The 54,203-nt window shown below is 40.0% G+C and overlaps 2 protein-coding genes across 2 annotated transcripts; one reads left to right on the forward strand and one right to left on the reverse strand.

Annotated features, from left to right (window-relative positions):
• The first annotated feature begins 10,025 nt into the window (after window positions 1-10,025).
• Window positions 10,026-16,257, forward strand: LOC100377732 (monocarboxylate transporter 12-like). The gene is made up of 6 exons (XM_085508218.1): window positions 10,026-10,188; window positions 10,764-10,949; window positions 13,322-13,881; window positions 14,601-14,805; window positions 15,054-15,218; window positions 16,043-16,257. Exons 1-6 carry the CDS (start codon window positions 10,026-10,028, stop codon window positions 16,255-16,257), a joined length of 1,494 nt encoding a protein of 497 aa, XP_085364344.1.
• Window positions 16,258-17,911: 1,654 nt separating this feature from the next.
• LOC100377577 (uncharacterized) lies at window positions 17,912-48,375 on the reverse strand. Its single transcript, XM_085508219.1, has 9 exons — window positions 48,370-48,375; window positions 21,531-21,659; window positions 21,238-21,370; window positions 20,252-20,358; window positions 19,764-19,911; window positions 19,458-19,651; window positions 18,897-19,068; window positions 18,365-18,512; window positions 17,912-18,064 (listed from the first exon to the last, which is right to left on the reverse strand). The coding sequence occupies exons 1-9, from the start codon at window positions 48,373-48,375 to the stop codon at window positions 18,049-18,051; spliced, it is 1,053 nt and encodes a 350-aa protein (XP_085364345.1). The 3' UTR covers window positions 17,912-18,048.
• Window positions 48,376-54,203: the final 5,828 nt, after the last annotated feature.

The raw sequence follows: 54,203 nt of genomic DNA on the forward strand, positions 1-54,203 counted from the left end.
ATACTGACGTGTTGAATCGTCTGCAGTCACCTTAATAGATGGCATACTGACGTGTTGAATCGTCTGCAGACACCTTAATAGATGGCATACTGACGTGTTGAATCGTCTGCAGTCACCTTAATAGATGGCATACTGACGTGTTGAATCGTCTGCTGTCACCTTAATAGATGGCATACTGACGTGTTGAATTGTCTGCAGTGACCTTAATAGCTGGCATACTGACGTGTTGAATTATCTGCTCTCACCTTAATCGATGGCATACTGACGTGTTGAATCGTCTGCTGTCACCTTAATAGATGGCATACTGACGTGTTGAATCGTCTGTTGCCACCTTAATAGATGGCATACTGACGTGTTGAATTGTCTGCTGCCACCTTAATAGATGGCATGCTGACGTGTTGAATTGTCTGCAGCCACCTTAATAGATGGCATAGTGACGTGTTGAATCGTCTGCAATCCCCTTAATAGATGACATACTGACGTGTTAAATCGTCTGCAGTCACCTTAATGGATGGCATACTGACGTGTTGAATCGTCTGCTGTCACCTTAATAGCTTGCTTACTGACGTGTTGAATCGTCTGCAGTCACCTTAATAGATGGCATACTGACGTGTTGAATCGTCTGCAATCCCCTTAATAGATGGCATACTGACGTGTTGAATCGTCTGCAGTCACCTTAATAGCTGGCATACTGACGTGTTGAATCGTCTGCAGTCACCTTAATAGATGGCATACTGACGTGTTGAATTGTCTGCTGTCACCTTAATAGCTGGCATACTGACCTGTTGAATTGTCTGCAGTCACCTTAATAGCTGGCATACTGACGTGTTGAATCGTCTGCAGTCACCTTAATAGCTGGCATACTGACGTGTTGAATTGTCTGCAGTCACCTTAATAGATAACATACTGACGTGTTGAATCGTCTGCAGTCACCTTAATAGATGGCATACTGACGTGTTGAATTGTCTGCAGTCACCTTAATAGATGGCATAGTGACGTGTTGAATTGTCTGCAGTCACCTTAATAGATGGCATATTGACGTGTTGAATCATCTGCAGTCACCTTAATAGATAACATACTGACGTGTTGAATCGTCTGCAGTCATCTTATAACTGGCATACTGACGTGTTGAATCGTCTGCAGTCACCTTAATAGATAACGTACTGACGTGTTGAATTGTCTGCAGTCACCTTAATATATGGCATACTGACGTGTTGAATCGTCTGCAGTCACCTAAATAGATGGCATACTGACGTGTTGAATTGTCTGCAGTCACCTTAATAGATGGCATACTGACGTGTTGAATTGTCTGCTGTCACCATAATAGATGGCATACTGACGTGTTGAATTGTCTGCAGCCACCTTAATAGATGGCATAGTGACGTGTTGAATCGTCTGCAATCCCCTTAATAGATGACATACTGACGTGTTAAATCGTCTGCAGTCACCTTAATAGATGGCATACTGACGTGTTGAATCGTCTGCTGTCACCTTAATAGCTTGCATACTGACCTGTTGAATCGTCTGCAGCCACCTTAATAGCTGGCATACTGACGTGTTGAATCGTTTGCAGTCACCTGAATAGCTGACATACTGACGTGTTGAATCGTCTGCTGTCACCTTAATAGATGACATACTGACGTGTTGAATCGTCTGCAGTCACCTTAATAGCTGACATACTGACGTGTTGAATCGTCTGTAGTCACCTTAATAGATGGCATACTGACGTGTTGAATTGTCTGTAGTCACCTTAATAAATGGCATACTGACGTTTTGAATTGTCTGCAGTCACCTTAATTGATGGCATACTGACGTGTTGAATCGTCTGCAGTCACCTTAATAGATGGCATACTGACGTGTTGAATCGTCTGCAGACACCTTAATAGATGGCATACTGACGTGTTGAATCGTCTGCAGTCACCTTAATAGATGGCATACTGACGTGTTGAATCGTCTGCTGTCACTAATAGATGGCATACTGACGTGTTGAATTGTCTGCAGTGACCTTAATAGCTGGCATACTGACGTGTTGAATTATCTGCTCTCACCTTAATCGATGGCATACTGACGTGTTGAATCGTCTGCAGTCACCTTAATAGATGGCATACTGACGTGTTGAATCGTCTGTTGCCACCTTAATAGATGGCATACTGACGTGTTGAGTTGTCTGCTGCCACCTTAATAGATGGCATGCTGACGTGTTGAATTGTCTGCAGCCACCTTAATAGATGGCATAGTGACGTGTTGAATCGTCTGCAATCCCCTTAATAGATGACATACTGACGTGTTAAATCGTCTGCAGTCACCTTAATGGATGGCATACTGACGTGTTGAATCGTCTGCTGTCATCTTAATAGCTTGCTTACTGACGTGTTGAATCGTCTGCAGTCACCTTAATAGATGGCATACTGACGTGTTGAATCGTCTGCAATCCCCTTAATAGATGGCATACTGACGTGTTGAATCGTCTGCAGTCACCTTAATAGCTGGCATACTGACGTGTTGAATCGTCTGCAGTCACCTTAATAGATGGCATACTGACGTGTTGAATTGTCTGCTGTCACCTTAATAGCTGGCATACTGACCTGTTGAATTGTCTGCAGTCACCTTAATAGCTGGCATACTGACGTGTTGAATCGTCTGCAGTCACCTTAATAGCTGGCATACTGACGTGTTAAATTGTCTGCAGTCACCTTAATAGATAACATACTGACGTGTTGAATCGTCTGCAGTCACCTTAATAGATGGCATACTGACGTGTTGAATTGTCTGCAGTCACCTTAATAGATGGCATAGTGACGTATTGAATTGTCTGCAGTCACCTTAATAGATGGCATATTGACGTGTTGAATCATCTGCAGTCACCTTAATAGATAACATACTGACGTGTTGAATCGTCTGCAGTCATCTTATAACTGGCATACTGACGTGTTGAATCGTCTGCAGTCACCTTAATAGATGGCATACTGACGTGTTGAATTGTCTGCAGCCACCTTAAAAGATGGCATAGTGACGTGTTGAATCGTCTGCAATCCCCTTAATAGATGACATACTGACGTGTTAAATCGTCTGCAGTCACCTTAATAGATGGCATACTGACGGGTTGAATCGTCTGCTGTCACCTTAATAGCTTGCATACTGACCTGTTGAATCGTCTGCAGTCACCTTAATAGATGGCATACTGACGTGTTCAATCGTCTGCTGTCACCTTAATAGCTGGCATACTGACGTGTTGAATCGTCTGCAGTCACCTTAATAGATGGCATACTGACGTGTTGAATGGTCTGCTGTCACCTTAATAGATGGCATACTGACGTGTTGAATTGTCTGCAGTCACCTTAATAGATGGCATACTGACGTGTTGAATTATCTGCTCTCACCTTAATCGATGGCATACTGACGTGTTGAATCGTCTGCAGTCACCTTAATAGATGGCATACTGACGTTTTGAATCGGCTGCAGTCACCTTAATAGATGGCATACTGACGTGTTGAATTGTCTGCTGTCACCTTAATAGATGGCATACTGACGTGTTGAATTGTCTGCAGCCACCTTAATAGATGGCATAGTGACGTGTTGAATCGTCTGCAATCCCCTTAATAGATGACATACTGACGTGTTAAATCGTCTGCAGTCACCTTAATAGATGGCATACTGACGTGTTGAATCGTTTGCTGTCACCTTAATAGCTGGCATACTGACGTGTTGAATCGTCTGCAGTCACCTTAATAGATGGCATACTGACGTGTTGAATCGTCTGCAATCCCCTTAATAGATGGCATAATGACGTGTTGAATCGTCTCCAGTCACCTTAATAGCTGGCATACTGGCGTGTTGAATCGTCTACAGTCACCTTAATAAATGGCATACTGACGTGTTGAATTGTCTGCTGTCACCTTAATAGCTGGCATACTGACCTGTTGAATTGTCTGCAGTCACCTTAATAGATGGCATACTGACGTGTTGAATCGTCTGCTGTCACCTTAATAGCTGGCATACTGACGTGTTGAATCGTCTGCAGTCACCTTAATAGATGGCATACTGACGTGTTGAATCGTCTGCTGTCACCTTAATAGATGGCATACTGACGTGTTGAATTGTCTGCAGTCACCTTAATAGATGGCATACTGACGTGTTGAATTATCTGCTCTCACCTTAATCGATGGCATACTGACGTGTTGAATCGTCAGCAGTCACCTTAATAGATGGCATACTGACGTTTTGAATCGGCTGCTGTCACCTTAATAGATGGCATACTGACGTGTTGAATTGTCTGCTGTCACCTTAATAGATGGCATACTGACGTGTTGAATTGTCTGCAGCCACCTTAATAGATGGCATAGTGACGTGTTGAATCGTCTGCAATCCCCTTAATAGATGACATACTGACGTGTTAAATCGTCTGCAGTCACCTTAATAGATGGCATACTGACGTGTTGAATCGTCTGCTGTCACCTTAATAGCTGGCATACTGACGTGTTGAATCGTCTGCAGTCACCTTAATAGATGGCATACTGACGTGTTGAATCGTCTGCAATCCCCTTAATAGATGGCATAATGACGTGTTGAATCGTCTCCAGTCACCTTAATAGCTGGCATACTGGCGTGTTGAATCGTCTGCAGTCACCTTAATAAATGGCATACTGACGTGTTGAATTGTCTGCTGTCACCTTAATAGCTGGCATACTGACCTGTTGAATTGTCTGCAGTCACCTTAATAGATGGCATACTGACGTGTTGAATCGTCTGCAGTCACCTTAATAGATGGCATACTGACGTGTTGAATCGTCTGCTGTCACCTTAATTGATGGCATACTGACGTGTTGAATCGTCTGCAATCCCCTTAATAGATGGCATACTGACGTGTTGAATCGTCTGCTGTCACCTTAATAGATGGCATACTGACGTGTTGAATCGTCTGCAATCCCCTTAATAGATGGCATACTGACGTGTTGAATCGTTTGCTGTCACCTTAATAGATGGCATACTGACGTGTTGAATCGTCTGAAACCCCCTTAATAGATGGCATACTGACGTGTTGAATCGTCTCCAGTCACCTTAATAGATGGCATACTGACGTGTTGAATTGTCTGTAGTCACCTTAATAGCTGACATACTGACGTGTTGAATCGTCTGCAGTCACCTTAATAGCTGACATACTGACGTGTTGAATCGTCTGCAATCACCTTAATAGAAAGCATACTGACGTGTTGAATCGTCTGCTGTCACCTTAATAGACGGCATACTGACGTTTTGAATCGTCAGCAGCCACCTTAATAGCTGGCATGCTGACGTGTTGAATCGTCTGCAGTCACCTTAATAGCTGGCATACTGACGTGTTGAATTGTCTGCAGTCACCTTAGTAGCTGACATACAGATGTGTTGAATCGTCTGCAGTCACCTTAATAGATGGCATACTGACGTGTTGAATCGTCTGCAGTCACCTTAATAGCTGCCATACTGGCTTGTTGAATCGTCTGCAGCCACCTTAATAGATGACATACTGACGTGTTGAATCGTCTGCAGTCACCTTAATAGATAACATACTGACGTGTTGAATCATCTGCTGTCACCTTAATAGATGGCATACTGACGTGTTGAATCATCTGCTGTCACCTTAATAGATGGCATACTGACGTGTTGAATTGTCTGCAGTCACCTTAATAGATTGCATACTGACGTGTTGAATCGTCTGCAGTCACCTTAATAGATGGCATACTGACGTGTTGAATCGTCTGCAGTCACCTTAATAGATGGCATACTGACGTGTTGAATTGTCTGCAGTCACCTTAATAGATAACATACTGACGTGTTGAATCGTCTGCAGTCACCTTAATAGATGGCATACTGACGTGTTGAATTCTCTGCAGTCACCTTAATAGATGGCATAGTGACGTGTTGAATTGTCTGCAGTCACCTTAATAGATGGCATATTGACGTGTTGAATCATCTGCAGTCACCTTAATAGATAACATACTGACGTGTTGAATCGTCTGCAGTCATCTTATAACTGGCATACTGACGTGTTGAATCGTCTGCAGTCACCTTAATAGATAACGTACTGACGTGTTGAATCGTCTACAGTCATCTTATAACTGGCATACTGTCGTGTTGAATCGTCTGCAGTCACCTTAATAGATAATATACTGACGTGTTGAATCGTCTACATTCATCTTATAACTGGCATACTTACGTGTTGAATTGTCTGTAGTCACCTTAATAGATGGCATACTGACGTGTTGAATCGTCTACAGTCACCTTAATAGATGGCATACTGACGTGTTGAATTGTCTGCAGTCACCTTAATAGATGGCATACTGACGTGTTGAATCGTCTGCAGTCACCTTAATAGATAACATAATGACGTGTTGAATCGTCTGCAGTCACCTTAATAGATGGCATACCGACGTGTTGAATTGTCTGCAGTCACCTTAATAGATGGTATACTGACGTGTTGAATCGTCTGCAATCCCCTTAATAGATGGCATACTGACGTGTTGAATCGTCTGCTGTCACCTTAATAGATGGCATACTGACGTGTTGAATCGTCTGCAATCCCCTTAATAGATGGCATACTGACGTGTTGAATCGTTTGCTGTCACCTTAATAGATGGCATACTGACGTGTTGAATCGTCTGAAACCCCCTTAATAGATGGCATACTGACGTGTTGAATCGTCTCCAGTCACCTTAATAGATGGCATACTGACGTGTTGAATTGTATGTAGTCACCTTAATAGCTGACATACTGACGTGTTGAATCGTCTGCAGTCACCTTAATAGCTGACATACTGACGTGTTGAATCGTCTGCAATCACCTTAATAGAAAGCATACTGACGTGTTGAATCGTCTGCTGTCACCTTAATAGACGGCATACTGACGTTTTGAATCGTCTGCAGCCACCTTAATAGCTGGCATACTGACGTGTTGAATCGTCTGCAGTCACCTTAATAGCTGACATACTGACGTGTTGAATTGTCTGCAGTCACCTTAGTAGCTGACATACAGATGTGTTGAATCGTCTGCAGTCACCTTAATAGATGGCATACTGACGTGTTGAATCGTCTGCAGTCACCTTAATAGCTGCCATACTGGCTTGTTGAATCGTCTGCAGCCACCTTAATAGATGACATACTGACGTGTTGAATCGTCTGCAGTCACCTTAATAGATAACATACTGACGTGTTGAATCATCTGCTGTCACCTTAATAGATGGCATACTGACGTGTTGAATCATCTGCTGTCACCTTAATAGATGGCATACTGACGTGTTGAATTGTCTGCAGTCACCTTAATAGATTGCATACTGACGTGTTGAATCGTCTGCAGTCACCGTAATAGATGGCATACTGACGTGTTGAATCGTCTGCAGTCACCTTAATAGATGGCATACTGACGTGTTGAATTGTCTGCAGTCACCTTAATAGATAACATACTGACGTGTTGAATCGTCTGCAGTCACCTTAATAGATGGCATACTGACGTGTTGAATCGTCTGCAGTCACCTTAATAGATGGCATAGTGACGTGTTGAATTGTCTGCAGTGACCTTAATAGATGGCATACTGACGTGTTGAATTGTCTGCAGTCACCTTAATAGATGGCATACTGACGTGTTGAATTGTCTGCTGTCACCTTAATAGATGGCATATTGACGTGTTGAATCATCTGCAGTCACCTTAATAGATAACATACTGACGTGTTGAATCGTCTGCAGTCATCTTATAACTGGCATACTGACGTGTTGAATCGTCTGCAGTCACCTTAATAGATAACGTACTGACGTGTTGAATCGTCTACAGTCATCTTATAACTGGCATACTGTCGTGTTGAATCGTCTGCAGTCACCTTAATAGATAACATACTGACGTGTTGAATCGTCTACATTCATCTTATAACTGGCATACTGACGTGTTGAATTGTCTGTAGTCACCTTAATAGATGGCATACTGACGTGTTGAATCGTCTACAGTCACCTTAATAGATGGCATACTGACGTGTTGAATTGTCTGCAGTCACCTTAATAGATGGCATACTGACGTGTTGAATCGTCTGCAGTCACCTTAATAGATAACATAATGACGTGTTGAATCGTCTGCAGTCACCTTAATAGATGGCATACTGACGTGTTGAATTGTCTGCAGTCACCTTAATAGATGGCATACTGACGTGTTGAATCGTCTGCAGTCACCTTAATAGATGGCATACTGACGTGTTGAATTGTCTGCAGTCACCTTAATAGATAACATACTGACGTGTTGAATCGTCTGCAGTCATCTTAATAGCTGGCATACTGACGTGTTGAATCGTCTGCAGTCACCTTAATAGCTGGCATACTGACGTGTTGAATTGTCTGCAGTCACCTTAATAGATGGCATACTGACGTGTTGAATCGTCTGCAGTCACCTTAATAGATGGCATCCTGACGTGTTGAATTGTCTGCAGTCACCTTAATAGATAACATACTGACGTGTTGAATCGTCTGCAGTCATCTTAATAGCTGGCATACTGACGTGTTGAATCGTCTGCAGCCACCTTAATAGCTGGCATACTGACGTGTTGAATCGTCTGCAGTCACCTTAATAGCTGACATACTGACGTGTTGAATTGTCTGCAGTCACCTTAATAGCTGACATACAGACGTGTTGAATCGTCTGCAGTCACCTTAATAGATGGCATACTGACGTGTTGAATCGTCTGCAGTCACCTTAATAGCTGCCATACTGGCTTGTTGAATCGTCTGCAGCCACCTTAATAGATGACATACTGACGTGTTGAATCGTCTGCAGTCACCTTAATAGATAACATACTGACGTTTTGAATCATCTGCTGTCACCTTAATAGATGGCATACTGACGTGTTGAATCATCTGCTGTCACCTTAATAGATGGCATACTGACGTGTTGAATCGTCTGCAGTCACCTTAATAGATGGCATACTGACGTGTTGAATCGTCTGCAGTCACCTTAATAGATGGCATACTGACGTGTTGAATTGTCTGCAGTCACCTTAATAGATAACATACTGACGTGTTGAATCGTCTGCAGTCACCTTAATAGATGGCATACTGACGTGTTGAATTGTCTGCAGTCACCTTAATAGATGGCATAGTGACGTGTTGAATTGTCTGCAGTCACCTTAATAGATGGCATATTGACGTGTTGAATCATCTGCAGTCACCTTAATAGATAACATACTGACGTGTTGAATCGTCTGCAGTCATCTTATAACTGGCATACTGACGTGTTGAATCGTCTGCAGTCACCTTAATAGATAACGTACTGACGTGTTGAATTGTCTGCAGTCACCTTAATATATGGCATACTGACGTGTTGAATCGTCTGCAGTCACCTTAATAGCTGACATACTGACGTGTTGAATCGTCTGCAGTCACCTTAATAGATGACATACTGACGTGTTGAATCGTCTGCAGTCACCTTAATAGATGACATACTGACGTGTTGAATTGTCTGCAGTCACCTTAATAGATAACATACTGACGTGTTGAATCGTCTGCAGTCATCTTATAACTGGCATACTGACGCGTATATACTAATATGTAAAGAGGATATCATGATTAATTAGCTGTACTATTATTGTTCTAAATTTTACATAAAATCTGAATACTAATCAAATTAAGGCAAGTTGAGACATAACTTTTCATTCTACGTAGATTTATAATTAGATACATACACAAATAAGGCAGTACATCTTTGCATGTCGCTTGCTATTTTTGTAAATTGTATTTTACCCACGTTAATCCTTATCATAATAACAATCGAATTGTTATGAGGTCATCGGCAATTGTATTCTTACTCTTATTTACTATTTTTTTCTTAAGTTTTGTAAACGTTAGGTTTAACGTATTCTAATTCACCTCGTCTTTTTTTAAATAGTAAAACCGCCAAGAGAGTTATTATAAGTCGAGCACATAGGCTCGTTTTTACGTAAACTATAGAATTACTGTGACTTGAAATATCTACAGTTTGTCTTTGTTTGTAATTAATTTATTGCAGATAACGTGCAATGGTTTCCAAGCCGGACAAAGACCCACCTGATGGTGGATGGGGTTGGCTTGTTGTCGTTGGAGCATTTATTGTTTTTTTCATGTCCAGTGGAAGTTATTTTGCATTCGGAGTGTTGTATGTTGCATTCATCGATGCTTTTGAAGAATCGAAAGCCGCGACCGGTAGGTACATTTATACTAGTTATTTCAATTAATGGGCCACTGCGGGTTTTGGGAAAACAGGTAATAACATATTGTTTTAGCAATGGTCTGTAGGGACCGATCAGAATAATGCTTTCACTCATCGTCTCTCAAAAACAACAACCCAATTTCCGTTATTGTTTACAATATTGTCATAAACTTGTCAAATTGTATGCATGGAAGAAGTAGTTTAATGGACATTTTCGATTATATTGCATAGGTTACTCCCTAATAACTAATAAATTATACGGTTTAATTATTTAAATATGTAATGATCAGTCTATTGGGGATGATTGTACAAGCTCATACTAAATTTGAAGCTGAATTAGCAATTTATGATGATAACATTTGCAAGTTATCAACTCTTGAGAAATTTAAGTGCTTGCTAGGCACTAAAGATAGCTTCATTGTCAATTGCTTTGGAAAATTTATTGATTTTATTTCATCGGCTTTAGTCCATTTTTGTTTGTTTTTCTTGACAATTGATTTATTGTACGTTTTTTTTCATTCATACTAAATTTTGTATCAAATAAAATCTCTATATATTAATTTCATAGCATGGGTTGGCTCCATCTACTACCTGTTCTTAGTAATGGCGGGCCCATTTGGAATATGTCTGTCTTCGCATTTTGGACACAGATTGGTTGTAGTTATAGGTGGTTTGATAGCTACTGCTGGACTAATATTAACATCGCTCGCTACGGATTTATATCAAGTATGTCTTACATACAGTGTCATGGCAGGTATGTGTACGCGTTTGATGATGGTGTTAAATAACTGAAAAGTTACATTGTGAGATGCATTTTTTTATCTAAATTTAGATCTAGTTAGAATTCCAGTATTTCTGGCCATCAATGTGCGACTTCAAAATTATTGTGTCATTTTCTAATTGACAAGTGCATTCAAAATAAATATTTTGAAACATTTACCCCAGAACACTTTCTATTGTCACGGTAACTATCAATAATACTGACGTCACACTATTGTAGTATGCGTCATTATTTTAGCTATAACCGCGAGGCGAGAAATCGTTAGTTATAGTTTGTTCAATGCAGTTTGGGTAGTTCTAAAACCACCCGGAGTTTGTTCAAGTACGTATCTCCCATTATAAATGTTAACATGCAACGTTCATTAACAATACCTGGCATTCGAACAATATTTTCTTTTCATCGGTCAAATAATGGCATGTCCTGTCTATTGACTAAGCTAAGTAGGGGGTGAGTGCGAGGAGTGACGCATGGCAAATACATGCATGTATTAATGGTACCATGCCGTGTATAATATTGTTTGTTTCACTCACCATTCCATTATTCATCATCAACAACAAGCAACCAATGGACATACAATAATATGTAAAAATATCGATTATTAAAACAAAGAGCGAGGGGTTCTAGAACCTATCGGCAACCTGTATTTCATAAATAGAGGTGACTGGGTTATTTGAAATTCTGTTGGTGGATATGAACGTTTCGGGATTAACATATTTGAAAACATATATTTACAAGAAACAAAAGAAATGCGAACAATATGTGTTCTAGAAAATAAAAGTAAATTCACTCTTCCTATAAATAAAGGTATTACTAACACATAATCAGTTACTATGTTCATGCAGCTAGTGGGTATGGTGAAACTAACCGTCACCCTGAGTGTGTGTAATCCCTTGCTTGTAACGCATTAACATTTTCATCGCGAATCTCAAACAGAGGTCTCATAAATATTCTCAATTAATAGGGCTGAATTTTTTAAACTGTTCCACAGACCAGCAACTATTTTGCTAGAATGTATTGTTAAATGACGTATAAAGTGGATTGCGTTGTAATAAAATGTCAAATTTTAACATCTAGAAGGCATGTAATAATCGAATGAATTTATGAGTCGTTGAGGGCGTTAAATTAAAATTAGTCTGATTAAAATCCGATGTAGGTATAAGTTTTGTTTATTTATTTATTTTTTTTGGTATTGCTTGCCATTATTTTTTATTTCGTATCTCGGTCGCCTTAACTACATTTACATCTAATTGCGTGAAGACATAATTTCACAGAAGTTTTTGATACTCCGTGTCATATATCCCTAGAGGAATTTTTCGTGATTTTCAACATTATTCTTTCACAAAATTAAACTGTTAGATAAATATTTTCAGTGTTTTGCTTTCTGAGCTCACTCTTATGAAAAATTCGTCACCAATATGAAGGATAATTAAGTAGTGTTTAAAATTCAAAATATGGATGCATAGTCGTCTCGATTATGTCTCAGATATAACTGAGAAACCATTTTTAGATGCTGAATTCTCTGTCAGTACGTAGCGAGGCCGGTTTTTTTCGTGTTCACCAGTCTTCACTGTTATGTTTCAAGATTAATATTTAAACTAATAGGTGAAAGAATATGTGAATAAATGCTCAAGTTGCAACTAATTTAGCATTAACGATAGTTGTTTTTATACTGCCCTTTATATGTTACAAAATATGCCAAAGAAATGTACCCGCTTAAAATAATTGTACTATATTTTATTTCATGTGACTCGAAACATGCGCACCAGTGTAAGTTGGCAATATATTCTTTATTTACGCTTTACAGTGACACACAAGCCAATGAAAACGACTAGTTAGTACAATTAGTACCACCTTCTTTTGGAAATCGTTTAATAAATAATGAGAGTCGTGAATCAGAAAAACGGTGTGGTGATTGGGGAAAGGTACATTTGGGATTTAAACTCATGACTTTCAAGAAAAGTCTAGTAAACTAAAAATATGGAAGTAAAAGTTGTATAACTTAGCGTTAGTATATCTTTACCAAATGTTAAATTTTCTATAATACAACAGAAACTTTGAAATATAAAAAAAATTGTGTGTGACCATGGAGGTATAAGACTTTTACCTCTATGGTGTTTTGTACATAACTGCTTGTTCAATCCCCAGATTTTCAAATGGTCTACCCCTCAGTGGTGTGGTAAATAAGATGAGTTTTGTGCGTGTGGTTCAAATTAGGGAGCCCTCTTCTCTCGAAGTGTCTGGCTTAGGAATCGTCGAGGAACACGAAGGCCATAAACGCTTGGCTTTCGTCGGTTCTCAATTCCTCAATTGTTATATAACTGACAAATCAGTTTCTTTCTCACCAGATTTTAACATCGTCACGTTTGCATCTGTAGGTTTTGGCTGTGGCTTGTGTTTGATACCTGGAATAGAAATGGTGAGTGTATACTTTAAAAAACGATTGGCACTAGCCCTGGGGTTATGTATGGCTGGTACAGGTGCTGGTCAAATATGTTTCGCTTTTTTAAGCCAGGCATTGCTGGATATATATGGGTGGAGAGGTATGATGCTGATACTGTCTGGAGCGATGTTACATCTATGTGTTGCCGGGGTCTTATTCAAACCATTACACGACATCCGGAAATCTATACCTACAACTAATTATTCTGCTATCAATGATGAAACGGAAGTCATCAACGTAATTTTACAAAATGGGAAAGAAATGACAATATATTCAAACGAGGGACTGAAAAATACAAGTGATGTAGACAACACTTGCTGCGTGAGGAAAATGAGATTCTCTTGTGTTACGTCGGCACTTTCATCTCTGTTTGCCTGTGAGATGTTCAAGGAAACAGTCTTCTATCCAATTTTGGTAGCTGGACTGGGACAAGCTTTTGGACAAGCCATTGTCACAACGCATGTGGTAGGTGTACAATGAGAGTTAACAAACTGTGTGGCGTAGAATGTATAAATTACATGAATAAAATAGAAATAACAATCATACCAATCTAATATCCAAACAAATATAACAATAATAAAATAATACAATTTTTTACCTGGATATTATACTATATCAATGTAAGACACATGTAAGAGGGAAAAAGCACATGCAATAAGGAGACTGAAAATATACCCCTACTGAGTGTACTAGTCGAAACGCATAACCCTGCCATAAAAAGCCAAGCGAAAGTTGAGCCACAATTTACTTCCGATTTAAATAGAACGTTTTTAGACAGTATTTCGTGAGATTCATTTACTATTTATTTAAGATTAAAATAAAGCATGAATGAATTTTAACCAAAATCCTGCCTGATTTAGTAATTAGTTTATCTGTAGAATTCCTTCCGAATTCACTTCTACACAAACAATTCGAGACCATTAACACTCGTATACCTATTATTGTCACATATAATAGAGGCCTTCCAGATATCCATCGAATTCTTCATAAAAACTTGCCTATCCTGCACCGCTGCAAAAAGATGTTCCACTTACATTTTTTTTGTACCTCCAATAATACGTAGAGGGTTTGTATTGTGGATAATATAGAAGGATTCTTATATCACTCCTTACACTACTAATGTATCGTGTCCCAAACAGTAGAATGCAATTCATTTTAAACTTTTTAATTATGGTATAATACAGGTTGGCAGAGCACGTGACTTTGGCATGCCAGATGCAAAAGGTTCCCTGATTCCAACAGTGATGGGATTTGGTCAGCTGATTGGAAGGCCAATATTTGGCGCCGTTTGCAATTTTCCCCGTGTGCGTTCTAATATAGTGTATGGAATTACCATGGCTATGTGCGGGATTATGTCTGTCATTAGCATCTACATAGAAAGTTTAACTGGTACGTTAATTAAAGAAAGTGTCGGAGTTTGTTTCGTTAATGACGTCAGTTACACGTATGCGCAATGAATTAATGGCACATACCCGCAATTCAGAACAAGTTCGTTTGCGTAATCCACTGTTTCATCGTCTGCCTTATCTAAAAACACGTTGAATTATTAACCAAATCTAAGAGATGAAAATGTCTATATGTAATTGGTATTAATTGACATATTCATCTCTATAAAAGTAATCCAAACTATTTTACAGGTCAGCTTATATCTATCTTTGTGATTGGAGTCGGTGTTGGCGGATATGTTGTTCTAATTTCCTTTGTTGTGTGCTGTTTTATGGGGATCGATAAAATTGGTCCTGGTTCATCAATTACCTACCAGGTGCATGGAATATTTGGTTTAATAGCAGCGCCTATATCAGGTGAGAACTATTTCAGTTCTGTGTCATCTATTGTTTTATTCCACTGTGCCGTATATTCTAAAAACGTAACCCAATAACAAACTTTTTTTGAAGCCACGGGGCATCTCACTAGGCATGCGCATGCGTCGCACGGTGCGTTGTCTCACGAACATCTTATTGTTATTATAATGTCTTTTTCATGGTATAAACATGTTCATATCTTAAATAATATGCCCTCCCAATAACTGCGCCCTCTATCGCTTCGGTGACGTAGTATCGTCGAAGAAAGGTTGCAGCAAGGTCGTACACATAGTTATCTGCGCCTGCGCGAAGACAGTAGGGCGTTCATTGTGGTATGTACGTACACATACCACCCACACGACACAGCAAACTTTTAAGGACGAAAAGTCGAAAATCAAAGTCACAGCATGTGTTCATTTTTTTAGCTACATAAGGGCGCATTACCAGACTAAAGATCAAAGGTCGTGGTCACATTAAGCGTTTATATATTTTATATTGGCCACACGGGGTGATAGCTAGAAACTTTAAATTTAGCACACATGTTCCCTATTTAACCCCACATGACGTGGCAATTTTTAGTGACAAAAGGTCAAAAGTCACTCTGGCTCTGGGTATTGTTATGAATATTGAAGAAATCTAGAGCAGCCTGTGCTATCTAGTTGTATTGGTGATGTAGTCGCGCGTGATGTAGGAAATCGCGAGTCTCTAAAAACCAGTATTTTTACTGACAGATGATTACGCCCCAAAACAATAAACGCAGTGATTATATTGGATTGACGCTATGTGTAATATCAATCAAATACTTGTATATTTTATCTATATAGGGTTAATGCGGGATACGTACGGTTCATACGAAGAGGTTTTCTGGTTGGCTGGTGTAGCTTATGCAATAGGTGCAGCCGCGGCATTCCTGCTTCCATTAGCGAAAAGCAGAGACGTTAAAAGAAGGAAAGATGGGAGAGCTTTTGATAACTCGATGCTCATCACTGAAGACTATTTAGACCGGCTACTAGTCACAGAATACCTGACTACATTATAGAGTGTCATCTCTCATATTCTAATGGGAGTAGAGCCAGTCACATAGAATCAATCACAACATACTTCTCAGTTTTTGTAAATCAGGCCGAAATTCCACTCTTATCATGATGACGTCTGCATGTGGGACGAAATACCAAGTACTAGCTGCCGAATTTGGATATCGAGATGCAAAATGTTGAAAATACAAGACAGATACGGCAAACTCGATTACTGTGACAATAACAACTATATTGTCAATAAAGATGCTGAAAACCACAACGATATTCATTTGTGCGGCGCGAGCAGCTGACAAGACTACGCCCTCTTGGTACAACACAAATGAAGCACACAATTTGAGTGTGTAAACAAAAGCGCAAACGGGTCGGCAGTGGAATCGGAAGATGACTATATGACAAGTGGAACATAGACTAAATACCACCACATTGCTGTGGATAAGTTTTAAAATGATGACGATAATGTTACCAATCTAAACTCTTCAATACGTACTATGTCGTTCTTATATCCAAGATACATTCGTGTTCAAATTACACTAACATCGTGGAAAACAAAAATCTCACCTATAAATTGGCATACCATATGCCTGAGAATTCCTGGTGCAATATTGAGATCAATAATCATAGTTGTATATGCTTCAATCAAATCAGGTGTTTTACAATAATAATTACCAGTTATGAACACATCAGAAACGAGGGCGCACTTTATTGATCGACTCACACAAATCAAATTTAGAACACTTGGGCCGAAAAATAAGAAAAAAATGTGCCCGATTGTAATATCAAGAGTGGCAATAAAGTAAGTTACAAACATACTGTTATTTAATTTCATCAAGTTGCTGTGAAATAAATTCGGATGGATCGTGACACCAGCGCAATTTTCTTCATCTGTACAACATACGCATATCACGCAGTTTGTCTCTCATAACAGCGGACGAGGGCGCACGTCTCAAGTAAGTATAAATTGAAATGAAACCTGTTGTAGAATAATCATACACATAACATTTGTGTATACGTTGTTTTACAAACTGGGGCAAATAGTTGGATGTAATTCAGTGTATATACAGATCAGTGCAGTATTGTTCCCCTGATTCGATTGTTCAGGTCTTCCACCTGGAATAATCAACATCCGGTTGCTTATTACCCACCTCAATGAGACCCACAGAGACAGAGACCCCCCCCCCCCAAATATCACAGAGATCTCTTTGAGAGCGAAAGTGCCACATGACCCCGCCCTGAAAATCCACAGAGATCTCGTTGAGAGCGAGAGTGCTACCTACCCCCCCCCCCCCAATACCAAAGAGGTCTCGTTGAGAGCGATGTGACCCCAAAATACTGTAAATACAGTAATTATTCATTAGTTTTTAATTTCGCTATTTTCGCTGCTAAGTAAAATCCGCCAAATTAAAACCATATGAACATATAAAATAACAATCAAAACATCAAAATAATGAAATTAAATGTCAGTGAAAATAAATAGTTTTACAGTACCATAGAGATCTCGTTGGAAGCGAGAGTGTCACATGACCTCTTCATTTTACATCAATTCATTCAGCTTGTCTGTGTGACGCACGTGATGATGTTACGCCATCTTTGATTTTGACTCAACCCGTGAACACCGTACTACTAAAGTTGACGTTGAAATAATGAACGTACAACAAATTTGATCGCAGCTTTATTAGTTCGTATTGATCTATTACAAATAGAAACGAGGTAAAATCTGATACAAGTTGAGTTAATTACACTCAATGTGTTTAATTAATTTGATATGCGTAGAGACGCGTCTTCTGATTGGCTCTTCACTGAGGTGAATAACTGTTAAAACAGAAAATATGCATGACATAAGTAATCAATTGCATTATTCAGTGAGACAATAACTGTTATACACTCATAGTATATTTTAATGAGAGCTTGTGTTCAGGAAAATGGGTGCAGGAATGTTACTGACAGCGTCTATAGGAATTTAATGATCGTAGCACGACTGCCCAAATGGTGTAATTAAGATGGTAGATATAATGACGTACTAGGACATAATAACACGTGACATTGTTACCATGCTGTATTGTAATGTCGCAAAGTCGATCAAATTGAACAAATGTTAGAATTATCACATACTTCAAACTGTTATACACAAGAAGGTTTGGCGTTCCATCCTCTTCTTTGGCGTCTCCAACAATTCCTTGTGTTGCATCTTCTTGGATCTTCTTCCAGACTTCGCTAGGTGTTAATGTGGGATCATTGCCAACAATCACTGCGCACACACCTGGAGACGAAACACGGCTAATATCACATGCGCAGTCAGATTGACAAAATCTCACAAGTCGTCCTACGATTTTAGATTTAACTCCAATATGGAAATCAACATTACAAATCAACATTTTCATTATTAGGGTTCATATCAATAGTATATGACTTTTTCATCCCGTGTGACCCGAGCAAAATGTCTATATAATATCAGGACACCCTATCACCCCTAGAAACTACACAAATGTTGCCCTTTCAATGATATTTCGAACTTTTTTTATGTCCGAGTGGTATTCCCGATAATAATAAAAGCATTAAGAAGATGAACGCGAACCTCCCTATATACTAAAGAATATCCACAGTGCCATGAAACACATAGATGACGGGACATAGTTTATCTTACCAGCCACGTGGGGACATGCCATTGAAGTACCACTCTTGACACCAGTGGATATGGGACTGTCATCGGTACAGCTTGTGATCTGGTCACCAGGAGCAAAGATGTTCATGCATACACCCCAGTTTGAATATTCCGCTCGAACGTCGTTACTGTCAGTGGCACCGCAAGCAATCGCCTGTAAAATTAGTAATTTTCATTGAAATCACATGTGAAGTTAGTAATTTTCATTGAAATCGCCTGTGAAGTTAGTGATTTGAATTGAAATCGATGTGAAGTTAGTGATTTGAATTGAAATCGATGTGAAGTCAGTGATTTGAATTGAAATCGATGTGAAGTTAGTGATTTGAATTGAAATCGATGTGAAGTCAGTGATTTGAATTGAAATCGATTTGAAGTTAGTGATTTGAATTGAAATCAACGTGAAGTTAGTGATCTGAAATGAAAACACGTGAAATGTTTTATTTGAATTGAAATTGCCTGTTATAAAATGCAGATTTGAATTTAAGTCGCACGTGAGGTTAGTGATTTCTTGCATGGTATTCTATTATGAATGTTGTCTCTCACCAGCTCAGCACTTGCAGGGGATTTCAGACAAGCATCGCCATGTTCACGACCATCGTTACCAGCAGACACGGAAACAAAGAAACCAGCCAACACTACGGAATTGACAACGTCGTTGTAAGCCTCTGACGCGGATCCGCCGATTGACATAGAAATACCGCCGGGAAGTGTGCCGTTTTCACGCACGTATTCCAACCCTGTGGATGTCAATAATCATGAATTAACGAAAGTTAGGACATAGTGCGCCCCAATACGTTATCATATATGTGTCCATACCCGGGATAAAAATCTGTATTGTTCAATTCTCACCTTCGATGATAGCGTCCCTTGGACCAGACCCAGTGCATCTCAGAACCCGCACGCTCCAAAGGTTTACCTTCTTTGCGATGCCGTGAGCCTCACCACCAACTGTACCTGCGCAGTGAGTTCCATGTCCATTGCAGTCGCCATCCTCTGGCTAGTAATTACAAATGTTTAAAAGTATTTAAAAATGTTGCCAAGTTAGCCTAATATTCAAATGTTCACTGGTTATCATCAACATCATTTGCTATGAGCAAAATAATGTGTTTTATATGGTTCTTGCTGTTAGGAAAGAATCTGAACAGACACTGTATAGTTCCAATGTATACACAAAATTCTAAGGTGTATTGTATACGGCGACTTTCAAGTTGATGCATTATAATTAGCAAGAATAACAACTTTCCACAACTACTGAATGAATCAGATAGTTAGTGAATATACATGATTGGTGGTTAAAATGTAAATGTTACGATGATGTAAGCGATATGTTTACTTACTGGGTTACCAATGGCATCGTAAAAGGGAGCAGCCCGGCCACCAAAGTCTACGTGGTCGAACCGAATACCAGTATCCAAGACATATACATTGACCCCAGCACCATCGCCTATAATAAATAAACAAGTAATATTATCATGACAAAATATGCCGGGAAAAATAGTCTGTATGAACCAATATCAGAAAACTTATTTGATCGCCTTAGTCTCATGGAAAATCATTTACACGATGAAAATAAATTCATGAAGTGAAGGAAATCAATTCAATTGTTTAGCTCTAATCAAACAAAAATAAAAAAATGAATAGCGCAAACTACCGCATCACATTTGAAACATTTCTTATAATTATATCTTGTTTCAACCAGACATACTATTAATCGCACAATTTATCAAAACCGCACATAATACTAAAAGTTTCCTAAAGCGATAAACTAATAAAGATAAACTGTCTTCTGAAAATGAGTCTAGATAAAAGTGTACGGCCATAAGAGTACAATGTTTCAGTGATATCACAAACGCACGGACTAACTTTATCATAACTGCTTTATCCAAAGTCTGAATTTGACTAATGCGGGATGGCGCGAAAAATCTGATTACCAGTCTGATTGACATGGCGCCTAGATTAGTTTAAACGCGAACTCCAAGAGCTCTTTGTTCTAGAGAACTACAATCAGGGACATTGATGTATGTGTGTTGTTCGTAACGTTCGAGCATGCATCTAGCAAATCTATTACCAAAGGAAGTAATAACATCTGCTGCGAAATCATGTGTATTTGACTCATAGTAAATATAGATAGTAAAGTCATGTATGATATAGAGGTTATTACACGACAATCACGTGATATTATTCTCTATTTTTGTATATTGATATCGTGGATATTGTTGTATAACGAACTCTTATTAGTCCATTGAAAACGTGTAAAGGTGTGCTGATAACTGAAATACACACAAGAACTAAAATCACTGTCTATATGAAATACACCTCTTACCTTCGGGTACGAAGACATCGTCGAGTGGGAGGTACCTCTGGTCAACGCGGTCCAGTCCCCAGCTGGCAATACTCTGATCGGCGAACACCAAACCATTCTGTTCAATATATTTCACTCCATCCATACGTTGAACCTTAAATTGTAAGATAAATATTTACGCAATATCACGTTTGAATCTGGAAAATCCATTATTTTGCGTTATTTTATTTATTATACACGGTACTAACCCCTAATACTCATTCGCCTATTTCGGGGTATTTTTTAGTTTCTTTTAGGTTATTGTCTTGACTTACGAAATGCAATGCTTTCGGCATAAGTTCAGCAGAGAACGCATTAATGATGGTAAATCGTCGAACAATCTCAACACTGAAGGAATGGACTTCGAGCAGCCCATCGATGAAACCATCTCTGTCGACTCCATCCTATAAAATAAAAAAAATAAATAATAAAACGTCATGTATTGCCATTCAGTGTGACGAATATAATTAGACGCCGAACATATGGCCGATCATTACCGACTGGCTTGCAAATGAATGTATAGCGAATGGAATGCCCCAGATTCAAGGCTATACAATGAGATATTACTGGAACTGTATCTAGGCGTTAGTGGAGTGGTTTATAGCGAGTGGAATGTCACATAGATTCTAGGCTATACAATGAGATATTACTAGAACTGTATCTAGGCGTTAGTAGAGTGGTTTATAGCGAGTGGAATGTCACATAGATTCTGGGCTGCACAATGAGATATTACTAGAACTGTATCTAGGCGTTAGTGGAGTGGTGTATAGCGAGTGGAATGTCACATAGATTCAAGGCTATACAATGAGATATTACTAGAACTGTATCTAGGCGTTAGTACAGTGGTGTATAGCGAGTGGAATGTCACATATATTCAAGGCTGCACAATGAGATATTACTAGAACTGTATCTAGGCGTTAGTAGAGTGGTGTATAGCGAGTGGAATGTCACATAGATTCTAGGCTGCACAATGAGATATTACTAGAACTGTATCTAGGCGTTAGTGGAGTGGTGTATAGCGAGTGGAATGTCACATATATTCAAGGCTGCACAATGAGATATTACTAGAACTGTATCTAGGCGTTAGTAGAGTGGTGTATAGCGAGTGGAATGTCACATAGATTCTAGGCTGCACAATGAGATATTACTAGAACTGTATCTAGGCGTTAGTGGAGTGGTGTATAGCGAGTGGAATGTCACATAGATTCTTGGCTGCACAATGAGATATTACTGGAACTGTATCTAGGCGTTAGTGGAGTGGTGTATAGCGAGTGGAATGTCACATAGATTCTAGGCTGCACAATGAGATATTACTAGAACTGTATCTAGGCGTTAGTAGAGTGGTGTATAGCGAGTGGAATGTCACATAGATTCTTGGCTGCACAATGAGATATTACTAGAACTGTATCTAGGCGTTAGTAGAGTGGTGTATAGCGAGTGGAATGTCACATAGATTCTAGGCTGCACAATGAGATATTACTAGAACTGTATCTAGGCGTTAGTGGAGTGGTGTATAGCGAGTGGAATGTCACACAGATTCTAGGCTGCACAATGAGATATTACTAGAACTGTATCTAGGCGTTAGTAGAGTGGTGTATAGCGAGTGGAATGTCACATAGATTCTAGGCTGCACAATGAGATATTACTAGAACTGTATCTAGGCGTTAGTGGAGTGGTGTATAGCGAGTGGAATGTCACATAGATACTAGGCTGCACAATGAGATATTACTAGAACTGTATCTAGGCGTTAGTAGAGTGGTGTATAGCGAGTGGAATGTCACATAGATTCTAGGCTATACAATGAGATATTACTAGAACTGGATCTAGGCGTTAGTAGAGTGGTTTATAGCGAGTGGAATGTCACATAGATTCTAGGCTGCACAATGAGATATTACTAGAACTGTATCTAGGCGTTAGTAGAGTGATGTATAGCGAGTGGAATGTCACATATATTCAAGGCTATACAATGAGATATTACTGGAACTGTATCTAGGCGTTAGTGGAGTGGTTTATAGCGAGTGGAATGTCACATAGATTCTAGGCGGCACAATGAGATATTACTAGAACTGTATCTAGGCGTTAGTGGAGTGGTTTATAGCGAGTGGAATATCACATAGATTCTAGGCTGCACAATGAGATATTACTAGAACTGTATCTAGGCGTTAGTAGAGTGATGTATAGCGAGTGGAATGTCACATATATTCAAGGCTATACAATGAGATATTACTGGAACTGTATCTAGGCGTTAGTGGAGTGGTTTATAGCGAGTGGAATGTCACATAGATTCTAGGCGGCACAATGAGATATTACTAGAACTGTATCTAGGCGTTAGTGGAGTGGTGTATAGCGAGTGGAATGTCACATAGATTCTTGGCTGCACAATGAGATATTACTAGAACTGTATCTAGGCGTTAGTAGAGTGATGTATAGCGAGTGGAATGTCACATATATTCAAGGCTATACAATGAGATATTACTAGAACTGTATCTAGGCGTTAGTAGAGTGGTGTATAGCGAGTGGAATGTCACATAGATTCTTGGCTGCACAATGAGATATTACTAGAACTGTATCTAGGCGTTAGTAGAGTGGTGTATAGCGAGTGGAATGTCACATAGATTCAAGGCTATACAATGAGATATTACTAGAACTGTATCTAGGCGTTAGTGGAGTGGTTTATAGCGAGTGGAATGTCACATAGATTCAAGGCTATACAATGAGATATTACTGGAACTGTATCTAGGCGTTAGTGGAGTGGTTTATAGCGAGTGGAATGTCACATAGATTCTAGGCTGCACAATGAGATATTACTAGAACTGTATCTAGGCGTTAGTAGAGTGGTGTATAGCGAGTGGAATGTCACATAGATTATAGGCTGCACAATGAGATATTACTAGAACTGTATCTAGGCGTTAGTAGAGTGGTGTATAGCGAGTGGAATGTCACATAGATTCTAGGCTATACAATGAGATATTACTGGAACTGTATCTAGGCGTTAGTGGAGTGGTTTATAGCGAGTGGAATGTCACATAGATTCTAGGCTATACAATGAGATATTACTAGAACTGTATCTAGGCGTTAGTGGAGTGGCGTATAGCGAGTGGAATGTCACATAGATTCTAGGCTGCACAATGAGATATTACTAGAACTGTATCTAGGCGTTAGTAGAGTGGTGTATAGCGATTGGAATGTCACATAGATTTTTGGCTGCACAATGAGATATTACTAGAACTGTATCTAGGCGTTAGTAGAGTGGTGTATAGCGAGTGGAATGTCACATAGATTCAAGGCTATACAATGAGATATTACTAGAACTGTATCTAGGCGTTAGTGGAGTGGTTTATAGCGAGTGGAATGTCACATAGATTCAAGGCTATACAATGAGATATTACTGGAACTGTATCTAGGCGTTAGTGGAGTGGTTTATAGCGAGTGGAATGTCACATAGATTCTAGGCTGCACAATGAGATATTACTAGAACTGAATCTAGGCGTTAGTAGAGTGGTGTATAGCGAGTGGAATGTCACATAGATTATAGGCTGCACAATGAGATATTACTAGAACTGTATCTAGGCGTTAGTAGAGTGGTGTATAGCGAGTGGAATGTCACATAGATTCTAGGCTGCACAATGAGATATTACTAGAACTGTATCTAGGCGTTAGTGGAGTGGTGTATAGCGAGTGGAATGTCACATAGATTCTAGGCTGCACAATGAGATATTACTAGAACTGTATCTAGGCGTTAGTAGAGTGATGTATAGCGAGTGGAATGTCACATAGATTCTAGGCTATACAATGAGATATTACTGGAACTGTATCTAGGCGTTAGTGGAGTGGCGTATAGCGAGTGGAATGTCACATAGATTCTAGGCTGCACAATGAGATATTACTAGAACTGTATCTAGGCGTTAGTAGAGTGGTGTATAGCGAGTGGAATGTCACATAGATTCTAGGCTGCACAATGAGATATTACTGGAACTGTATCTAGGCGTTAGTGGAGTGGTTTATAGCGAGTGGAATGTCACATATATTCTAGGCGGCACAATGAGATATTACTAGAACTGTATCTAGGCGTTAGTGGAGTGGTGTATAGCGAGTGGAATGTCACATAGATTTTTGGCTGCACAATGAGATATTACTAGAACTGTATCTAGGCGTTAGTAGAGTGGTGTATAGCGAGTGGAATGTCACATAGATTTTTGGCTGCACAATGAGATATTACTAGAACTGTATCTAGGCGTTAGTAGAGTGGTGTATAGCGAGTGGAATGTCACATAGATTCTAGGCTGCACAATGAGATATTACTAGAACTGTATCTAGGCGTTAGTAGAGTGGTGTATAGCGAGTGGAATGTCACATAGATTCTTGGCTGCACAATGAGATATTACTAGAACTGTATCTAGGCGTTAGTAGAGTGGTGTATAGCGAGTGGAATGTCACATAGATTCTTGGCTGCACAATGAGATATTACTGGAACTGTATCTAGGCGTTAGTGGAGTGGTGTATAGCGAGTGGAATGTCACATAGATTCTAGGCTGCACAATGAGATATTACTAGAACTGTATCTAGGCGTTAGTAGAGTGGTGTATAGCGAGTGGAATGTCACATAGATTCTAGGCTGCACAATGAGATATTACTAGAACTGTATCTAGGCGTTAGTAGAGTGGTGTATAGCGAGTGGAATGTCACATAGATTCTAGGCTGCACAATGAGATATTACTGGAACTGTATCTAGGCGTTAGTAGAGTGGTGTATAGCGAGTGGAATGTCACATAGATTCTAGGCTGCACAATGAGATATTACTAGAACTGTATCTAGGCGTTAGTAGAGTGGTGTATAGCGAGTGGAATGTCACATAGATTCTAGGCTGCACAATGAGATATTACTAGAACTGTATCTAGGCGTTAGTGGAGTGGTTTATAGCAAGTGGAATGTCACATAGATTCTAGGCTGCACAATGAGATATTACTAGAACTGTATCTAGGCGTTAGTAGAATGGTGTATAGCGAGTGGAATGTCACATAGATTCTAGGCTGCACAATGAGATATTACTAGAACTGTATCTAGGCGTTAGTGGAGTGATGTATAGCGAGTGGAATGTCACATATATTCAAGGCTATACAATGAGATATTACTAGAACTGTATCTAGGCGTTAGTAGAGTGGTGTATAGCGAGTGGAATGTCACATAGATTCTACGCTGCACAATGAGATATTACTAGAACTGTATCTAGGCGTTAGTAGAGTGGTGTATAGCGAGTGGAATGTCACATAGATTCTAGGCTATACAATGAGATATTACTAGAACTGGATCTAGGCGTTAGTAGAGTGATGTATAGCGAGTGGAATGTCACATATATTCAAGGCTATACAATGAGATATTACTGGAACTGCATCTAGGCGTTAGTGGAGTGGTTTATAGCGAGTGGAATGTCACATATATTCAAGGCTATACAATGAGATATTACTAGAACTGTATCTAGGCGTTAGTAGAGTGGTGTATAGCGAGTGGAATGTCACATAGATTCTAGGCTATACAATGAGATATAACTGGAACTGTATCTAGGCGTTAGTGGAGTGGTTTATAGCGAGTGGAATGTCACATAGATTCTAGGCGGCACAATGAGATATTACTAGAACTGTATCTAGGCGTTAGTGGAGTGGTTTATAGCGAGTGGAATGTCACATAGATTCTAGGCGGCACAATGAGATATTACTAGAACTGTATCTAGGCGTTAGTGGAGTGATGTATAGCGAGTGGAATGTCACATATATTCAAGGCTATACAATGAGATATTACTGGAACTGTATCTAGGCGTTAGTGGAGTGGTTTATAGCGAGTGGAATGTCACATAGATTCTAGGCGGCACAATGAGATATTACTAGAACTGTATCTAGGCGTTAGTGGATTGGTGTATAGCGAGTGGAATGTCACATAGATTCTTGGCTGCACAATGAGATATTACTAGAACTGTATCTAGGCGTTAGTGGAGTGGTGTATAGCGAGTGGAATGTCACATAGATTCTAGGCTATACAATGAGATATTACTAGAACTGTATCTAGGCGTTAGTGGAGTGGTTTATAGCGAGTGGAATGTCACATAGATTCAAGGCTATACAATGAGATATTACTGGAACTGTATCTAGGCGTTAGTGGAGTGGTTTATAGCGAGTGGAATGTCACATAGATTCTAGGCTGCACAATGAGATATTACTAGAACTGTATCTAGGCGTTAGTAGAGTGGTGTATAGCGAGTGGAATGTCACATAGATTATAGGCTGTACAATGAGATATTACTAGAACTGTATCTAGGCGTTAGTAGAGTGATGTATAGCGATTGGAATGTCACATAGATTCTAGGCTATACAATGAGATATTACTGGAACTGTATCTAGGCGTTAGTGGAGTGTCGTATAGCGAGTGGAATGTCACATAGATTCTAGGCTGCACAATGATATATTACTAGAACTGTATCTAGGCGTTAGTAGAGTGGTGTATAGCGAGTGGAATGTCATATAGATTTTTGGCTGCACAATGAGATATTACTAGAACTGTATCTAGGCGTTAGTAGAGTGGTGTATAGCGAGTGGAATGTCACATAGATTCTTGGCTGCACAATGAGATATTACTAGAACTGTATCTAGGCGTTAGTAGAGTGGTGTATAGCGAGTGGAATGTCACATAGATTCTTGGCTGCACAATGAGATATTACTGGAACTGTATCTAGGCGTTAGTGGAGTGGTGTATAGCGAGTGGAATGTCACATAGATTCTAGGCTGCACAATGAGATATTACTAGAACTGTATCTAGGCGTTAGTAGAGTGGTGTATAGCGAGTGGAATGTCACATAGATTCTTGGCTGCACAATGAGATATTACTAGAACTGTATCTAGGCGTTAGTAGAGTGGTGTATAGCGAGTGGAATGTCACATAGATTCTAGGCTGCACAATGAGATATTACTAGAACTGTATCTAGGCGTTAGTAGAGTGGTGTATAGCGAGTGGAATGTCACATAGATTCTTGGCTGCACAATGAGATATTACTAGAACTGTATCTAGGCGTTAGTAGAGTGGTGTATAGCGAGTGGAATGTCACATAGATTCTTGGCTGCACAATGAGATATTACTGGAACTGTATCTAGGCGTTAGTGGAGTGGTGTATAGCGAGTGGAATGTCACATAGATTCTAGGCTGCACAATGAGATATTACTAGAACTGTATCTAGGCGTTAGTAGAGTGGTGTATAGCGAGTGGAATGTCACATAGATTCTAGGCTGCACAATGAGATATTACTAGAACTGTATCTAGGCGTTAGTAGAGTGGTGTATAGCGAGTGGAATGTCACATAGATTCTAGGCTGCACAATGAGATATTACTGGAACTGTATCTAGGCGTTAGTAGAGTGGTGTATAGCGAGTGGAATGTCACATAGATTCTAGGCTGCACAATGAGATATTACTAGAACTGTATCTAGGCGTTAGTGGAGTGGTTTATAGCAAGTGGAATGTCACATAGATTCTAGGCTGCACAATGAGATATTACTAGAACTGTATCTAGGCGTTAGTAGAGTGGTGTATAGCGAGTGGAATGTCACATAGATTCTAGGCTGCACAATGAGATATTACTAGAACTGTATCTAGGCGTTAGTAGAGTGGTGTATAGCGAGTGGAATGTCACATAGATTCTTGGCTGTACAATGAGATATTACTAGAACTGTATCTAGGCGTTAGTAGAGTGGTGTATAGCGAGTGGAATTTCACATAGATTCTTGGCTGCACAATGAGATATTACTGGAACTGTATCTAGGCGTTAGTGGAGTGGTGTATAGCGAGTGGAATGTCACATAGATTCTAGGCTGCACAATGAGATATTACTAGAACTGTATCTAGGCGTTAGTAGAGTGGTGTATAGCGAGTGGAATGTCACATAGATTCTAGGCTGCACAATGAGATATTACTAGAACTGTATCTAGGCGTTAGTGGAGTGGTTTATAGCGAGTGGAATGTCACATAGATTCAAGGCTATACAATGAGATATTACTGGAACTGTATCTAGGCGTTAGTGGAGTGGTTTATAGCGAGTGGAATGTCACATAGATTCTAGGCTGCACAATGAGATATTACTAGAACTGTATCTAGGCGTTAGTAGAGTGGTGTATAGCGAGTGGAATGTCACATAGATTATAGGCTGTACAATGAGATATTACTAGAACTGTATCTAGGCGTTAGTAGAGTGATGTATAGCGAGTGGAATGTCACATAGATTCTAGGCTATACAATGAGATATTACTGGAACTGTATCTAGGCGTTAGTGGAGTGTCGTATAGCGAGTGGAATGTCACATAGATTCTAGGCTGCACAATGATATATTACTAGAACTGTATCTAGGCGTTAGTAGAGTGGTGTATAGCGAGTGGAATGTCACATAGATTTTTGGCTGCACAATGAGATATTACTAGAACTGTATCTAGGCGTTAGTAGAGTGGTGTATAGCGAGTGGAATGTCACATAGATTCTTGGCTGCACAATGAGATATTACTAGAACTGTATCTAGGCGTTAGTAGAGTGGTGTATAGCGAGTGGAATGTCACATAGATTCTTGGCTGCACAATGAGATATTACTGGAACTGTATCTAGGCGTTAGTGGAGTGGTGTATAGCGAGTGGAATGTCACATAGATTCTAGGCTGCACAATGAGATATTACTCGAACTGTATCTAGGCGTTAGTAGAGTGGTGTATAGCGAGTGGAATGTCACATAGATTCTTGGCTGCACAATGAGATATTACTAGAACTGTATCTAGGCGTTAGTAGAGTGGTGTATAGCGAGTGGAATGTCACATAGATTCTAGGCTGCACAATGAGATATTACTAGAACTGTATCTAGGCGTTAGTAGAGTGGTGTATAGCGAGTGGAATGTCACATAGATTCTTGGCTGCACAATGAGATATTACTAGAACTGTATCTAGGCGTTAGTAGAGTGGTGTATAGCGAGTGGAATGTCACATAGATTCTTGGCTGCACAATGAGATATTACTGGAACTGTATCTAGGCGTTAGTGGAGTGGTGTATAGCGAGTGGAATGTCACATAGATTCTAGGCTGCACAATGAGATATTACTAGAACTGTATCTAGGCGTTAGTAGAGTGGTGTATAGCGAGTGGAATGTCACATAGATTCTAGGCTGCACAATGAGATATTACTAGAACTGTATCTAGGCGTTAGTAGAGTGGTGTATAGCGAGTGGAATGTCACATAGATTCTAGGCTGCACAATGAGATATTACTGGAACTGTATCTAGGCGTTAGTAGAGTGGTGTATAGCGAGTGGAATGTCACATAGATTCTAGGCTGCACAATGAGATATTACTAGAACTGTATCTAGGCGTTAGTGGAGTGGTTTATAGCAAGTGGAATGTCACATAGATTCTAGGCTGCACAATGAGATATTACTAGAACTGTATCTAGGCGTTAGTAGAGTGGTGTATAGCGAGTGGAATGTCACATAGATTCTAGGCTGCACAATGAGATATTACTAGAACTGTATCTAGGCGTTAGTAGAGTGGTGTATAGCGAGTGGAATGTCACATAGATTCTTGGCTGTACAATGAGATATTACTAGAACTGTATCTAGGCGTTAGTAGAGTGGTGTATAGCGAGTGGAATTTCACATAGATTCTTGGCTGCACAATGAGATATTACTGGAACTGTATCTAGGCGTTAGTGGAGTGGTGTATAGCGAGTGGAATGTCACATAGATTCTAGGCTGCACAATGAGATATTACTAGAACTGTATCTAGGCGTTAGTAGAGTGGTGTATAGCGAGTGGAATGTCACATAGATTCTAGGCTGCACAATGAGATATTACTAGAACTGTATCTAGGCGTTAGTAGAGTGGTGTATAGCGAGTGGAATGTCACATAGATTCTAGGCTGCACAATGAGATATTACTGGAACTGTATCTAGGCGTTAGTAGAGTGGTGTATAGCGAGTGGAATGTCACATAGATTCTAGGCTGCACAATGAGATATTACTAGCACTGTATCTAGGCGTTAGTGGAGTGGTTTATAGCAAGTGGAATGTCACATAGATTCTAGGCTGCACAATGAGATATTACTAGAACTGTATCTAGGCGTTAGTGGAGTGGTGTATAGCGAGTGGAATGTCACATAGATTCTAGGCTATACAATGAGATATTACTAGAACTGTATCTAGGCGTTAGTGGAGTGGTGTATAGCGAGTGGAATGTCACATAGATTCTGGGCTGCACAATGAGATATTACTAGAACTGTATCTAGGCGTTAGTGGAGTGGTGTATAGCGAGTGGAATGTCACATAGATTCTTGGCTGCACAATGAGATATTACTAGAACTGTATCTAGGCGTTAGTAGAGTGGTGTATAGCGAGTGGAATGTCACATAGATTCAAGGCTATACAATGAGATATTACTAGAACTGTATCTAGGCGTTAGTGGAGTGGTTTATAGCGAGTGGAATGTCACATAGATTCAAGGCTATACAATGAGATATTACTGGAACTGTATTTAGGCGTTAGTGGAGTGGTTTATAGCGAGTGGAATGTCACATAGATTCTAGGCTGCACAATGAGATATTACTAGAACTGTATCTAGGCGTTAGTAGAGTGGTGTATAGCGAGTGGAATGTCACATAGATTCAAGGCTATACAATGAGATATTACTAGAACTGTATCTAGGCGTTAGTGGAGTGGTTTATAGCGAGTGGAATGTCACATAGATTCAAGGCTATACAATGAGATATTACTGGAACTGTATCTAGGCGTTAGTGGAGTGGTTTATAGCGAGTGGAATGTCACATAGATTCTAGGCTGCACAATGAGATATTACTAGAACTGTATCTAGGCGTTAGTAGAGTGGTGTATAGCGAGTGGAATGTCACATAGATTCTAGGCTGCACAATGAGATATTACTAGAACTGTATCTAGGCGTTAGTAGAGTGGTGTATAGCGAGTGGAATGTCACATAGATTCTTGGCTGCACAATGAGATATTACTAGAACTGTACCTAGGCGTTAGTACAGTGGTGTATAGCGAGTGGAATGTCACATAGATTCTTGGCTGCACAATGAGATATTACTGGAACTGTATCTAGGCGTTAGTGGAGTGGTTTATAGCGAGTGGAATGTCACATAGATTCTGGGCTGCACAATGAGATATTACTAGAACTGTATCTAGGCGTTAGTGGAGTGGTTTATAGCGAGTGGAATGTCACATAGATTCTGGGCTGCACAATGAGATATTACTGGAACTGTATCTAGGCGTTAGTGGAGTGATGTATAGCGAGTGGAATGTCACATAGATTCTAGGCTATACAATGAGATATTACTAGAACTGTACCTAGGCGTTAGTACAGTGGTGTATAGCGAGTGGAATGTCACATAGATTCTAGGCTGCACAATGAGATATTACTGGAACAGTATCTAGGCGTTAGTGAAGTGGTGTATAGCGAGTGGAATGTCACATAGATTCTTGGCTGCACAATGAGATATTACTGGAACTGTATCTAGGCGTTAGTGGAGTGGTGTATAGCGAGTGGAATGTCACATAGATTCTAGGCTGCACAATGAGATATTACTAGAACTGTATCTAGGCGTTAGTAGAGTGGTGTATAGCGAGTGGAATGTCACATAGATTCTAGGCTATACAATGCGCTATTACTAGAACTGTATCTAGGCGTTAGTAGAGTGGTGTATAGCGAGTGGAATGTCACATAGATTCTAGGCTGCACAATGAGATATTACTGGAACTGTATCTAGGCGTTAGTAGAGTGGTGTATAGCGAGTGGAATGTCACATAGATTCTAGGCTGCACAATGAGATATTACAAGAACTGTATCTAGGCGTTAGTGGAGTGGTTTATAGCGAGTGGAATGTCACATAGATTCAAGGCTGCACAATGAGATATTACTAGAACTGTATCTAGGCGTTAGTAGAGTGGTGTATAGCGAGTGGAATGTCACATAGATTCTAGGCTGCACAATGAGATATTACTAGAACTGTATCTAGGCGTTAGTTGAGTGGTGTATAGCGAGTGGAATGTCACATAGATTCTAGGCTGCACAATGAGATATTACTGGAACTGTATCTAGGCGTTAGTAGAGTGGTGTATAGCGAGTGGAATGTCACATAGATTCTAGGCTGCACAATGAGATATTACTAGAACTGTATCTAGGCGTTAGTGGAGTGGTGTATAGCGAGTGGAATGTCACATAGATTCTAGGCTGCACAATGAGATATTACTAGAACTGTATCTAGGCGTTAGTGGAGTGGTTTATAGCGAGTGGAATGTCACATAGATTCTAGGCTATACAATGAGATATTACTAGAACTGTATCTAGGCGTTAGTGGAGTGGTTTATAGCGAGTGGAATGTCACATAGATTCTGGGCTGCACAATGAGATATTACTAGAACTGTATCTAGGCGTTAGTAGAGTGGTGTATAGCGAGTGGAATGTCACATAGATTCTAGGCTATACAATGAGATATTACTAGAACTGTATCTAGGCGTTAGTAGAGTGGTGTATAGCGAGTGGAATGTCACATAGATTCAAGGCTATACAATGAGATATTACTAGAACTGTATCTAGGCGTTAGTGGAGTGGTTTATAGCGAGTGGAATGTCACATAGATTCAAGGCTATACAATGAGATATTACTAGAACTGTATCTAGGCGTTAGTGGAGTGGTTTATAGCGAGTGGAATGTCACATAGATTCAAGGCTATACAATGAGATATTACTAGAACTGTATCTAGGCGTTAGTAGAGTGGTGTATAGCGAGTGGAATGTCACATAGATTCTAGGCTATACAATGAGATATTACTAGAACTGTATCTAGGCGTTAGTGGAGTGGTTTATAGCGAGTGGAATGTCACATAGATTCAAGGCTATACAATGAGATATTACTAGAACTGTATCTAGGCGTTAGTGGAGTGGTTTATAGCGAGTGGAATGTCACATAGATTCAAGGCTATACAATGAGATATTACTGGAACTGTATCTAGGCGTTAGTAGAGTGGTGTATAGCGAGTGGAATGTCACATAGATTCTAGGCTGCACAATGAGATATTACTGGAACTGTATCTAGGCGTTAGTAGAGTGGTGTATATCGAGTGGAATGTCACATAGATTCTAGGCTATACAATGAGATATTACTAGAACTGTATCTAGGCGTTAGTAGAGTGATGTATAGCGAGTGGAATGTCACATAGATTCTAGGCTATACAATGAGATATTACTAGAACTGTATCTAGGCGTTAGTGGAGTGGTTTATAGCGAGTGGAATGTCACATAGATTCAAGGCTATACAATGAGATATTACTGGAACTGTATCTAGGCGTTAGTAGAGTGGTGTATAGCGAGCGGAATGTCACATAGATTCTAGGCTGTACAATGAGATATTACTAGAACTGTATCTAGGCGTTAGTAGAGTGGTGTATAGCGAGTGGAATGTCACATAGATTCAAGGCTATACAATGAGATATTACTAGAACTGTATCTAGGCGTTAGTGGAGTGGTTTATAGCGAGTGGAATGTCACATAGATTCAAGGCTATACAATGAGATATTACTGGAACTGTATCTAGGCGTTAGTAGAGTGGTGTATAGCGAGTGGAATGTCACATAGATTCTAGGCTGCACAATGAGATATTACTGGAACTGTATCTAGGCGTTAGTAGAGTGGTGTATATCGAGTGGAATGTCACATAGATTCTTGGCTATACAATGAGATATTACTAGAACTGTATCTAGGCGTTAGTGGAGTGGTTTATAGCGAGTGGAATGTCACATAGATTCAAGGCTATACAATGAGATATTACTGGAACTGTATCTAGGCGTTAGTAGAGTGGTGTATAGCGAGTGGAATGTCACATATATTCTAGGCTGCACAATGAGATATTACTGGAACTGTATCTAGGCGTTAGTAGAGTGGTGTATATCGAGTGGAATGTCACATAGATTCTAGGCTGCACAATGAGATATTACTGGAACTGTATCTAGGCGTTAGTAGAGTGGTGTATAGCGAGTGGAATGTCACATAGATTCTAGGCTGTACAATGAGATATTACTAGAACTGTATCTAGGCGTTAGTAGAGTGATGTATAGCGAGTGGAATGTCACATAGATTCTAGGCTATACAATGAGATATTACTGGAACTGTATCTAGGCGTTCGTGGAGTGGTGTATAGCGAGTGGAATGTCACATAGATTCAAGGCTATACAATGAGATATTACTAGAACTGTATCTAGGCGTTAGTAGAGTGGTGTATAGCGAGTGGAATGTCACATAGATTCTTGGCTGCACAATGAGATATTACTAGAACTGTATCTAGGCGTTAGTAGAGTGGTGTATAGCGAGTGGAATGTCACATAGATTCTAGGCTATACAATGAGATATTACTAGAACTGTATCTAGGCGTTAGTAGAGTGGTGTATAGCGAGTGGAATGTCACATAGATTCTTGGCTGCACAATGAGATATTACTAGAACTGTATCTAGGCGTTAGTAGAGTGGTGTATAGCGAGTGGAATGTCACATTGATTCTAGGCTGCACAATGAGATATTACTAGAACTGTATCTAGGCGTTAGTGGAGTGGTGTATAGCGAGTGGAATGTCACATAGATTCTAGGCTGCACAATGAGATATTACTAGAACTGTATCTAGGCGTTAGTGGAGTGGTGTATAGCGAGTGGAATGTCACATAGATTCTTGGCTGCACAATGAGATATTACTGGAACTGTATCTAGGCGTTAGTGGAGTGGTGTATAGCGAGTGGAATGTCACATAGATTCTAGGCTGCACAATGAGATATTACTAGAACTGTATCTAGGCGTTAGTAGAGTGGTGTATAGCGAGTGGAATGTCACATAGATTCTAGGCTGCACAATGAGATATTACTAGAACTGTATCTAGGCGTTAGTAGAGTGGTGTATAGCGAGTGGAATGTCACATAGATTCTAGGCTGCACAATGAGATATTACTGGAACTGTATCTAGGCGTTAGTAGAGTGGTGTATAGCGAGTGGAATGTCACATAGATTCTAGGCTGCACAATGAGATATTACTAGAACTGTATCTAGGCGTTAGTGGAGTGGTTTATAGCGAGTGGAATGTCACATAGATTCTAGGCTATACAATGAGATATTACTAGAACTGTATCTAGGCGTTAGTGGAGTGGTGTATAGCGAGTGGAATGTCACATAGATTCTTGGCTGCACAATGAGATATTACTAGAACTGTATCTAGGCGTTAGTAGAGTGGTGTATAGCGAGTGGAATGTCACATAGATTCTTGGCTGCACAATGAGATATTACTGGAACTGTATCTAGGCGTTAGTGGAGTGGTGTATAGCGAGTGGAATGTCACATAGATTCTAGGCTGCACAATGAGATATTACTAGAACTGTATCTAGGCGTTAGTAGAGTGGTGTATAGCGAGTGGAATGTCACATAGATTCTAGGCTGCACAATGAGATATTACTAGAACTGTATCTAGGCATTAGTGGAGTGGTTTATAGCGAGTGGAATGTCACATAGATTCTAGGCTGCACAATGAGATATTACTAGAACTGTATCTAGGCGTTAGTAGAGTGGTGTATAGCGAGTGGAATGTCACATAGATTCTAGGCTGCACAATGCGATATTACTAGAACTGTATCTAGGCGTTAGTAGAGTGGTGTATAGCGAGTGGAATGTCACATAGATTCTAGGCTGCACAATGAGATATTACTGGAACTGTATCTAGGCGTTAGTAGAGTGGTGTATAGCGAGTGGAATGTCACATAGATTCTAGGCTGCACAATGAGATATTACTAGAACTGTATCTAGGCGTTAGTGGAGTGGTTTATAGCAAGTGGAATGTCACATAGATTCTAGGCTGCACAATGAGATATTACTAGAACTGTATCTAGGCGTTAGTGGAGTGGTGTATAGCGAGTGGAATGTCACATAGATTCTAGGCTGCACAATGAGATATTACTAGAACTGTATCTAGGCGTTAGTGGAGTGGTTTATAGCGAGTGGAATGTCACATAGATTCTAGGCTGCACAATGAGATATTACTAGAACTGTATCTAGGCGTTAGTGGAGTGGTTTATAGCGAGTGGAATGTCACATAGATTCTAGGCTATACAATGAGATATTACTAGAACTGTATCTAGGCGTTAGTGGAGTGGTTTATAGCGAGTGGAATGTCACATAGATTCTGGGCTGCACAATGAGATATTACTAGAACTGTATCTAGGCGTTAGTAGAGTGGTGTATAGCGAGTGGAATGTCACATAGATTCAAGGCTATACAATGAGATATTACTAGAACTGTATCTAGGCGTTATTGGAGTGGTTTATAGCGAGTGGAATGTCACATAGATTCAAGGCTATACAATGAGATATTACTAGAACTGTATCTAGGCGTTAGTGGAGTGGTTTATAGCGAGTGGAATGTCACATAGATTCTTGGCTGCACAATGAGATATTACTAGAACTGTATCTAGGCGTTAGTAGAGTGGTGTATAGCGAGTGGAATGTCACATAGATTCTAGGCTATACAATGAGATATTACTAGAACTGTATCTAGGCGTTAATAGAGTGGTGTATAGCGAGTGGAATGTCACATAGATTCTAGGCTGCACAATGAGATATTACTAGAACTGTATCTAGGCTTTAGTAGAGTGATGTATAGCGAGTGGAATGTCACATAGATTCAAGGCTATACAATGAGATATTACTGGAACTGTATCTAGGCGTTAGTAGAGTGGTGTATAGCGAGTGGAATGTCACATAGATTCTAGGCTGCACAATGAGATATTACTGGAACTGTATCTAGGCGTTAGTAGAGTGGTGTATATCGAGTGGAATGTCACATAGATTCTTGGCTATACAATGAGATATTACTAGAACTGTATCTAGGCGTTAGTGGAGTGGTTTATAGCGAGTGGAATGTCACATAGATTCAAGGCTATACAATGAGATATTACTAGAACTGTATCTAGGCGTTAGTGGAGTGGTTTATAGCGAGTGGAATGTCACATAGATTCTAGGCTGCACAATGAGATATTACTAGAACTGTATCTAGGCGTTAGTGGAGTGGTGTATAGCGAGTGGAATGTCACATAGATTCTTGGCTGCACAATGAGATATTACTAGAACTGTATCTAGGCGTTAGTAGAGTGGTGTATAGCGAGTGGAATGTCACATAGATTCAAGGCTATACAATGAGATATTACTGGAACTGTATCTAGGCGTTAGTGGAGTGGTTTATAGCGAGTGGAATGTCACATAGATTCAAGGCTATACAATGAGATATTACTAGAACTGTATCTAGGCGTTAGTAGAGTGATGTATAGCGAGTGGAATTTCACATAGATTCTAGGCTATACAATGAGATATTACTAGAACTGTATCTAGGCGTTAGTAGAGTGATGTATAGCGAGTGGAATGTCACATAGATTCTAGGCTATACAATGAGATATTACTGGAACTGTATCTAGGCGTTAGTGGAGTGGTGTATAGCGAGTGGAATGTCACATAGATTCTTGGCTGCACAATGAGATATTACTAGAACTGTATCTAGGCGTTAGTAGAGTGGTGTATAGCGAGTGGAATGTCACATAGATTCTAGGCTGCACAATGAGATATTACTAGAACTGTATCTAGGCGTTAGTGGAGTGGTGTATAGCGAGTGGAATGTCACATAGATTCTTGGCTGCACAATGAGATATTACTGGAACTGTATCTAGGCGTTAGTGGAGTGGTGTATAGCGAGTGGAATGTCACATAGATTCTAGGCTGCACAATGAGATATTACTAGAACTGTATCTAGGCGTTAGTAGAGTGGTGTATAGCGAGTGGAATGTCACATAGATTCTAGGCTGCACAATGAGATATTACTAGAACTGTATCTAGGCGTTAGTAGAGTGGTGTATAGCGAGTGGAATGTCACATAGATTCTAGGCTGCACAATGAGATATTACTGGAACTGTATCTAGGCGTTAGTAGAGTGGTGTATAGCGAGTGGAATGTCACATAGATTCTAGGCTGCACAATGAGATATTACTAGAACTGTATCTAGGCGTTAGTGGAGTGGTTTATAGCGAGTGGAATGTCACATAGATTCTAGGCTATACAATGAGATATTACTAGAACTGTATCTAGGCGTTAGTGGAGTGGTTTATAGCGAGTGGAATGTCACATAGATTCTAGGCTATACAATGAGATATTACTAGAACTGTATCTAGGCGTTAGTGGAGTGGTGTATAGCGAGTGGAATGTCACATAGATTCTTGGCTGCACAATGAGATATTACTAGAACTGTATCTAGGCGTTAGTAGAGTGGTGTATAGCGAGTGGAATGTCACATAGATTCTTGGCTGCACAATGAGATATTACTGGAACTGTATCTAGGCGTTAGTGGAGTGGTGTATAGCGAGTGGAATGTCACATAGATTCTAGGCTGCACAATGAGATATTACTAGAACTGTATCTAGGCGTTAGTAGAGTGGTGTATAGCGAGTGGAATGTCACATAGATTCTAGGCTGCACAATGAGATATTACTAGAACTGTATCTAGGCATTAGTGGAGTGGTTTATAGCGAGTGGAATGTCACATATATTCTAGGCTGCACAATGAGATATTACTAGAACTGTATCTAGGCGTTAGTGGAGTGGTGTATAGCGAGTGGAATGTCACATAGATTCTTGGCTGCACAATGGGATATTACTAGAACTGTATCTAGGCGTTAGTAGAGTGGTTTATAGCGAGTGGAATGTCACATAGATTCTAGGCTGCACAATGAGATATTACTGGAACTGTATCTAGGCGTTAGTAGAGTGGTGTATAGCGAGTGGAATGTCACATAGATTCTAGGCTGCACAATGAGATATTACTAGAACTGTATCTAGGCGTTAGTGGAGTGGTGTATAGCGAGTGGAATGTCACATAGATTCTTGGCTGCACAATGAGATATTACTAGAACTGTATCTAGGCGTTAGTGGAGTCGTTTATAACGAGTGGAATGTCACATAGATTCTTGGCTGCACGATGGGATATTACTAGAACTGTATCTAGGCGTTAGTAGAGTGGTGTATAGCGAGTGGAATGTCACATAGATTCAAGGCTGCACAATGAGATATTACTAGAACTGTATCTAGGCGTTAGTAGAGTGGTGTATAGCAAGTGGAATGTCACATAGATTCTTGGCTGCACAATGAGATATTACTAGAACTGTATCTAGGCGTTAGTGGAGTGGTTTATAGCGAGTGGAATGTCACATAGATTCTAGGCTATACAATGAGATATTACTAGAACTGTATCTAGGCGTTAGTGGAGTGGTTTATAGCGAGTGGAATGTCACATAGATTCTAGGCTATACAATGAGATATTACTAGAACTGTATCTAGGCGTTAGTGGAGTGGTTTATAGCGAGTGGAATGTCACATAGATTCTAGGCTGCACAATGAGATATTACTAGAACTGTATCTAGGCGTTAGTGGAGTGGTGTATAGCGAGTGGAATGTCACATAGATTCTAGGCTGCACAATGAGATATTACTAGAACTGTATCTAGGCGTTAGTGGAGTGGTGTATAGCGAGTGGAATGTCACATAGATTCTAGGCTGCACAATGAGATATTACTAGAACTGTATCTAGGCGTTAGTGGAGTGGTTTATAGCGAGTGGAATGTCACATAGATTCTAGGCTATACAATGAGATATTACTAGAACTGTATCTAGGCGTTAGTAGAGTGGTGTATAGCGAGTGGAATGTCACATAGATTCTAGGCTGCACAATGAGATATTACTAGAACTGTATCTAGGCGTTAGTGGAGTGGTGTATAGCGAGTGGAATGTCACATAGATTCTTGGCTATACAATGAGATATTACTAGAACTGTATCTAGGCGTTAGTAGAGTGATGTATAGCGAGTGGAATGTCACATATATTCAAGGCTATACAATGAGATATTACTAGAACTGTATCTAGGCGTTAGTGGAGTGGTTTATAGCGAGTGGAATGTCACATAGATTCTAGGCTGCACAATGAGATATTACTAGAACTGTATCTAGGCGTTAGTGGAGTGGTTTATAGCGAGTGGAATGTCACATAGATTCTAGGCTGTACAATGAGATATTACTAGAACTGTATCTAGGCGTTAGTAGAGTGGTGTATAGCGAGTGGAATGTCACATAGATTCTTGGCTGCACAATGAGATATTACTAGAACTGTATCTAGGCGTTAGTAGAGTGGTGTATAGCGAGTGGAATGTCACATAGATTCTAGGCTGCACAATGAGATATTACTTGAACTGTATCTAGGCGTTACTAGAGTGGTGTATAGCGAGTGGAATGTCACATAGATTCTTGGCTGCACAATGAGATATTACTAGAACTGTATCTAGGCGTTAGTGGAGTGGTGTATAGCGAGTGGAATGTCACATAGATTCTAGGCTGCACAATGAGATATTACTAGAACTGTATCTAGGCGTTAGTGGAGTGGTGTATAGCGAGTGGAATGTCACATAGATTCTTGGCTGCACAATGAGATATTACTAGAACTGTATCTAGGCGTTAGTAGAGTGGTTTATAGCGAGTGGAATGTCACATAGATTCTAGGCTATACAATGAGATATTACTAGAACTGTATCTAGGCGTTAGTGGAGTGGTTTATAGCGAGTGGAATGTCACATAGATTCAAGGCTATACAATGAGATATTACTAGAACTGTATCTAGGCGTTAGTAGAGTGGTTTATAGCGAGTGGAATGTCACACAGATTCTAGGCTGCACAATGAGATATTACTAGAACTGTATCTAGGCGTTAGTGGAGTGGTTTATAGCGAGTGGAATGTCACATAGATTCTTGGCTGCACAATGAGATATTACTAGAACTGTATCTAGGCGTTAGTGGAGTGGTGTATAGCGAGTGGAATGTCACATAGATTCTAGGCTGCACAATGAGATATTACTAGAACTGTATCTAGGCGTTAGTGGAGTGGTGTATAGCGAGTGGAATGTCACATAGATTCAAGGCTATACAATGAGATATTACTAGAACTGTATCTAGGCGTTAGTAGAGTGGTGTATAGCGAGTGGAATGTCACATAGATTCTTGGCTGCACAATGAGATATTACTAGAACTGTATCTAGGCGTTAGTGGAGTGGTGTATAGCGAGTGGAATGTCACATAGATTCTAGGCTGCACAATGAGATATTACTAGAACTGTATCTAGGCGTTAGTGGAGTGGTGTATAGCGAGTGGAATGTCACATAGATTCAAGGCTATACAATGAGATATTACTAGAACTGTATCTAGGCGTTAGTAGAGTGGTTTATAGCGAGTGGAATGTCACATAGATTCAAGGCTATACAATGAGATATTACTAGAACTGTATCTAGGCGTTAGTAGAGTGGTGTATAGCGAGTGGAATGTCACATAGATTCTAGGCTGCACAATGAGATATTACTAGAACTGTATCTAGGCGTTAGTGGAGTGGTGTATAGCGAGTGGAATGTCACATAGATTCTAGGCTATACAATGAGATATTACTAGAACTGTATCTAGGCGTTAGTAAAGTGGTGTATAGCGAGTGGAATGTCACATAGATTCTAGGCTGCACAATGAGATATTACTAGAACTGTATCTAGGCGTTAGTGGAGTGGTGTATAGCGAGTGGAATGTCACATAGATTCTAGGCTGCACAATGAGATATTACTAGAACTGTATCTAGGCGTTAGTAGAGTGGTGTATAGCTAGTGGAATGTCACATAGATTCTAGGCTATACAATGAGATATTACTAGAACTGTATCTAGGCGTTAGTAGAGTGGTGTATAGCGAGTGGAATGTCACATAGATTCTAGGCTGCACAATGAGATATTACTAGAACTGTATCTAGGCGTTAGTGGAGTGGTGTATAGCAAGTGGAATGTCACATAGATTCTAGGCTGCACAATGAGATATTACTAGAACTGTATCTAGGCGTTAGTGGAGTGGTGTATAGCGAGTGGAATGTCACATAGATTCTAGGCTGCACAATGAGATATTACTAGAACTGTATCTAGGCGTTAGTGGAGTGGTTTATAGCGAGTGGAATGTCACATAGATTCTAGGCTATACAATGAGATATTACTAGAACTGTATCTAGGCGTTAGTAGAGTGGTGTATAGCGAGTGGAATGTCACATAGATTCTAGGCTGCACAATGAGATATTACTAGAACTGTATCTAGGCGTTAGTGGAGTGGTGTATAGCGAGTGGAATGTCACATAGATTCTTGGCTATACAATGAGATATTACTAGAACTGTATCTAGGCGTTAGTAGAGTGATGTATAGCGAGTGGAATGTCACATATATTCAAGGCTATACAATGAGATATTACTAGAACTGTATCTAGGCGTTAGTGGAGTGGTTTATAGCGAGTGGAATGTCACATAGATTCTAGGCTGCACAATGAGATATTACTAGAACTGTATCTAGGCGTTAGTGGAGTGGTTTATAGCGAGTGGAATGTCACATAGATTCTAGGCTGTACAATGAGATATTACTAGAACTGTATCTAGGCGTTAGTAGAGTGGTGTATAGCGAGTGGAATGTCACATAGATTCTTGGCTGCACAATGAGATATTACTAGAACTGTATCTAGGCGTTAGTAGAGTGGTGTATAGCGAGTGGAATGTCACATAGATTCTAGGCTATACAATGAGATATTACTAGAACTGTATCTAGGCGTTAGTGGAGCGGTGTATAGCGAGTGGAATGTCACATAGATTCTAGGCTGCACAATGAGATATTACTAGAACTGTATCTAGGCGTTAGTAGAGTGGTGTATAGCGAGTGGAATGTCACATAGATTCTTGGCTGCACAATGAGATATTACTAGAACTGTATCTAGGCGTTAGTAGAGTGGTGTATAGCGAGTGGAATGTCACATAGATTCTAGGCTGCACAATGAGATATTACTAGAACTGTATCTAGGCGTTAGTAGAGTGGTGTATAGCGAGTGGAATGTCACATAGATTCAAGGCTATACAATGAGATATTACTAGAACTGTATCTAGGCGTTAGTGGAGTGGTGTATAGCGAGTGGAATGTCACATAGATTCTAGGCTGCACAATGAGATATTACTAGAACTGTATCTAGGCGTTAGTGGAGTGGTGTATAGCGAGTGGAATGTCACATAGATTCTTGGCTATACAATGAGATATTACTAGAACTGTATCTAGGCGTTAGTAGAGTGGTTTATAGCGAGTGGAATGTCACATAGATTCTAGGCTATACAATGAGATATTACTAGAACTGTATCTAGGCGTTAGTGGAGTGGTTTATAGCGAGTGGAATGTCACATAGATTCTAGGCTGCACAATGAGATATTACTAGAACTGTATCTAGGCGTTAGTGGAGTGGTGTATAGCGAGTGGAATGTCACATAGATTCTAGGCTATACAATGAGATATTACTAGAACTGTATCTAGGCGTTAGTAAAGTGGTGTATAGCGAGTGGAATGTCACATATATTCAAGGCTGCACAATGAGATATTACGAGAACTGTATCTAGGCGTTAGTAGAGTGATGTATAGCGAGTGGAATGTCACATAGATTCTAGGCTGCACAATGAGATATTACTAGAACTGTATCTAGGCGTTAGTGGAGTGGTGTATAGCGAGTGGAATGTCACATAGATTCTAGGCTGCACAATGAGATATTACTAGAACTGTATCTAGGCGTTAGTAGAGTGGTGTATAGCGAGTGGAATGTCACATAGATTCTAGGCTGCACAATGAGATATTACTAGAACTGTATCTAGGCGTTAGTGGAGTGGTGTATAGCGAGTGGAATGTCACATAGATTCTAGGCTATACAATGAGATATTACTAGAACTGTATCTAGGCGTTAGTGGAGTGGTGTATAGCGAGTGGAATGTCACATAGATTCTAGGCTGCACAATGAGATATTACTAGAACTGTATCTAGGCGTTAGTGGAGTGGTGTATAGCGAGTGGAATGTCACATAGATTCAAGGCTGCACAATGAGATATTACTAGAACTGTATCTAGGCGTTAGTGGAGTGGTGTATAGCGAGTGGAATGTCACATAGATTCTAGGCTGCACAATGAGATATTACTAGAACTGTATCTAGGCGTTAGTAAAGTGGTGTATAGCGAGTGGAATGTCACATATATTCAAGGCTGCACAATGAGATATTACTAGAACTGTATCTAGGCGTTAGTGGAGTGGTGTATAGCGAGTGGAATGTCACATAGATTCTAGGCTGCACAATGAGATATTACTAGAACTGTATCTAGGCGTTAGTGGAGTGGTGTATAGCGAGTGGAATGTCACATAGATTCTACGCTGCACAATGAGATATTACTAGAACTGTATCTAGGCGTTAGTAGAGTGGTGTATAGCGAGTGGAATGTCACATAGATTCTAGGCTATACAATGAGATATTACTAGAACTGTATCTAGGCGTTAGTAGAGTGGTGTATAGCGAGTGGAATGTCACATAGATTCTTGGCTGCACAATGAGATATTACTAGAACTGTATCTAGGCGTTAGTAGAGTGGTGTATAGCGAGTGGAATGTCACATAGATTCTAGGCTGCACAATGAGATATTACTAGAACTGTATCTAGGCGTTAGTGGAGTGGTGTATAGCGAGTGGAATGTCACATAGATTCTGGGCTGCACAATGAGATATTACTAGAACTGTATCTAGGCGTTAGTAGAGTGGTGTATAGCGAGTGGAATGTCACATAGATTCTAGGCTATACAATGAGATATTACTAGAACTGTATCTAGGCGTTAGTGGAGTGGTGTATAGCGAGTGGAATGTCACATAGATTCAAGGCTATACAATGAGATATTACTAGAACTGTATCTAGGCGTTAGTGGAGTGGTGTATAGCGAGTGGAATGTCACATAGATTCTAGGCTGCACAATGAGATATTACTAGAACTGTATCTAGGCGTTAGTGGAGTGGTGTATAGCGAGTGGAATGTCACATAGATTCTAGGCTGCACAATGAGATATTACTAGAACTGTATCTAGGCGTTAGTAGAGTGGTACACGTACACATGCTGTAGGTTCCAGTTATAAACTTGCTCCACTCAGGGATTTGTATTATAATAACAAACCTTTACTCTATGTTTCATGATTTCGGGAAGCAAGATATTTTATTCGATTCTGTTCTGGTCATGACGTCATATGAATACAATTGTCACATACCTTTAAGACTACGATGTAACTGTTTTCAATTGCTTCTCCGGGGGGATAGTATCGAATTTCCGGGATTTTAGCGGCTATGCAGCCCAAGAACAAAAGCGCCACCAAGTGTCGAAACATCGTGCTCTATGATCAGTGTAATTGTAATCTGCAAAGAAGTCGTACATACATGTCGTGCACTGTGACGACGTCTAAACGAGGAAGCCCGTATGTGGGAGAGAACAAGCCCAACAAAGATCTGTGACTTTACTATTGAATTACTATTACTACGATTATCATATTATCAGCAAGATACTATTTTGTATGTATGCCTTATCATTAAAGGTGACATTAGTCACAAAATGTGGTACATATATTCTGAAAGCTCGTGTAACTGAATAAAAAATAATATAAATTGAATTATTTCAAAAATGAAGATATATTTGTTTATCACTTCGGGGAACAACTAATAACAGGTTGATTTATTCTATGTTCATGTTAGAGTGAATCACGCCAGGTATTTCAACCATTTTAAAAACAAAAGCAAATTAGGAATACAATATAACTGAAGGTAGACCAGACTTGTACTTGGATCATGTATCTTTGAAAACTACTTGCATATGATTTGCAGGAATATAAATAGATCCATGCAAATTGTCAACCATGTCACAATCACTTTGGAAAAAGTATTGTTTTGTGATTAGTAAACTGTCATCTAGATTCAGGCGAACGCCGGCTGGATATAGGAATGTAGTTTAGTGGTTGCCCCCAACGCAGTATAGTTTAGCTTGAAATTATGACACTGTGAATCTGGACTATAGTAACAAAAATCTAGTAACCTCAATTTACTAAAATACTGACAGAAAAATGTTGCATTTAAATGCTGCAGGCATTCTATATATGAGGAAGTGTCAAAGTTTGACCTGAAATACGCCATTTTAATATAAGGAAATGGTTGGGATGAATTAAAGGGCGGCAGTCGTCACGCCGCGTCCTGTTCGATATGGGACTCATAGCGACGTATACAACGCTTGTAAAATACATTGTTTATTTACATGAAATTTGAACACGCGCTGCGCGACGACCACCGCGCTTTAAGTACATTTTTTATTAGAGGATGTGAAATTTAAATAAGTTTCTCTACTAGTATTGTATTTAATCATGATAGACTGTAGTATTTCTCAAACTTTATAAAGCGATGTTCCTTCCAATAACATGGTGTATTGGTGTCGGGTTTAACTGACTATAGAATCCAACACTATGCAGGATCGAAACGAACAGGGTATACATTATCAGAGACCACTTGTCGAGGAACCACAGTATGACGTATCCGACGGGAAAAGCTGCAAGTCACTTGATTAACCTCAAATATTAATGTATTTATTATATCCATAAGCGCAAATATGATGAGAAATGTTAGTTTAATAAAGTTCTGAATATTATAATTTTTGCAATTACGTATCACTAGTACTCTGACTGCTGAAATATCAGTACCCGATCAGTCATTACAAGGGATGTATTGGAGTGATACAACTCATATAATACTTTGTAACATCTTCCCGCACCCCCTAAAAAGACAAAAAAACATTTTTCCATTTGGACATAGTGACGGACGTAACAAATTACACCACAGACCTACGCCTATTTTACGATATCCATTCACTGAATCGAGAATTTCGACATCGTTTTAGATTCAGTGTTTTATTTCCTTCAATGTAGTAATATTTGTTTGTCGTTTAATATCGGACAAAATTACCAGAGGGAAACCATGAATCGTTATTTTGAATTATTTTTTCGCATAGTCAACGGGGAGTTGCAATACCTTTCTACGCCCCAACACTTATCACGGAGTTCCTTACTTCTATGTAACCATGGAGGTAATAAGTTTTCTTACCTCCATGATGTAACCGACGCTACTTACATTTACAACTCGAGACTTTATGCAAATTTTAATTCTTGATTATACATTGAGAATGAAAACATCTAAAATGAATGAACTTATATATCATTCATATCATTACTGAATTCAGAACCTCTTGAGTGTATGTTACACATTTATTCTAAAAAACTGACATATCCATGTATCAGCGCACGTGGGACGACGGCTGCTTTATGCGGTTATCATGACTTATTTCAAGAATGACGTGGCACATGCATAAATGTATAACGAAATGATTTTTATACTTATACTAAAACAGAAAACTAAAATTCAGTCTTCAAATGCACTAAAACTATATGTCTCGCAACGTCACGCAACGCCGCAGTTGTCATGCAACGTCACAGTCGTCACTCATCGCCACAGTCTTCACGCAACGTCACAGTCGTCACGCAACGTCACAGTCGTCACTCAACGCTACAGTCGTCACGCAACGCAACAGTCGTCACTCATCGCCACAGTCGTCACGCAACACCACAGTCGTCAATCATCGCCACAGTCGCCACGCAACGTCACAGTTGTCACGCAACGCCACAGTCGTCACGCAACACCACAGTCGTCACTCATCGCCACAGTTGTCACTCATCGCCACAGTCGTCACGCAACGCAACAGTCGTCACTCATCGCCACAGTCGTCACGCAACGTCACAGTCGTCACGCAACGCCACAGTCGTCACTCATCGCCACAGTCGTCACTCATCGCCGCAGTCGTCACGCAACGCCACAGTCGTCACTCATCGCCACAGTCGTCACGTAACGCCACAGTCGTCACTCATCGCCACAGTCGTCACTTATCGTCACAGTCGTCACTCATCGCCGCAGTCGTCACTCATCGCTACAGTCATCACTCATCACCACAGTCGTAAGGCAACGCCACAGTCGTCACTCATCGCCACAGTCGTCACGCAACGTCACAGTCTTCACTCATCGCCACAGTCGTCACGCAACGTCACAGTATTCACTCATCGCCGCATTCATCACGCAACGCCTCAGTCGTCACTCATTGCCATAGTCGTCACGCAACGTCACAGTCGTCACGCAACGTCACAGTCGTCACGCAACGTCACAGCCTTCACGCAACGTCACAGTTTCATCACGCAACGTCACAGCCTTCACGCAACGTCACAGTTTCATGCAAAGTCACAGTCGTCACGCAACGTCACAGTCTTCAAGCAACGTCACAGTCCTCACGCAACGTCACATTCGTCTCGCAACATCACGCAATGCCACAGTCGTCATGCAACGTCACAGTCGTCACTCATCGCCACAGTCGTCACGCAACGCCACAGTCGTCACTCATCGCCGCAGTCGTCACGCAACGCCACAGTCGTCACTCATCGCCACAGTCGTCACGTAACGCCACAGTCGTCACTTATCGTCACAGTCGTCACTCATCGCCGCAGTCGTCACTCATCGCTACAGTCATCACTCATCACCACAGTCGTAAGGCAACGCTACAGTCGTCACTCATCGCCACAGTCGTCACGCAACGTCACAGTCTTCACTCATCGCCACAGTCGTCACGCAACGTCACAGTCTTCACTCATCGCCGCAGTCATCACGCAACGCCTCAGTCGTCACTCATTGCCACAGTCGTCACGCAACGTCACAGTCGTCACGCAACGTCACAGTCGTCACGCAACGTCACAGCCTTCACGCAACGTCACAGTTTCATGCAAAGTCACAGTCTTCAAGCAACGTCACAGTCCTCACGCAACGTCACATTCGTCTCGCAACATCACGCAATGCCACAGTCGTCATGCAACGTCACAGTCGTCACTCATCGCCACAGTCGTCACGCAACGCCACAGTCGTCACTTATCGCCACAGTCTTTCAAGCAACGTCACAGTCTTCACACAAATGTCACAGCCGTCATGCAACGTCACAGTCGTCACGCAACGTCACAGTCGTCACGCAACATCACAGCCTTCACGCAACGTCACAGTTTCATGCAAAGTCACAGTCGTCACGCAACGTCACAGTCTTCAAGCAATGTCACAGTCCTCACGCAACGTCACATTCGTCTCGCAACGTCACGCAACGCCACAGTCGTCATGCAACGTCACAGTCGTCACTCATCGCCACAGTGTTCACGCAACGTCACAGTCGTCACGCAACGTCACAGTCGTCACTCATCGCCACAGTCTTCACGCAAACATCACAGTCGTCTCGCAACGTCACAGTCTTCGCACAACGTCACAGTCGGCAAAAATCGCCATGCAACATCACAGTCATCACGCAAATGTCACAGTCTTCACGCGACGTCACAATCTTCACGCAACGTCACAGTCTTCACGCAACATCACAGTCGGCACGCAAGGTCACAGTCTTCACGCAACGCCACAGTCGTCATACATCGCCACAGTTGTTACGCAACGTCACAGTCGGTACGCAACGCCACAGTCGTCATACATCGCCACAGTTGTTACGCAACGTCACAGTCGTCAGTCAACGCCACGGCCGTTACGCAACGTACAAGTCATTATTTGTTTTATTTTTACAGATGTGACATTAAATGAAGGATGACGAAAATTAAATAATTATATGGGGTCGCTGTATTCGAGTCAGAAAAAAATGGATGTACATTATGAAGTTAAAAATGTTTTGTGAGTTTCATGAAATTTTAGCGTTGTTTGTTATTGCATGATGTTTGACAGAAAAAAAACAACTGATTGCCACAATATCGCACGACAAAAGCAATCGAGGGTAGATGGTTTAAGTAACGGGGCATGGGCAACAGTAGCACCTAAGAGTTTTCGAATCATTCTGCCATTTTTGTTACACCAATTAATCGTCAGCGAAAAAGAATAGTTCGTTAGATATAAGTGTAAACGCTCGCGAACATTGTCTTCTCATTAACGTGCCCCCAATTGTGAAATTAGGTTAAGACAACGTTCGTGTTTACTGAGGCCAAAGTCACATTTGCTACAGAAACTCAACAACTAAAAGACATTTCGGATTACCGCAGAGCGATCCTGAATCCTGAAGACAGAGTAGGTGTATACATTACCTGGGAATTCAACGTAGTCCACAGAATGACTATGTGATTACTGTTAGACCTTATTTATGTACACGGGACAGGTGTGCCTCATTTGAAGCATTGTTCTTTATTTATTTTATTTTGTTTATTAATTAATGTGAAACAATATCTTGAGTAGATCAAATAGACGAGATTAAATAACACGCCACATGGTATGTTCTTATCTATTCTCATATAAATAAATTGCATATACTAGATCCGTATAGACATACGACGCGTATACGAATACCTCAAAATAGTTGATAACGTTCTGTATGTGAGATATTAACTACTTGCCATGAGTATTAGTGTTCCCACAATGGTCTTGTCATTTCACAATCATGGTATTGTATTTGCATGTTGCCATGACAACAGCAATTCTTATTATCTTGTTATAAATTTCATGGAGGCCAACCCATAGACCCTGCTTACCAAGTATCAGAGCAATTGAGAAGTAGAAAATAGCATTTTTTACCCAACTTGGTAAAAATATCAAATAAGAATAGAACATTGACAATATCGTCACAAAACCTGAACAAATCTTAGAAAAGTTTACCCATAGTACTTACATACTAAGTATCAAATCAATTGAACTGGGGCTTTTCAAGAAGAAGTCGGAAATGGTTTCTGTTTTTACCAAATATGACATTATTCGTAGATATCTCCGTAAAACAAAAAAAATCTAACGAAGGTTATTGAGATGGTAGTTTTATAGAAGAAGTCGAAAATAGTAAGGAAGGACGACAACTGACAATCACCTATATGAACAATTCCGCTCTGTCGTCTTCTACAAAAATGGGCCCCTATTCAGCAGACAATGTCCAACAAATTATACCTCGTGTTTTATCAAAAAACAACCAAAAATAGACTCTCAAAAGTAGTAAATAAATACACGCTGCTCGGACAGATAAATATGATATATAGTAGATAATATTTGGTAATCGTTCTCCCAAGTTCAATAGTTACATAGAAACAGTTACCAAGTATTATCTAATGAAAACAAACTACATTGTGTGACACGTTGCTATAGCGCATACATATAAAAGTACACACTAATATCAAAAATGTGGGTTCATTTCACGCTTTCGCGTGCTTGGATGAACTATTCCCGTCATAAACCTCGAATGAACCCTTGGAATATCGGACAGCTGTTATTGAGGTTGCACAGATAAGATAATACTTACTGTTCTGATGCAGATATATACAAATAAGATAAACGGGGACTGTTTGGAACAAAGAGGAAACAACAAACTTGCCCAGTTAACGAGTGATGGGAAAAGTTGTACTCTCCACCATGAGATCGTTCTGAAACAAATACAAATAAATAAACATATAAATTTCATAGTAAAAAATCGGGGTATACATACTCGTATACGGAAAATTAAATTGAGTAAAACGTGCCTGTTTTGATGAAATGGTTAAACCTGCCAATTGTTTGCGCCGTCGAATATTTTAACAACAACAACAAAAAATGAAGAAAAAAATCCATCACCACCTAACAACGCACACAGCATTACTTTGTTCGAATATATTGCGCCCTCAAGCGACGGCGCGCTTCTGTGACGTAATTGGTGTAAAGACCACCGCTCATAGCATCGATATTTTTTTTATCTAAATAAAAAAATAAAATAAAAAAGTACAGTTTCACGGAACATCTAAATGGCAAACGACGTCATGACCTAACTATAATTCGAACGAGATTGCTTGTTTTCAACTACGTCATTTTGACGTTACGTCACATAGGCGCTATGTCGCTAGAAGGCGCGACTCAAAGGAATGATGTGACACGTTGGCCATCGTTATTGTCTCATTTCTACCCCTTACAAATTAAAAAAAAACAACGCTACCTCATTTATATAGCTTGTTTAAGGTGAATATAAAATGTAATTTTACAAAGACACTTGGAATGATTTGAAAATTTATTAAAATACGCTTGACAACGTTTGAAAACATCGAAACTATTTAAGGTAGAAGCCTGCTCATGATTTCAAATACAACAAAATTATACATTTTCCAATAAATTGAGCCATCCGAGCAAAAAATAAAATATAAAAATATTGACCTAAAAAAAGTTGGGGTCACCAGCTAAATTTTCGAGAAAATGATGGTTGTATTTTAGTGGATAGTGGCCATTTTGGCACTATTATAATGCTTTTACCATAGGCTCCTATGGCAGAGATAGCATATGTTAAATTGTAGGCTGGTGACATAGGCTGAACAATTATATATTGTGAATGATGGGGTACTTTTTGTTCTCAATTATTTAAAAAATCTGGGTTTTAAAAAGTGGCAACAAATCTTTCTGTAACAGTGTTTTATGTTATTGTTCAAAAAATAGCGATTTTTTAAAAATATTAGAACAAGTTTCTCAAAATATGTCACTGTAACACACAAGCCAAGGGACAATAGCTTCACGATTTTACACAATAAATAAACCAATGAACATTGTCATGTGACAAACTTTCTCCGAATATATGAGTACGCTTCTATTTTAAAAACATACAAAATAATCCTGTGAACGTAATCTACTTGTACAGCACCATGGATAAAGTGTGGTAATGATAAGTTGTTTCAGGTGTTTTTATGTTTTTGGAAAGCATATTGATTCTAAGCCAGAATTGGGAAATAAAGGGGCGTAAACTGCCTATTATCTTACCATTGACCCTTAAATTCTCATCCAATAGGGCAAGACCATTATTTAATCAAATCCAAGTCTTGTTATCATTTACTAAAGGATAGTCCTTTATTTTAATTACAACGACTGTTGAAAAA

This window comes from Saccoglossus kowalevskii, chromosome 14 (assembly GCF_978046115.1).
Source record: "Saccoglossus kowalevskii chromosome 14, keSacKowa6.1, whole genome shotgun sequence".
NCBI classification, from domain to species: Eukaryota; Metazoa; Hemichordata; class Enteropneusta; family Harrimaniidae; genus Saccoglossus; species Saccoglossus kowalevskii.

Coding starts and splice junctions, on each gene's coding strand:
- LOC100377732 (XM_085508218.1), top strand. CDS start 10,026: ATGGTTTCCAAGCCGGACAAAGACCCACCTGATGGTGGATGGGGTTGG. Junction 10,950..13,321: donor TACATACAGTGTCATGGCAG/GTATGTGTACGC, acceptor CTTTCTCACCAG/ATTTTAACATCGTCACGTTT. Junction 13,882..14,600: donor CCATTGTCACAACGCATGTG/GTAGGTGTACAA, acceptor GGTATAATACAG/GTTGGCAGAGCACGTGACTT.
- LOC100377577 (XM_085508219.1), bottom strand. Junction 21,371..21,530: donor TGCCGAAAGCATTGCATTTC/GTAAGTCAAGAC, acceptor TTACAATTTAAG/GTTCAACGTATGGATGGAGT. Junction 19,912..20,251: donor ACGATGCCATTGGTAACCCA/GTAAGTAAACAT, acceptor TGTAATTACTAG/CCAGAGGATGGCGACTGCAA.